The sequence below is a fragment of the Trichosurus vulpecula genome, chromosome 3, assembly GCF_011100635.1.
Source record: "Trichosurus vulpecula isolate mTriVul1 chromosome 3, mTriVul1.pri, whole genome shotgun sequence".
Taxonomy (NCBI): Eukaryota; Metazoa; Chordata; class Mammalia; order Diprotodontia; family Phalangeridae; genus Trichosurus; species Trichosurus vulpecula.
Genome location: NC_050575.1, coordinates 190,802,753 through 190,863,700, shown reverse-complemented (window position 1 = coordinate 190,863,700; position 60,948 = coordinate 190,802,753). Strand labels below are relative to the sequence as shown.

The 60,948-nt window shown below is 45.4% G+C and overlaps 1 protein-coding gene across 1 annotated transcript; it reads left to right on the top strand.

Moving 5' to 3' along the window:
* The first annotated feature begins 505 nt into the window (after nucleotides 1–505).
* RBM38 (RNA binding motif protein 38) lies at nucleotides 506–31,929 on the top strand. Its single transcript, XM_036751964.1, has 4 exons — nucleotides 506–1,033; nucleotides 2,389–2,512; nucleotides 3,299–3,353; nucleotides 30,451–31,929. The coding sequence occupies exons 1-4, from the start codon at nucleotides 809–811 to the stop codon at nucleotides 30,749–30,751; spliced, it is 705 nt and encodes a 234-aa protein (XP_036607859.1). The 5' UTR covers nucleotides 506–808; the 3' UTR covers nucleotides 30,752–31,929.
* The last annotated feature ends 29,019 nt before the right edge of the window (nucleotides 31,930–60,948 follow it).

Sequence of the window (60,948 nt, the reverse complement as noted above, 5' to 3'; positions counted from 1 at the left end):
TTTTTGCTATTCGTAATCCGCTACTTATACAGGATGTTCCAAAAACGGACTAAGACTTTTGGGGGCATCCTCTGTGCTCAGTTTGCTCCTCTGTAAAATGAAGGTGCCTGACTGAGGAGGGGATCTCTGACGCCCCTTACTAAATCCTATGACTCCAAATTTGGAGAATCCCTTCCTTTGGAAGCCCAGGTCTCTTCCTCTTCCACTTCCCCGCAGACTTTGACTTTTCATTCATCACTTACACCAGACCCAGAACTGCAAAAATCCTTCCTTTACCTTGCGTCCTCGAGAGCGGGGTTCTCTGGCCTGGTTTAGGTTGGGTTGGACAGGATAGAGCTGGGCTGGGCCGGGCAGGGCAAGGCAAGGCAGGGCAGGGCAGGGCAGGGCAGGGCTGGGCTGGGTCAGGGACTACGTTTCCCAGCGGTCGCTGCGCCCAGGGGCGGGCTGGAGGCGGGGCGAGGGCGGGTCCGAGGGCGGGAGGGGGCGGTGCTGCCTACAAAGAGCCGGGGCTGCCGCCGGGGTGGCGATTCCCTAGCGGCGCGAGGTCTGTGTGCGCGGGTTGCGCCGGTGCCCGGGGCTTCTTCTCTCTTCTTGCTGTGCGTGCCTGGGGCCTCTTGCACCACCTGCTTCTCTCCTCCCCGATGCGCTGAACTTGGAGCAAACAGTCGGATTGTCCTCGCGTCTTGAACAGGAAGGAGACCCACTTCGGGGGAACACTTTTTCTCGGGGGGTGGTGGGCGCACACGCCTCGCCCTAGCGCGGCTTCCCCGGGGCCCCCGGGCTCCGTCTGGCCGCGGCCCCGGCGCGGATGCTCCTCCAACAGGCGCCGTGCTCGCTAAGCAGCGGGCGGCCCCCGGCCGGCACCATGCACACCCTCCAGAAGGATACCACGTTCACCAAGATTTTCGTCGGGGGGCTGCCCTACCACACCACCGACTCCTCCTTGAGGAAGTACTTCGAGGGCTTCGGGGACATCGAGGAGGCTGTGGTCATCACCGACCGCCAGACGGGCAAGTCCCGGGGCTATGGCTTTGTAAGTGACCCCGCGCCCCAGCAAGGCACCAAGTCCTCCCCTCCCCCCCACCCCCACCCCGCCTCCTTTGGAAGCCGAAAACTTTAGGGGTTGGAAGGGGTCAAGCTGTCTGTTGGTTCTCCCCATCCCGACCTCCCTGGTCGCACGTGCCTTTCCTTTGGGGCTGAACTCTAGAAGGTTTCAAATTAATAATTAATTAATACATTTGTATTCTCTGCCATTTGGCAGGGTGTTGGCATCCTCATCATAGTACCTGTCATCAGAACTGGGCCTCCTAGTCTCTCTCTCTCTCTCCCCTCCCACTTCCCCCCCCCACCCCTACCCCCCTTCTTCTCCCCTCCTCTTCCCTCCCCCACCATCTTATCTGTAACCTTTCAGCCGGAGTTGCTGTGTGTGTGTCTGTATAAACTAGTGAGCCGTTCACTCTTCCATCTCTGAGCTCTGCTCAGATCCCTGCTTTTCAACCGTCCCCTCCTCCCGGTGCCCCCCCGCCTCGCCCCCCATGGTGCCTCTCTTCCCACTGAGCACACACATAGCCCAACCAACCAGGCACACTGAGACCCTCCCTGCGGCTCCTTATCCGGAGAGCGCAGCTCTGGGGTTGAGTATCTTCCCTGGTTCTGTGCACCTGCAGGTGGCTCACAGCACGTTTTCATTTCAGAGCCAACTCCAGACTTACAGGAGAAAGTTTAAAAAAAAAAAGTTTATATGTATTCTCCCCACTTTACCCTAATTCTGCAAGAGGCCCTTGGAGGGTGAGGGAAAGTCATCACCTTTCTCTGCTGGACCCCAGTGTTCTCTGCTACAGAACTCGAAAGGGAAAAGACACCATGTTCGGGTTTATCCTCGATTCCTAAGCTTGCCTCCTGAGTGTTCTGTGACACCATGTTTTGTCAGCAAGCCTGTCCCTCCCAGTGGGGCACGTTGGGAGCCTTGGTGGGATGGAGCAGCCTCTGTCCTGAGTCTGAAGCCCTCTACTTAACTTTGGCTTCTTTCCTTCTCTCTTATTATTTGTGACCCTTTTGAAAGTTTCAGGTCTACCTCAAAGTCTTGCCCCACTGGTGCCTTTTGATGGATAATCAACAAAGGTGCTTTGTTGCCATTGTTCTGCCTGTTTGAGTGAGTTTTTTTTTGCACTGTGGGCAATGCTCAGTGGCAGTGAGGAAAGTCAGAGGAACTATCCCAGTGGGCATTGGGTAAAGCTGATGTGGAAAGGAAAAACAGCATGAGCTCCCCTTGGAGTGAGCTTCCTCCTTCCTTGCTTACTCATTCCACTTGAGAGGGAAGACTAAATGTATAGTACAGAGAAGACCCTCTGCAGCCAGGACCTTGAGAACTCATGTGCTTCCTTCTAGGTTACAATGGCAGACCGGGCTGCAGCAGAAAGAGCTTGTAAAGACCCCAACCCCATCATAGATGGCCGGAAAGCAAATGTTAATTTGGCGTACCTGGGAGCCAAGCCAAGGAGTATTCACACTGGTGAGAGCAACAACCTTGGTTTGTTTTTTTCCTCCATCTTTTCTCTGCTCTCATTACTATATTCAGCATACTTATTGATGGTGGAGCACAAAGTGCATGTTCCTGTCATTGAACAAGCTGTTGTCAGTTATTATGTGTTCCCCAAAGTCAGAGAGACCAGACCAGTCATCACTGTGGCATTTGTGCTCAGATCAGAGTTAGAAACTCTGTTTGAAAGAGGTGATCCCTATATCTAGGAAGGGCCCACTGGGGCCAAAACAAAACTTGAACCAAAGACACTGCAGTAGTTCTTTTAGGGGAGCAGCATGAAGTAAGGCTGAACGAGGAGTCCAGAGATCTCGATTCTCCACTTAGGAGCTGTGGATCTGAGTTGGACTGAGAGCAGCTCTCCCAGTCTTAGTTTCCTTCACAATTAAAAGGGGGAAAATAATTCCCCTGCCTGCTCTTGAGGGTTGTTGGGCAGAAGGTGCTATGGAGATGTGAGTGCTTGCTGTTACTGTTCTCCAGAGCTGTGTCACTTCCTCTAGAAAATCAAAAGAGAAAGGAGAGAGAATTTTTATACCTACCTCTGCAGCTAAATAGTGGGCCAGCTCTACCTAGAGGAGGACTGTGGCTGGTTTCGGACGTTTTCTAGATCCCTCTTTTGAGTTGAGAGATGCATGTTAAAAATGACTCATGTGTATGACAGCTTGTGCTTAAATCTAGTGGGTATGTACACAGATGTACAAACAACCTATTCATCGCTCCCAGTATTTCCTCTTATACTTCTAATGTTTTGTTTTTTAGGTTTTACAATTGGTGTTCAGCAGTTACACCCTGCTTTTATCCAGAGGTCTTATGGGTAAGTAAATATGGCTTTTTTAATGGGGTTGGGGGGGGTGGGAAGAGATAATAATTCTTAGAGGGTAGGAACAAATCCATTAGCTTCCTGTTTTGTTTTTTTTTTTTTTAAAGAAGGTAGCAATCCATTTGTCCTAAAATTCTCCAGCCTAAATAGTACACTCATATTCTGGCTTTCCTGTGGTTGAAAAGCCATATACTCTCATTTTATTCATAAACTGCCTTGCCCCTTCTACAAAAGAAATAAGACCACCTTCTCAAGGGTTCAGAAGCTTGAAACTACGAGGACTAGGGAGGAAAAACCCAGGCAGAGCCCAAGACCACGAAAATAGACTCCTTCATGGTCAGAAGTGCCATTTCCATGTGTGACCGAAGACTGGCCACACCCCCAAAGTCTTTTTAGGGCAGCCCAGCACAGGTTCGAAGGCTCTAGGAGATGACAGACTACATATGAAACCAAATCAGATAGCAAATGAAAGTAACATTAGGTCAAAAATTGATTTCGGCCAGATGTGATACAGAGACCAAATCCCCAATGTAAGGGGGCCTATTGTCTGCCCCCTTTCAATAGCAGATCCCATCCCTGCTCAGCCCTCATTCTGTACATCTAATAGGGTCTGGCAGCTGTTCGGAAAAAAGGACGAGTGTACTTCAAGAGAATAATAGACCCTGTCATACCACTTTCATTCAAGTGCCTGATGATTGATGTAGGTCTCTTTGTACCATTGCAGAAAAAGAATATTGATAGGGGTTTTCTTTTTTAAGAGACGTTGGTTGCGGGGGGGTGGGGGGTGTCAAGACTTACAGAGCAAGATAGGCCCTTTTTTTGTGAACACTAGGTTACCTTTTCCTAATTGAGTCCGGGTATCATCTCCTTGGAAAAATAGTTGACATTTCAGTTCCATTGAATCAGGGGTGCTCATACTGGGTCGTATTGGGAAGAGTTCATCCACTTTGGTTGATATCTGAACTGAGAACTCTTTCACAACCTTCTTGACAAGTGGTCACGTAGCTTCTACTTGAAGACCTTTTATAACAGATTCCATCTAGATCATAGTGTTATATGCTGCCCCTGGGGCATATATGCCATATGTTATATACCACCCCCGGCGTGTAATACTTAGAGTGGTCTAGAAGGGAAATAGATTGGATGGAGGGGGCTGGGGGTCGAGACAATGCTGGATCATGGAAGGAGCCCTAGACCTTCAGGCAGGATTTCAGTCTCGGCTCGACTGGTGAGTCACTTAATCTCCAAACCTCAGTTTCTTCTTCTGTAAAGCGGTGGGTAAGAATTATTCCCCTGCCTATCTCCCAGGGCTATTATGAGGATCCTAAGAGAGGAAAGATGTGAAAGTGCCGGGCAGGCGTAAAAGATTGTTATTATGAATTGGAGGGGAGGCTGAGGGAGCCACCGAATGCTTTTCATTATATGTAAACCAGGCATAAAGGCCTTTCTCTGCTCCTGTGTATTTCTGATCGTGGTAGCCTAGGCTCTCGGTGTTCTGTCTTTAGGTAACCAAGAGTGGAGAAAGTAGGTTACAGATTTAACCTTGTATAATTGTGCCGGTGACTGTTGATATGTTTTTGTCCCCATCCTCCGGCACCAGCATTTTGTTACTAATTCATAGGCAATTGCCGTTCGCTGCATATGACAACGTGGACTCTAAATTATATATTAGTTGCCAAGGGACAATAAAGGGAGGAGTGAATTTGAAGAGGAGGATTGAGCATCGAGTAGGTGGATGGGGAATCAGCCGGCTCTGTATTTGCAAGGATCAGTAAAGTCAGGAATTGTGCTGCCTTCTGTTCTGGTGTTTTTTTTCAGTCACTGAAAGTACAGTTAGCTAGAGGGGGGAGAGGGAGAGTGCATGTGTCTGTCCGTGTGACCCTGAGCTGCTAATAGCTCCATGCCCGGTTTCCTAGGCAAGCGGTCAGGTGTTTGCTCGCTGAGCCCAAAGAGTTCGGCTGTCAGCGCCCTTTTTGTCTTTCCCCAAACAATTGGGGAAAGGAAAGCAGTCTGACTCAGCTTTGCTTTTGTCTGCCTGGAAAAGCCACATGCAGAACGAAAAGGTCTGATAATTTGGTGATTGGTGTGGGGTGAGGGGTAGCTTGGCATAGGGGCAGTCTGGGCTGCCCTGCCAGGCTAGGGAATCAACAGCTCCCTGTTGCTCCATGCATTGGGTGCCTCTTAGATAGACTTTTCAAAGTTTCTCACCTGAGTTGAGTAGAGCACATTAATAAAACATTTCGGAGAATCCTGGAATTTGTTTTTAAAGACTTTAGTGCTGTGTCTTTTGTTGTATGGGTGGGGGTCAGTTTATTCCATGAACATTTATTACGCATCTATTATACATGTATATAGGGCACATACACACATATAAGGTATATATGTGTGGGGTGCATATGTAAAAATATGTATGTGCATGCATGTAGATATACACATTAGCGTTCAGAGACAAATAACAAAACAGCTTCTGCTGTCAATGAACTTACATTCTCATGGGGAAGGGAATCAGCATCCATATGGTGCCTACTATGTGCCAGGCACTGTGCTAAATGTCATCTCATTGGATCTTCACAGCAACCCGGGGAGGTAGATGCTAGTATTTTTATAGTTTTATAGTTGAGGAAACTGAGGCAAACAGATATTAAGGACTTTCTGAGACAGGGATTGAACTCGAGTCTTTCTAACCCCTGGTCCAGTGTTTTATCCGCTGAGCCACCAGATCCCTCTAATAAAGGGATATAATTTTAGAGAGTCAGTATCAGTAGAAATGAGGGTGGCTTTGGAGTCCAAGGATCTGGGAATAAACCTAGTCAAAGTAACAGAAGGAGATTGGAAGAAAGAAGGAGCAGTAACAAGTAGGGAAATCAGAGAAGGCTTCTTGGAAGAGGGTGGCATTTGAGCAGAATTCAAGGCAAATAAGTTTCTGAAAGTTCACAATGAGAGGATACATTCTAGGCACTGGGGACAACTTTTATTAAGCTGTGGAGGCAGGAGATGGTGTATTGGGTTCAGTGACTAGTTAGTGGTCCAGTGTGCCTGAGAGTCCTCAAAGGGGAAGAATGTGAAATAAGGTTGGAGCCAGGTAAAAGTTTATACTTATGCATATACATGCTTCCTTTTCTCCAAAATAGAATGTTAGCTCCGTGAAGACAGGAACTATTTCATTTTTGTTTTCGTAACTCCCATGGTTCACATAGGTGCTTGTCAATCGAATGATTCTACAGGTCCTTTTAAAAATTAAATTTTCTTTTTTTCAATTAATTTTCAATTCAGCTTTCATACCCTTTCCTCTTTTCTACCTCCCCCATTGAAAAAGAAAGAAAAACAAAGCCCTTGTAACAGATGTCTAGTTAAGCAATACATATTCCCCCATTGTCCAAAAAATATGCCCCCTGTACTTTGAATCAGTCACTTCTGATAGGAAGTGCTTTAAGCCTGTGTAGGCGTACAAGCTTTCTATCTACTGTCTTCCATTTTCACTTCATGACCAGCCTGCCTCCTTTTCTAATCATATATTTCCCGAATGATATTTCTTTTACCACTTCTTGCTCATGAGTCATTTGTAGTATGGTTATGGGTGGTTATAGTACAAAATATAATATAATAATATAGTTATACTGTATATATAGAGAATATATATATACATACACAAAATATATAGTTATTCAAAATTAATAAGTACATCGGGGAGGTACAAACTTGAGGTCTGAATGGGAAAGTGTTATTATCTAGGGTAGGGCTTCTTAACCTGGAGTTAAGATTTCCGGGGGTCCGTGAATTTAAATGGGGCAGGGGGAATTACCCCTTTATTTTCACCTATCTCTAACTGAAATGGAAACTGAGACACCACACTTTTATTAAGCACTTACTATGTGCCAACTGCTTAATAAATGTGTGTTTATCCCCAGCTAGTCACTAGGGAGAAAGATAGAAGCCCTCAAGGAGCTTATAATCTAATGGGGGGAAGATAGTGCACAAAAGGGGCCTGGAAAGCGGAGGAGGAGTTTTGATGTATGGAAAGTCAGAATGAAGGTTGGCTGGCATAGGGCCCTCTGCCAAATGGATGACCCAGCAGGAACTCAGAAGGGGGCTGGCAGAGCTGAAAAGGTCCCAGGGTGAAAAAGCTTCAGGGACTTATGGATGTTCCAGGGTGAGATTGTAGATGAGACATGGTATCCAGAAAGTCATATACCTGGGAGGGCAATGAGGACTGGCCATCCTGGGGCCCTTCCTCAAGAAGGAGGCCTTAGGAGGAACTTGCCAATGGGAGAAGGGGGCTGCAGGCATAGCAGAAGAAAATGTAGCGTTTCCTTCAATTATGATATTTTAAAAAATCACGACAATTATTCATAGGTTTTATGAGATGCACAACCATCCCCCCTCCCCCGCCCAGAGGTTAAGAATTGTTCCTCTAATAAGGGTATCAAGGAAGGTTTACTGTAGAAGGTGAGATTTAAGATGGGTAGGAATTAGAATAGGTGATCTCTTTACAACAGAAAAAAAAATCTGTTTAATGTGTAAATCACAACCATTTTGGTCAACAGCAGCATGTACAATGGAAAATGTACTGGCTCTGGAGTCGAGGCCTTGGGTTCAAATCCTACCTCTGACACTGTGTGACCTGCTAATTGCCTTACCTCCCTGGATCTCAGTTTCCTCAGGTGTAAAATGAAAAAGATGACAGTCTGTAAGGTCCTTTTCAGTTCTATATCTGTCATTCTGTGGTCCCAAAAGATTCATCCATGGCTAAGAAGACCTTGCAGAGTATTAAGGGTTTTTTTTGTTGTTCATTTGTTTTTAAAGCTAGAAGGGGCCTTTAGAGATCATCTAATCAAGCTCCCTCATTTTACAGACCAGGAGACAGGTTTAATGTCTCACCTCAAGGTCACACGGATAATCTATGAAGCTCTAAGTTGGCTTTTCAGTTTTTTACTTTTTAAAGAGATCTGTAGGATACTTAATGCTTAATTGAGGATGTCTCTGGGGTGAAAGCCTAGGAGTTTTGAGCATGGGGCAGGGGGGCTGGAAGATGGGAATGCTTCTATGGCCACAGATAGTGGCCAGCAGAGTCCCTCTTTGCCATTTCCATGGAATGAAAAAAATAAAATAAGAGAAGGCCAAGGCTCCGTGGATGGGGCAGTCCCTCGGGCAGAGTGCTGTACGTGGCTTAGGCTTAGTCCTTCAGAGATCTCTCAGGTGTATCAGCGGTCAGGGACAAAGGAAACTCTGGAGCATGAGGGCTGGTTTTGGCCTCTCTCTGTGTGTGTGTGTGTGTGTGTGTGTGTGTGTGTGTGTAAGCAGGATATGCAGCTGCTTTCAGAATCCAGGGCCTTTCCTTCCTCCTTGCTGCTTCTCTGTAGAAGCTGCTCCCTTGGAGTAGAAAGGAGAAAAATAAAGATGGAAGGAAATCAACTTTTATCTCTCTTTTGTGGTGACACTCTTTCAAACAGTCATAGGGGTTGTTTTTACTTTCAGGATGCCTTATGCCCCCTTTCCCCGCCTCTTCTCCTCCTCCCACCCCAGCCCCCCAGTTTCCTGTTTTATAGATTATCCGCAGCAAAGGTGGGGGTCCAGGGGCACAGCCCTTCTCCATCAGGAGCCACCCTTGGGGGCAGCCTCACCCTGCACCTGTTGTTTGCCAGGCCCAGTAACAGAAGAGAGGGTTTTTTTTCCCCTTTTCTTTTGCAGTTATTTTCAGCAGTATTTTCCAAGGGTTTGTTCCCAAGACTAGGCCCCTCCCATTCCCCTACTGGCCTACACGCTTGCCATTTAGAAATATTTCCTCTTGTGCTGGGTGTGAAAGAACACCCAGGCCTGAAGCTCCAGGAGGCTCTCTTTCCAGCCTGGCTCTAGACACACGAAGTATGGAGTTTTATTTAGATGTTCTGCATATGGGGTGGTGGAGGGAACCGCTTTGCTTTCAGGCACCATTGGGCACTGGCAACAGATGGCAAACCCATCAGCCATACTGCCTTGCACCCACCAGACCCCAGAGAGTAAAGTCTTGGCACAGGCCACTCGGAGCTCACTCACCACAGCTGAGGCTCTGGGTGATGGGTAAAGAGCACAGTCAGGGGTGAAGGGACCAGAGGCAGAGAGGGTCTGAGGGCAAAATAAGCATCTGAAAATGGGCATTTTAGAGCTAGAAGGAAGTCTTTGGAATTAGAGTATAGGTTAAGGTATCATGGGGAAGCTGTCCCAGGTAATTAGGGAATAGGTCCTTGGATGGCCTAAAATCTTGGGCTGGATGGGGCCTTAGACATCTGGTAGCTGAGGGCCTCCGGTTCCAAATCTAACGTTTTCTGGGTTGTTGTGGGTTTTTTTTAATTTATTTTTTCATTGTTTTTAACTACAACATTACATGAACTGTTGTAGCTCATGCATTTTATCGGTTTTGCCTCTGATGTGCTGCCTATTACCCGGTGGGGTATGGGTCCTTTACTCAGCAGTCTTGTTCTCCCAGGACATCCGGCCCGCCCCTTACCCCCTCTGTGAGCTGCCTCCCCGCCATGAGGTAGGAGGAATTACCCAGTCCCTGGCAGGATCAATGTGTAGAGTTTCCAAACCTTTTTGCATTTAAGACAGACCTAGAAATGTTTTGAGATAATGAAGAGGTTTCTCCATTCAGTCCCTTCCTGGCTTAGCCATTTATCTGTACTCCCCCAAATATATGACCACATAGGCACGTGCACACACAGACATATGCATACGTGTGTGTGTGTGTGTGTGTGTGTGCCCGCGCGTGCGCACGCGCATGCATTTCATCACATTTAACGGATGCATGAAAAAGCATTACTGTGTGCCATGCACTGAGGCAGCTAGGCTGTACATGGATAGAATGCTGTACCTGGAGTCGGGAAGGCCCGAGTTAAAATCCAACCCCAGACAATAGCCGTGTGACCCTGGGCAAGTCACTTAACTTCTGTTCATCTCAGTTTCTTCAGCTGTACATTGGAAAGAGTAATAGTACTTGCCTCCCAGAGTGATTGTGAGGGTCAAGTGAGATAATATTTGTAAAAAGCCCTTAGCACAGTGCCTAGCTTTCTAATGATGATGGCATGCAGAGGGGCATGGTGGCCAGGGAGAGACGCTTTGGTCCAGAAAGGTACAGAGATGGTGAGTGAGACTGTAGGGGACCAGACCCATATGCCATCCAGGAGCAAGGCAAAGTTGATTTGATCATGATTCCAAAATGGAGGAGTCGGGGGGAGGGGCAGAGAAAACGGGAAGGAATTTCTGTCCTATGAGAAGGGTAGAAAGTTAGGAATGAAGGGAAGCTTGGCTGGGACTTGGTCCAGAAGGAGAAGAAGCCACCAGTGAGGAAAGCCAGGCCCTTCGGGACAAAGCGTGGCCTTCTTAGTGCTTGTCAGAACCTTTCAAAGACGGTTGGTCTGTGACTGTCACGGTAAACCTTTCCCAGAACAAAAGATAATGACCGCTACATGGAACATTTATAAATAACAAACAATAAACCTGTTAGGGAGGGTGGGACTTGGGATCATCCCCATTTCACGGAGTCTAGTGTACATCCATATGTATGTACATAATACATATCTATCTAGACAGAGATATAGACTGGTGAATAGATGAATGGGTAGCTGTAGAGACAGGCAGCTAGATAGTGAAGTGGCTAGAGTACTGGGCCTGAAATCAGGAAGATCTGAGTTCAAATCTAGCCACTAGTTTTGTGACCCTGGGCAAATTACTTAACCTCTGTCTGCCTCAGTTTCCTCAACTGTAAAATGGAGGGAGTAAGGGCACCTGTCTCCCAGGGTGGTTATGAGTCTCCAATGAGATACTATTTGTAAAGCGCTTGGCATAATGCCTTGCATGCAGAAAGTGCTCTATAAATGTTTATTCTGTTCCTTTCTAATAACCAGTAAGTATTTTTTGGTGGGAAACAGGATGGTGTAGTAGGAAAAGCGCTGGGTTTGGAGTCGAAGGACCTGGGTTCGGTGTTGCCGTTACTGTTATTGAGTGGTATTCTTTATTCGTTCTTGTTTAATGTGGGAGGTGGGGTGGGGGCTACAGAATAAACACCCTAACAGCTCACATTTCTGTTTTTCAAGGCCGACAAAGCAGTTTTCCTCATTGCAGTTTTGAGGGGTAGTGTAAGTCCAGGAGGGCACCCATGTTTTACAGTTGAGGCGTTTGAATCTTAGAGAAGTTAGAGGGCCTTTGCCCAGAGTCGTGAGGGTCATAATGATTGCAGCTGAGATTCAGACTGAAGTCTTCTGATTTTACGTCCAGGATTCTTTCTGTGGCACCCAATTTTCTCTCTAAGTCTTGACCATTGGGAACTTAAAATTCAGCGGGAGCGGCAAGATGGGCTGCCATTTCTTGGGAACGTTGTTGGGCACATTTGTTTTTGAGGATGGACTACATACATTTTTTTCAACTCTAAGGTTCTGTGTGACTCATGACACAATTTCAAACAGTACAAAACAGGGTACGTCAAGTCAGCAAGGCATTTATCAAGTGCGGTCAGTGTGCCAGGCGCTGTGCTGAGCCTGAAAAGCTTTTGGCAAACATCAAAGGGTTATATAAATGCTAGCTGGGAGCGTTATTAAATCCTTTACCTATATCCATTTATCATCCATCTATCAGAGCAGGGGGTGTTCAGAAGGGGTTACTAAGAAACAGAAGAACAGCGAGGTGAAAATATCTTAACCTAAGGTCCTGCAGTAGATTGAGGAAGGGAATTTGTTACTTCACCTTCCGTGGAATAGCTGTCCCCCCAGCCCCACCTCCCGCCTTCCACCCCCTGGTCTTCCCTTCTCTAGGCTCAACATTCCCACTTCCTTCGTCATCACCTCATAAGACACAATCTTGGAGCCTTTCACCGTCCTCTTCCAGAATGTTCTTCAGTCCGTCCTGAAATGGAGCCCAGTACTCCCAATGGGGTCTGACCAGGCCACGTTATAGTAGAACCTTCACCTCTCTAGTCCTGGCCCTTATCCCCTTCTAAATGCTGCTGCCATAACGCACTGTTGACGCATGTGGAGCTTTGCAGGACACTCCGCTCCAAGGTGGTTTATTTTAGGTGAACCACTTAGGTGCATCCATACCCCTATCTTGTCTGTGAGCCTGATTTTTGAACCCAAGTATGACTTGACATTTGTCTCTGTTAAATGCCGTCTTAGAGTCAAGCTTTATTAAGACCTTGACTCCTGGCATCCAGAGTGTTAGGTAGTGCTGTTTTAAGTTAGTGTCCTCTACCATTCTGCTCAGTATACAAGCGTGTCATTTATGGCTTAGTCTAAGTCATGGATAAAAGTGTTAAAAGACACTGATTTCTGGGATGCGACACCGGAAACTTCCTTCAGAATTGACTTTTTGTTTGTTTGTTTAGACTGTTTTCAGTGGTATCAGGAACCTCCCAGTGAGGAAATTCTCTTTAATGATGTTTTTGATCGTCATTCAGTAGTTTCAACGTGTCTTACTCTTTGTGACCCCATTGAGGGTTTTCTTGGCAGAGATACTGGAGTGGTTTGTTACCTCCCACTCCAGCTCGTTTTACAGATGAGAAAACTGAGGCAGACAGGGTCAAGTGACTTGCCCAGGGTCACACATCCAGTAAGTATCTGAAGGCAGATTTTCACTCAGGAAGAGGAGTCTTCCACTGCACCACCTAGCTGCCTTTTAACAGTGCTAACAGGCCCCTATTCTGTGATTTAGTTTTTAGTTGCCGAGAGAACTGAAAAGTTGAGTAATTCATCCAGGGTCACACAGCCAGGATGTATCAGAAGTACAACCAGAACCCAGGTCTTTCTGCCTCTGAGGTCAGATGTCTATCTACTACACCACACTGCCTTTCTTTCCAAGGTTTTGTCACACCATTAATGACTGCTTTGGGGGGGGGGGGCGTCCTTTCATAAGGCCGGTTTGGAATCCGTGTAACTGTACTGTAATCTAAAGCTTTGTCAGATGCTTTGCTGAAATCTAGGAAAACCCTGATGTAGTTTTCCCCTGATGGACCAGTCAAGTAACCATGTCAGCAGTGGAAATGACCTTTTCTTGATCAAGTCATGTTGACTCTTTGTGACCTGCCTTCATATCTGGGCATGGGAGAGTGGGTGGGGGATGGGTAGAACTGGCCCAGGAGGCTCTAGGCATCCTTGGTGGTGGTGGGGTTGGGGTTCCTATGCTTCTTTGTATTTACAGAGACCGTACCTATTGTTGGCATTCAGAGGTAATGAGGAAATTGAGGCACAGAGGGGTTGTTAAGGTTAACAGCAAATTTTAATAAGTTTTCTCTGTATCAAGCACTAGGAATGTAAAGAAAGGTGAAAGCCGTCCCTTTCCTCAAAGAACTCACATTTTAATGAGGGGGACAACTTACATAGGAAGTTGCTGGTGGAACCCAGATCAGGCCACGCAGCCTTGACTTGGCCCTTGGGTTCCTTGGACCGGAACCCGGGACTGTAGTTTCTGTTGCTCCTTGGTCTTTGGAAGACTTCACCTCTGCTTGCCCTGAGCAGCTCAGCTCCCCAGGGGCTTTAGAAAAGTGAAATGGGTTCATCTGACTGTGTATATGTGTTTGAGGCTGTTTTGCATTTTAAGAGATGAGTATCATTCTGGCTTTGACTGAGCTATTTTTTGCCCAGTGTTGCGCTTCTTGGTCATTGTGATACTGTTGTGGATTCTTCCCCTGGGGTCCTAGCTGAAGTCTCAGGTGTGTGTCTGATTGCTCTGGCTTAATGGCAGCAATGTTCTAGAACCTTTGTCTAGATCTTTAAGGTTTATAATCCCAGTTTAAGGTCTATTACCCCATTTATTCCTCCATTCAAGAGGGTGGATGTTATCCTCATTTGTCGAGAGGAAACTGAGACCCAGAGAGTTTGTGACTTGCCAGAGGTCACACGATTAGTTGGGGTTTCTGACCGCTAAGGCATTGCTCTCATGACACCACTTTGATCCTGGTCATTTTATCGGGCTTTTTCTCAGCCAAAAGATCAGGTTTCTACATCTGTCTTTGGTATGGATTAGTGGGAGGGAAGAGGAAATACGGATGGGGAGGAAGTACATAGATGTTGGGTTTATTTATTGCTTTTTGTTTTTCTTGGGGGGGGGGGCAGATAGGAAGGTAGACCCAAGGTGCTTTTCTTTGTGCTTTGTTTGAATTGAGAAGGTATCTAGTTGTCACAAAAGGAAAATGACATTCCTTTGCCCTCCATTAGTGGCCTTGGTCAGTTGACTTCCCAAGAAGGCTCTGGTCCTACACGTTCAGGAAGGAGTGAAGATTTGAACCTCCAACAGCTTTTCAGTTGTATTGTACTCAGGGTTTCCAGGGTGATGGACTATGTAGCTCTCTTGTTGCCTGGAGGAGGGCAGGGTTGGCTCCGTTTGTGTTTGGGCTGTGTGGCTCCCAGGGTCACACCCCTTCTCAGGGCATTGTTCAGGTCAGACTGTTAGCAAGGTAACACCATAGCCACCCAGCAGTTCTGTGTGGCTTCCTGTATTTTATATATTCCTATGTTAGCCGTAAGTGATCCTCGTGACCAGAGGAATGAAGAATATTCCTTTAGAAACCCCCCAGTGCTTTCCCAAGGTTCAACAAAAGACGGTAAAGTACATAGGGCTTACTTCTACTTGTCTGACTTTGAGTAGCTTCTGTGGATTATTAATGCCGGGCCCTTCTCCCTATTAATTTACACCACCATCTGCCCACTTAAACATCTGTCCTCTGCCCATCTGTGTTGGTTTCTCCCCTAAGGGGGATGACTTCCTTCTAATAAGAAGTGTTGTGGAGCAATCTGCAGACTCTGGACCCAGATCAACACATTCCTTAAGCCTGCCCTTAACTTGGCAAAGGAGAAATAAAAGTTCTCTCTGGGGAGTGACCAAGATCACAGAGAAATCTCCTAATTGGCAAATACGTTCTCAACCAAAACTTCCTGGCAGGTTACATACTAGGAAGTCACATCAGTGATGGGGAAGAGATTGTATTTGTAGGTAACTTTTAGTTTAGGGGGAGGGGGGCCTCATTAGAAAAACTAATTTTGCTGAATTATTGGATTGATTTCGGGGTTGTCATCGCCCTTTTCTTGGGGCTTGAAGCAGTGACTTTGGGAGAATGATTTGCCTGGATTTGTCCATTCTTTTTTAGGCCCTAGAGAATTGATAGACAGCTATGGTAGTCCTAGAGTATGGGTCAGAACACCTGGGTCCCCACCCTGGCCCTGTTGCTTTGTGCCAGTGGCTTCATATCAGCCAATTTTGTTTCTCCAGGCCTCACTTTCTTCATCATGAGAGGTGTTGGATTAAATGACCTCTAAGGTCCTTTCCACCTCTAAGTCCTGTGATCCTTTAAGTCCCTCGGTCCATCCCACAGCCATGGCCTGAGTCCTGAATGACTCATGCCGAGACTACACTGACCTGTCAGGGATCCAGTGGTTGACTCCTTAGATTTCCTTAAAGTACTTTGTGGGATCCAAATGTCAGGTGTCGTAGATTATTGCTGCCGGAGGTACTTTAGAAACATCATGGCAACACGAAGGGGCACAGCATTTGGAATCAGAAGTCCTGGCTGGGTTCAAATCTCATCTCTTGTAGTAGGACCTTGGCGCTGAGTCATTTCCTCTTTGGGCCTTAGGGTCTTCATTTGTAAAATGAAGGAGTTGGGTTAGATAGAATCTCCTTTTTACAAATCCTGTGGTCAAGTCCAGCGTACTCCTGCCCTTTTGCTGTATAGAAGGGAAAATGGTGGAGTCCTCTTTGGCCCTTCCCTCCCCCCAGCCTCAAACTTTCCAGGACATCGGCTAGCTTCTAATGCTAGAACATTCTAGTGATGGTCTGTTTGTTGAAGGGTTTGGCTGAAGCTTAGCTCAGAGGGTGATCTTCTCCATTTGGTTCGGAATTGGGGCTTCTCATCCACCCAGTTGCCTATGCCTAAAGAAGAGAGAAGTCACATTCTGTAGCCCAGGCCTGATGAGTAGGGGATGTAGAGCTGAACTGTTATGCATTATTCAGGCATTGTAGAAGCCTGTCATCATATCCGGACCATTACGTAGCAACCTAGATGTCACCGGAGGTGGAATGTGCCAAACCACCAACACGTTCCTCTAGCCTGAGCAGGGGGAATGTGAAGTATTTGGAATCACACTTATTTACTTAAAGCAGTCTCTTTTGAGCAGCGCCACTCTGGAAGCCAAGTTCCTCTGACGGGCGTCCTGGGTGTGCATGCCTTTGCCAATGAACATAAAGGACTTTGTTTCTCTGTCTCCCGAATGGAGGTCACTGCCAGGGGGTGGCATTTGTCTGCTGGGTGTTGTGCCATTTCCAAGAGGCCTTTGCATCTGAGTGCTTGAAATATAGGAAAATGGACGTTTCTGGGCTCAACATCTCTAGAGTAGGCGGGATACAGAGCAACCAAACCTCATCCCGTGCTCCCCATTTCCCAAATGCCAATCATTCCCATGACTTGGGGAGGGCTTGTATTAATTTATTGAAAGGGCCAAATATCCAGAAGTTTCAAACCCAAGTAGTTAGGCTTTTTTCTCTTTGAACCGATTGGATTCATGTGGTGGGAACTTCCCTTCCTTCTTCCAAATAAATGTCATTTTTTTCTCCATTGTGTGATTGTGTTCTTGTTCTGTCTCTCTAGACCTTCTCTTTCTTTTCCTTTTCCCTCTCCCTTTTCCTCCTCCTCCTCTTCTTCCTCCTCCTCCTCCTTCTTTTTCTCTCTCTCCCCCCCTCTCCCCCTCCCTCTCCCTGTCTCTCTCCCTCACCCTCTTTCTCTCTCTCTCCCCCCCTCCCTCTCTCTCCTATTCCTTCTCCCTTCCTCTTTCCCCTTTTCTGTCTTCCTTTCTTCTTTCTTCTCTGCCGTTTCCTCTCATGAGTTCAGTGACTTAGTCATCATCTCTATGCAGACGACTCACAGATCCATATATCCAGCCCAACCTCTCTGCTGAGTTCCAGGCCCCCATTATCACCTGCTTGTTGGATATTTTCAGATGGATGTTTCGTAGGCATCTCAAACTCCTGAATATCAGGCTAGAGGAACTTCGGATGTATGGGGCTTGGGAATGGAGGGAAGAAGGTTTGACGATAGATGGATTCTGGAATTTGAAGGATTGTAATGTTGATTGTTTTTAGCCTCAGAAAACAAAACAAGTGGAGGTTGCAAAGAGCATAATTTGATCTTGATTTCAGGAAAAACTTCCTCACAAGTGAAGCCTTTCCAAAGGGCATGGATCCCCTTGGAAGATGGTGGCTGCCCCTTCTTTGGAGGCCTACTAGCAGTGATCAGATGAATGCTTATTGGCTGTGCTATATTGGAGATTACTTTGGGGTGTAGCGTGAACTAGTTGACTGCTGAGGTCCCTTTCAGTTTTTAAAACTTGGTGATACTTGAAACAAATCTCGTTATCTTACATTTCCTAAATCCACCCTTCCTCCAAACTCCTTTATTTCAGTCGAGGATGCCACAATCATTCTACTTATCCAGGTAGCCCTTGGAGTCCTTCCTGATTCTTCTCTCTCCCTCATTGCCCCTCCCCCACATCCAGTCTGTTGCCCAGTCTCATCTTCATAGCATCTTTTGAATCTGCTCCCATCTGTCACTTGCATCTTCATTACCTCTCACCTGAGCTATTACAGTGGCCTCCTGGTAGGACTCTTGGTGTCTAATGTGCCTCCTCACTCATCCATCTTCCATACAGCTGTCAAAAAATAAATAAATCTTGAAGCCTTGGCATGAACACGGCATCGCTGTGCTCACGAAGCTTTAGGGGTTTCCTGCCCCTTGACTACAGTACAGATGCCTCACCTTGGCAACAAAGCCCCCCATGGTATGGCTCCCACCTGCCATCAGGCCTATTTCATGTTATTATTCTCTTATATACATTTGACATCCAACAGAAGGGGCCTGCTCGACGTTCCCTAAACTTGACATTTCATCTCTCCATGATTTTGCCAAGAATCCCTATCTTCTTCAAAAAGGCTTATCTCACATGTCACCTCCTATGGGAAACTTTTTTTGATCTCCCTAATACTTCATGTTCTCTCCCTCTTCAAATTTCCCTGTATCTTATCAATCATATTAAGTACCTACTATGTGCTAGTCACTGGGGATACAAATAAAATGAAGACAACCACCTCGTTGCTAGTCCCCAGCGTCTCTCTCATTCTTTGGCTAAATCTGTCTTGCTTTTGTGTGAGAGGACATTATTCCAAGTCATCAGTTCTCCTCATATACTTCACTGTCTGACCTCTGATTCAAAATAGCATCCCCCAAATGCTTAGCCACTGTGGATGACAGTTCCCCTTCCCCTTTTCGGAAAAAAAGCTCCTTGGTTTTACACAACAGTGCAGCTGACTGGGAGGGGTTAGGTACAGTCTTAATCAGATTAATCAGGAGATCATGACCTTCAAGCTTGTGAAAAAAGCCAGAGCTTTCTTTAATTGCCATCCCATAGGAAAAGAAATCTGTAGCTACTCTGGTGTTAACCTGGAAAGGGAAAGGTGTGTATGATATGGAACCATAGAATTTCTGCGTTAGAAGTGACTTATAGATCACTTGACATGTGGGGAAACTGAGGTCCAGAAAGAGGTGGCTATTAATTAAGGTGCTGCTGAATTAGAGATGGAGCTAAGGCTAAAACCCGGCTTTTTGGACTTCTAGTTCCTACTGTCCAAAATGGAAAGGAAAGCCCTGCGTATAGTGGAAAGAAGGCTGTGCTTGGTCAGTGAGCTGTGGATTCAAGCCCTACCTCTGGTAGTACTTAGCTCCGTGACCTTGGGCAACTCTTAACCTTTCTTATCCCCCTTTTCCAGATGAGGAAACCGATACTAAACGTGTACTTCCGGCTTCACGGGGTTGTCTCTTGGAGCGTCCTCTGTAAATTGTAAAGTCCTGTAAAGTGTGATTAGTTGTTCCTTTTACTTCTGTGATGAGGTCTGAGTAGCCCTGTGCTTTGGGGTAGCCTCTGTTCTGAGGCTGCGATTCCCAGGCTCTGCTTGGGGAGCCAGGTCCGGGCATTTGTTCTTCTTGGTCCCTGGTGGGAGCTATCTGAGTTCCTCTAAGATTGTATGTCTCAACTAGAGCTTAGTCATTGGGAATCCCCCAAACTGCCCTTCCCCACTGCTGTTCACACACAGACTCCCATTGCCTAATTACTCTTCTTTTCCCTGACGGAGCAATCTTTTGGCTTTTAATCAAATCTGCAAATATTGAATTGTCTGCTTTGGTGAGTCCTGGTGCTGCAGAGAACTCTAAGGTAAACTCAGCCCTCATGGATTGGGAAACAGAACCTACCTAACACACACTATAGAAGTTAATGATAATAGCCCCTGCTTCTATAGTGTTTTTTAAAAGATTTATAAAATAAGGTTTCTTTACAGCAGCTCTAAATTAGGGATTATACGTTATTACTTCCTTAAATGTAAATTATTACGTTTAACAGTTGTAGAATTTTGGGGAGGTTCAGAGAATTTAAGTAATTTTGCCAAGGGTTTTTTTTAAATGGTACTTTTAAATTGACAAGGTGCTTTTTCTCTACCTTATCTGGTTTGGCTTTTCACAACAGCCCGGTAAGGAAAGTTCTACAGATCATTTTAGAGATTGGGATACTGAAGGTCAGAGAGGGAAGTGATGTGCCCAGGATCATCTGGCTAGAAGATGATAGAGCGATGATTTGAAATGGTCTCAGGACTCCAGAACCATTGCTTTTGCCACGGCACTACTGACAGGACTGTGCTCAATGTAGAATATGCTAAAAGCCAAGTAAGTTACAAACTATGAGTGGTAGCAAGTTCAGAGGAGGGAAGAGATTCCTGTGAGCTCAGGAAGTCAGAGAAGACAATCTGGAAGGATCTAGAGTTGAACTCAACCATCAAGAATGGGTAGGATTTAGATAAGTGGAGAGGACACGTGCAGGAGGAATTAATTGTGTGAAGAGACACTGAGAGGGTGCATACAAAAGATGTGTTTGAGATGCTGTGGGAGCATCGAGGTGGTGCAATGGATAGAGCCCTGGAGTCAGGAGGATCTGAGTTCAAATTTGGCCTCAAACACTTACTAGCTGTGTGACCCTTAATCCCAGTTGCTTCCCCCCCAAAAAGAAGATACTGTGGGTAGTCCAGCCCAGCTCTGTGTGTCTGTGTGTGTCTGTGTGATAGAGTTAAATTTGGGGAGGTAGAAGGGCAGATATTGTAGGGCCTTGAATGCCAGACTAAGGAATTTATGCCCTACTAAGCAGGCAATGGGGAAGTCAATGAAGTTAATGCCTAATCTGTGGTATTAACTCTAGGTTCCAAAGGATTAAATTTTATTGTGGGTCAGAGGAACGATGCTCACTTAGAAATGTAGAGAAATTCAGTTCCTTTGGAATAATTCTGTCAGCTTCTCTAAGCTTGGTTTTGGGAAAAAATGCAGTATGTCTGGAGAGGTCTGGGTTTGAGTCCTGCTTCTGACGCATGGCCCAGTTTCCAAAACTGGTACAGTCTTAATCAGATAATACTACAAGTGGTTATCCAACCTCTGCCTGAAGACTCCAATTAAAGGAAACCCAGCATCTCTCAGGGGGTGTCTGGGGTAAAGTGGAGGTCAGCTTTGTTCTGGGTATGGATTGGACTGGATGGCTGCTGAATCTCAAATTCTACAACCTGTAGTATCTGTTGTATAAGGGGGTTGTGAGGGTCAGAGGGACCGTACAAAAAGCATTTTGTAAAGCCTAAAATGCTATATAATTGTCAATCCTTTTTAACTTGGTGGCCCTGACTTTTCATTTGTTACCCATTTGGATGGCCAAATGGTCATTTCTCAGGCACACAGTTCAGCTTTGTCCTCAGTCTTAGGTGAATTGATACCGGCCTTGAATATATGTTGGAATCTTGTATTAGAATCTTACATTAGGGAATAATATTGACAGGGAAGAATACTGGCTAATTCCCTCCACTGGTAGGCAGGCAGTAGGTTACGTCTTAAGGTTTTATCACTGCCTTTTGTTTTTACACCAGTCATTGCCAGATACACTTACACACACAACCCCCACACAGTGAGACTTCCCTTGTCATAAAGAAAATCAGCTAAGTAAAACCAGTGGACATGATGACCCTGACATATGGTGTACAAATCTGTAATTTGCTATACTCCCCACCGAAAGAAGAGTGGTACATTTCCTCATCTCTTCTCTGGGACTAAGACTGGTTGTTAAAGTTCTGCTTTGTTTTAGTGGGTTTTGGTGGTGTCCCGTATTGTCATGGCCGTTGTATGAAATGCCTTTTTACAGTGGATTGAAAACTAACCTCTGAGCCAGGAAGACCCTGGGTTCAAATTCTGCTTCAGGCATGGCCTGGCTGTATGATCATGGGCAAGTCACTTAACCTCCTACTGCCCTGAAAGGCTGTCTAAGATATCTGTAGCCTACAGAGGGGTGTAGATCTTCATTGGTAGAGGGATTTTCCTTACCAGGAGCTCCTTGAACTATTGAAATTACAGGACCCAACCTTAAAAAAATTGCACGTTTTGTTTTCTTAGTTATTTTTACTTCACTCTAACAGATAACTTCTTCACTTGGGTTGTGCCCATTTCTCTGACACTTGGTTAAGATTTCAGGGGACAAGGAGCTTTGTAACCTGCGACTCTGAAGTAGGAACTGCCCGTCACTGGGTGTCTGGTAGACCACGGCCACACACGAGCCGTACAGAGCTCAGTCCAAAGTGACTGATACCAAATGGGTCTAGGGATAGGCAGAATTGAAGCTGTATTTAAAAAATAAATGATTCTAAATTACTTTCAAATACATATACAACATCTAAACTAAAGGTGAAACAAAGTGTTGTTGAATGGACGTCCTACAGGACCTGCTCTAATAAATTACATTATCTCCCAAAGATCCATGATTTCAGTGCTCCCTCTCCAGTGCCTATCCCAGTCTTTCTGCACTGTTTCATGACTTGCCATGGTCAAAATTAGTCATCAGCTGGGGGCTGATGGTCTAGTGAGGAGCCCCTCCCATTTGGTTAGGCTGTCTCCCCAAATCTAATAGACTTTCTCAGCCCTCCTCCTTTTTGGCCTCCCCACTTGGCCTGTATAGTCTCTCCTCTCTAGGTTTTTGTGATGCTGCTCTCTCCAGGTTCTCCTCCGACCCGACTTCTCCTTCTCACTCTTTGCTGCGTCTTCATCCATGTCACATCTGTGGGTATCCCCCAAGACTCCATTCTGGGTCCTCTTCTTTTCTCCTCCTGTGTTATCTCACTTGGTGATCTCATCCCCTCTCATGAGTTCAAATTATCATCTCCCTGAAGATTATTCCCAGATCTCTACATCCAGCCCTAACTCCTCTCCTGGGCTTATCCTGCATCACCAGCTGCCTCTTGGACATCTCAAACTGGATGCTGTGTAGACATCTCAAACTTAATGTGTCCAAAACAGAAACTTCTCTTTTCTCCCAGATGCTCCCGTATTATTGTTGGGGGCATCGCCGTCTTTCCAGTCACTCAGGCTTGCAGCTTTGGGGTCTTTCTCAACTCCTCACTTTCACTTACCTTATGTATCCCACCTGTTGCCAAATCTTGTTTCTACCTTCACAATCTCTTTTGTATATGTCTTCTGTCCATCCACACAGCCACTGTCCTAGTTCAGGCTCTCATCCCCTCATGTCTGTCCTATTAAATAGCTACCTGATTGGTCTTCCTTGCCTCAAGTTCTCCCTACTCCAGTTCACCTTCCACTCAGGTGCCAAAGAGATTTTCTTAAACTAACAGGTCTCATCACATCGCCTTCCTACTCATTAAACCCTAGTGGCTCCCTATTACCTCTAGAACCAAATAAAAATGCTGTTTGGCTTTTAAAGCCCTTCCCACCTTTCCAGTCTTCTTCCGTATCACTCCTGTCCATGCAGCAGTACCGGCCTGTTTCCTGTTCTTGCATGGGACATTCCATCTCCTGTTTCTGTCCCTTGCGCTGGCTTTTCCCCATGCCTGGAATGCTCTCGCTTCTCACCTGTACCTCCAAGGTCACCAAGGTCTTCCTTCCAGACTTAGCTCAAAACCTACCTTCTGCAGGAGACCTTTCTCAGTCCCCCTATTGTTAGTGCCTTCCCTGTAATCCGTATGTCTATATGTCTGTCGGTCTGTCTCTCTCTCTCTCTAAAGAGAGAATGCACATAGTATTTGCTTAGTGTCTCTCCCACTGGAATTTGAGTTCCTTGAGGGCAGGGGCTGTTTGTGTTTTTTTTTGTTGTTGTTTGCCTTTCTTTGTATCCCTAGTACTTAGCACAGTGTCTAGCACATAGTATGCATTTTGTAGATATTTGCTATTTAATTGACAGGTCTTTGCATGACATTTACAATCCATCCCTGGAGTCCCATACTTTCTAACTTAATGGGATTTGCCAGAACTTGGGCTTGCTGGCATAGCCCAGGATGCAGGAGGAGAATCTAGGGTCACTTCTGTTGGCTGGGATCTTAATGAATGGATAAGAATAATTTATAAATCTTCCATTAAGCTTTTCCTCCTCATTGAGGCTCAGAGGTGACACTGGGTTCTTGGAGGCCAGCTTTGGCAGGTCCTTTCAGGCTGAGAAGATTTCAAGGAGGGCTTCTGGACTGGGTGCTGTATGTCTGTCATCAGGGGAATAACCTTGCTGAGTTCTGAAGGAGTCATCAGATAGGCCACAGGCTGAATTTTTTAGGACCAGTAGGTCATAAAGACCATCGCCTAATAGGCAGAAAGGAGAGTTGCAGTCTGCATAACTGATGGAAGGAGTACACACACACTTAGAAATCCTGCCTCCTTGTAATATTTAAGTTTAGTTTATAATTAGTGCGATAGATTCAAGTGAGTGGTCCTGCCTAGGCTTAGTTCTTGAAAACAGCTTGTTCCCTTAGGTAGGTGAAACATTTCCCATGCAATTTTGTTGACACCATGGATTTACCAAGAAAGGGTTTGTTAAAGAGGGTAGCGGTAAATATCAGCTCGGCCATCTGTGAATTACTAGGTCCAAATGGTGTCAGAGTGCCCAGTTTAGGCATTTAGGATTATGTCTTGGGCGAGGATTATAAGGACCTGTGTCCATTTATCCTGGGACAAAACCCACATCATCCTTTGCCTATCAAGTTTTAGGGGAAAATTAGGGGGGTTAATATAGGACTTATCTAATAAAAACTTCCTGGAGAAGTACTGGATATCTTGACACAGATGAGTCAGATCATGGTGTTTCTTCCCTGCTTAGAGATTATGGGTCAGGACCCCAGTAGTTTGGGGGAGTCACAAAACCCACTGAGCGGTTAGTGGTAGCAAAGATAACACAACATTCTGAGTGATGGTTAAGACACTGGATGACAATTCAGATCCAAAAAGATCTTGACAGATTAGAAAAAAGGAAGAAATCCAACAAGAAGAAATTTAAGAGAGAAATTATACAGGATGTCCCAAAAGTCTTAGTGCGCTTTTGAAATGTTGGAAGCTTAAAACTGCACTAAGACTTTTGGAACACCCTGTATAGTTCTATAGTTGGCTCCCGAAAGATCACCTTCACAGTTACAAAGTGGTGGAGGCATAGTCAGGCAACAGTGAATGGAAAAAAAAAATGACTGGGGGTTTCAGCAAGCTCGGTATGAGTCACCAGTGTGACACGGCCACCGAGAAAGCTAATGTCATATGATGCTTCCTAAGAGAGCCACGTAGTGCACACAGGGTGAAAGGTGACAGCCTTGTTGTAGTCTCCCTCTGGCAGACAGCATCTGGAATAGTGGGTTCGTTCTGCACTCCCAAGTGTGGTGGAAAAAAAGAGCTCTGGGTTTAAAAAGCCCCCGAAGGAGAAGGGACCGCAATGGCGAGGGGCCTCTCGGTCATGCTGTGTGGGCATGTTTAACCTGGAGCCGAGAAAGGCTTCCGGTGGTAGTTGTGGGAGGGGGCCGGCCTGGGGATGGCTGTCCTGAGGTGGAAGTTGATGGTGATAATGATGAAAGCGTAGTAATAATAACTGGCACTTCCATGATGCTTTAAGACTATCTAAAAGCTTTACATACGCTACCCCATCTGGTCATCGAAGGGCTAGCCCTTTGAGCATCACTGCTACTGGTCCTATTGATTTTCATTTTACAGAAGAAAGGGAGGCCCAGAGTATCTGAAAGTATGGAAGGAGGTTTAGACTCATGTGATCGTAGAATTTAGAACTGGAAGCAATATTAGATAGATAATCTGGTCCGAACACCATTTTATAGATTGGAAAACTGAGGCCCGTCGAGGGAAAGTGACTTGTGCAAGATCACGCAGGAAGCAAAGAGCACAAATAGGTTCTCTGTCCAGAAGCAGATGTCTTTCCACCACTCTCCCTCGTTCTGCTTGTCTGCGTAAGGCCTGACTAAAAGCAGTGGGTGGAGGTTTCAGAGGAGGCAGATTTCGGTTGCACGTAAAGAAAAACTTGCTAGCAATTAGAGCCATCTGAAAGTGGAGGGGGAGGCTATCTGATCACTTGTTGGGGATGTTGTTATGGTATAGACTTTTGGGACACCCAACGGAAAAATTTTTTAATTACTTTTTTTTAATCAGCAAAAAACCTACCTTTGCTCTTTCTCCCTCTCCCTCTCCACCCTCCCCAACTGGGGGATAAAAAGGAAAACAAAACTTCTGCTTTACACAATATAAATGTGACTTGTTGTTAATAGCAACAACAAGGAGCCCCAGAGTTAAAGTCACAGATCCTGTCTCAGCTCCTCTTTTTGCTACCCTGTGCCCTTGGGCTGTCATCTCACTTTTCTGGGCCTCAGTTTTCTCCTCTCTAAAATGAGTCAGTTGGACCAGATAGCCTTTACAGTTTCTAACAGGCTCTGAACAATGTTTCCATTGCTGGTTTCCTTCGAAGCTCAGCTTAAACTCCAGGTTCCTCACGATCCCCCAGATGCTAGCGTACCCCTTGCCGCCATTTACCTTGCATCTCTGTATTCGTTTTGAATCTCCTTATATGTACCTGTTGCTTTCCCCTTTCTGCTCGTTGGAGGCAGGGATGATTTCATTTTTTGTCCTTGTCTCTCCAGTACTTGGCACTTAGTAGGTACTTAAATGAGTATTGATAGATTATTTAGAATATTATTATTAGCTAGAACTAGTTGCCTTCTCTTTCCCCAAGGAAACCCATTCTTTCCCAGCTATAATGGGATCCCTTGAGACTTTCTCTGTCTGGCACATGGCCTGGTATCACGGGCCTTTTGCCTAACTGGCCGTGGGGAGCTTGGCCAGCACTGTCTCATGCTCGTGAAATGGGAAGAATTGGGCAGAGAATCCATAGCTTAAGCTTTGCCCTCTCTGCCCGGGTGTCCCCCCCTCCACCCAATACCTCTCCCCTACAGTGACCAGAGCAGATAAGCCTCTAGTTTCTTCCGAGAACCAGAGGAGGCTGGCCTGATTAGAAAGGTTCATGCCCCAGCAGGCCGGGGGAGGCTGGGTTATCTTGTTTGTTGTTTGTTTGTTTAAACCCCATTTGAGGCTAGGCTGGAGTGGTAAATATTGACAGAAATTAGCCGCTGCAGGGATAGACCTGTGGTCTGGTAGAAGCCCAGGGAAGAGCTTGCCCTCTCTGCCCAGAGGGTACTGAGGGACCATGGCCACTCTGCCCTGCTGCAAGCAGTGGATGGAAACCCAGATGCCACCATCCTACTGGAGGGCAATGGAGGGGGAAGGTTTATGGTTCAAAGTGAGAGGAAAGAAGGTGGGAAGCTGTATAGGGAAGGGGAAGAGAGACCCTAAACCAAGGCTTGCTCTCTGGGTAACGTACAGGTATTTTCCATTACCCTTCAGATTATAAGGGGATTTTCTATGAACTCCACACAAGAAACCTTAGTTGTCAGAGCTGGAGGGGACCTTGGAAATCATCTAATCTAACCGCCCCCCACCCGAGATCCAGAATGGGGTGGATACAAGAAAAGTCGACGGCATCTTTGGCCAGCATCACTATAGCTTCTTTGTTATCGCACTGAATCTTACTGAAATTTTGAGGGAATTGCCATGGAGGGTGAGGGGAGAATGACAGCGGCAGTTAGGACTCTTCTAGGCTCCTAGCTTCCCCCTCCTGGTGGAGGTCCTGGGAAGTAGACGGGGTTGGAGTTGATCAAGAGACAGAGAACTGGAGGCTCTCTGGATGGGCTAGAGAGGTGACCTGTGCTATGATGTCAGACTCAGAGGATTTGGGTTCAAATCCCAACTCTGACCCTTATCGTCTGTGCCAGCCCCCTGAACCTCCCTGCTTTCCTCGTCTGTCAGATGAAGAGGTCAGCCTAGGTAGCATCTGAGGTCTCTGATCCTCTGATCCCAAAGAAGGAGAGCCTTTGAGGAGGGAAATGCAGTTCTTACAGCTCACTTGCTGCCTTCCAGCATTTCTTCTTCCCCGCCCCCCAAAGGTGAGAGCCCCTTTTTGTTTCTTTGGTCTGGTAGGACTGGCCAGAGAGAGGGCGAAAGCCTCCTCCTCCCTGCCCCCCACCCCCCACCCCTCAGCTTGGCTTCTTGGGGCCTGAAAGACAAACATCCTCAAAGGTCACCTTTGCAGAATAGAATTCAAGTCAGTGCCTGCTTCTAAAGGCCTGGGTGTGTTGACATGGTAACTACAGGAGGAATATCACACTGAAGAAAGGAAACAGAATGAATGCTGTGTTTTATACTGGGCACCACCGGCATTAGGAGAGTTATGGAGGCAGGCAAGGGAATTTAAAGGTATCCCGAAGTGAAGAATCCAGATTGTGGGTCCTGTATTTGCTCATCAGGACCCAGGATGAAGCCTTAACTCAGATCAGGGATGGACAAGCAAATGTGGATGAAAGAAAATCCCACTTGAACCTTAGCCCAGGGTTCATATCCATAGAGTTCTGTGGTCCAGAGAACTTTCTATCGTTTCTTTTCCCTTTGACCCATAGTGTTATTACTTTTTTAAGGTTTCTCATCATGCTTTATAATTTTAAAAGTGCCTTTGTGGCCATTATAAATCCCATCTTCGTAGAACATTACATTATATTACATTTATTACGTGATGTTATCACATAACATCACTTATCTCATGGTGAGGCTTGTATAGGATCCTGGAACTAGAGCCATCGGCTCAACCCCTTTGTCTTCCAAATGAGGACCCTGAGGCCCAGAGACATGAACTGTTGTTACATAATATAAGCTCACCCAGGTAAAAAACTTCAGAGGTGAGATTTGAACTCAGGCCCTTTGACTTCAGAGCCGGTGCTGTTTGCACCGTACCATGACACGGGGCAGCTGAGGGGCTCACTGGACAGAAGGTTGTTGGGAGGCTCAGATGAGATACTATTTGTTAAGAGCTCAGCCCAGCGTCTGGCACATGGTTGTCCTTGTTTGGCCTTCACTCTCCAAGAGGACCGTGACATCAGGGAGGTGATAGTCCTGTGGAAATGCCTGTTTCCTCCCCTGTAGGCAAGACAAGAATATGCTCCCATGGTATAGATAGGAGAACCAAGACTGACAGAGTACCTTGCCCAAAGTGACACAGGAGGTCGGGCCCTGATGATGGGCTGAAGTTCTTGGGAGACCGCCTTGACTATGACCTGCAGAGCAATTTTGGTGTTTGTAAGACAGCTGCCTGCACCAGTGAAATCACAAATGGGGAACAACACACAGCAGTTTGTTCTGTTGAATTGAATTGGGGCAAGCTCAGATCAGAACCCGGGTCTCCCAACACCCAGTCTAGTGTTCTTTCTCCTCCAATCGCAAGCCTTTCTTTAGAGTCTGCCCTGTCAGGCTGTCTACTGTCCTCTCTCTCTTCTTTGTCTCTGTCTGTCTGGCCGTCTGTCTGTCTGTCTGTCTCTCTCTGTCTTACTTTCTCTGTCTCTGTCTCTCTGTGTCTTTTTTTCTCTGTCTCTCTCTCTCTGTCCCCCTTTTTTCCATTCAGTGCTTTCCTGACTTTGAGCAAGACTGAAGAGTAAAGGCCAGCCCCCCACAAGAAAGACCTATAGTGCTAGACACAGACCAAGGAGAAAAGAATGGCTGGCTCAGCCTCCAAGCATAATCTGAGTTCATCATCCATCTTTTGTTCTTAAACAGTGTAGCTTAGCTTCTCTTTTCCTAAGTGTCCCATTCAGTCATTCATTGATTCACTCATGTAACGCATTTTTTCATAATACTTTCCCTGGACCTCTCCTCTGCACTTATCTCACACTCTCTTTATCATTAGTTTTTTTGATTTTGTTTTGATTGGGGCAGGGGCGGGGAGGCAGTAGGGGTTAAGTGACTTGACCAGGGTTGCACAGCTACTACGTGTCTGAGGTCGGATTTGAACTCAGATCTTCCTGACACCAGGGCCTGTGCTCTATCCCCTGTGCCACCTAGCCGCCCCTATCATTGGTTTCGTATCATTATATTTTGCATATCTTCCTCTCTTACCACTCACACCCCACATTAAGTTGTAACTGTTTAAGAGCAGGGATTATGTTTTATTTAATTTCCCATGTAATGGCCATACACACAATAACTGACTTAGGCATTCACTTACTCAGCAAGCATTTATTAAGTCCAAGGCCCTTGGTTGATACAGATCTATACACATACATACACCCAGTCCTAGCCCTCAAGAAGCTTACCGTCTGCCTGGGGATTGATGGAATAGGCTTATTCCTCCAATTATAGAAGAATTAAAATGTTTCACACCTGGAGGAGTTGCAGATATGAGAGGCATCAGAAGGCGACACCAGCTCAGTGCCAAACAGCTGATATGGGCAGAAAAAAGGAAGCATTTACCCTAAGTGCCAGAGGATGGATACAGACAGAAGAAATCCCCGCAGGTTAGGGTGGTGGTGGGAGCTTCACAAAGGGGAGGGGGCTGCTGTGGGCTGTTGGGAATCGCTCGTGCTTTACAAAATGCTTTCCTTTGAACACTCCAGTTAGCCTCATCCTCATTTTACAGGTAAGGAAGCTTCCAGCTTATAAAGATAAAGAGATTGTGGTTGCAAAGGGTCAGAGCTGGGACTCACGGTCCCTTAAGTGTTCTTCTCACTGAATGACACCACCTAGCTAGAACAGACTTGGGTCTTAGCTTGGGTCAGTAGCTGAATTTGACTGAGGGATTCCCCTCTTCCTTCTTCAGCTTTTTAACTTTTTCTCTTTCTTTCCCCCCTCCTTGATTTGGCTCCACAGGCTCACCCCGCACTATATTTACCCACAAGCGATCGTCCAGCCCAGTGTGGTGATTCCCGCTCCTGTCCAGTCGATTGCGTCCCCGTACATAGACTACACTACAGCAAGCCAGGCCTATACCCAGTATACCACAGCTGCCTATGACCAGTACCCTTATGCCTCCTCTCCTGCTACTGGTTTCGTGGGATACGGCTACACCAGCGCCGTGCAGGCTCCCCTCGCTGCCACCAACCCTGCAGCTGCTACCACCACCTTTGTGCAGTATCAGCCCCCACAGCTGCAGCCTGACCGGATGCAGTGAGGAGACCTGAGGAAGGACAGTCTGACCTCTGGAGGATACAGCAAGATGCCCAAACAGTGATGATACAAAACAAAACCAAAATAGAAAAAAAAAAACCAGCAAAAAAACAAAACAAACAAAAAAACCACCACCATAAAATAGACAAAAAAAAAAACACCAGAAAAACTTATTAGGTGCATATGAATACCTAAGCTATTTATATAGTATTAAGGGTAGGCAAAAACCCTTACAAATCTTTACTATGTTCATGGAAGAAGAGAGAGTTCTGTTTTTTTTTTTTTAATCAGGACAAGTGATGTCTTGATGATGGCCTAAAAATGATGGAAAAATCTAACTGAAAACCATACAGTTACTTGCACAATTTCGTGGTCTGCTTCCAATATGTCTCACCTTCCAACATCTTTCTACTCTCTTCCTTCCCACCCCTCCTGACACGTCGACCTGCAAGCCTGCTCTTTACCATGAGGTACCAAGAGATACTTGGCCAACCAGCGTAACAATCTTCTCTCTCCCCTCCCTCCCCCTTCTGGTTGTACAAAAACTTTGTAATAATACTCAGATGCCTTACTGAAAAAACAAAGAACTATTTTTGAATATTTATTGCGATCTTATTCGCATGAGCTGTGAATTGCAGACAGAAGGTTGGTAGTAAGTATCTGCCTTGTTTAATTCTCATTTACTAAATTATTGTATGTAGGTAAGTTTCTAAGAAAATGACTGAATCACTTCAACTGCAAAAGGGAATATTGTCCTCGGTGGAAAGTAAAATATTCCTACAGTCAACAAAGCACTGTAATATTTTTCTTATTTTAATTGTTACACTGTTCAGATCTCAAAATTTAAGTATATTTTTTAAATGGGAAAAAAAATCCGCTACTTGCTCCTCCCTATCACCCCAGGAATACAGAACATATTGTATACTTTAGAGGTTCTTTTGTTATTGCTGCAACCTATGGAGAGAAAATGACAGTATTTATGTAAAATAAAGGAAGTCCGTAGGATGGGAGCCCACAGAACTAAGGAAAATGCCAGGAACGGATCAATGGTGTTAACCTCTCTGAGCAAAAGGAAAAAGGACATTTTATGCCTGTGGTACGACAGCTGTCTAAATAAAGAAAACAGTCTATATAAGTTAAGTGGATTTTTACCAAGAAAGCAATAAACTGTTTAAGATTGTTCTTCTCTGTGATAATTGTATATCATTTACCCCTCTCACCTCACCCAGGAGGGAAGATGCGTTTGCTAAGACATACAACTAAGCCCATGATGGTGGAATGCAGTGGGATCTGCTCTTAATTAGGGATCTGAGTGGGGAATCCCCAGTAGAGAGAGCCAGGAAGGTTCCCATGATCTAATATTAGTAGAATAATTTCTCCAGGATTGGTTAGTTTAGCTAGTCCTCCACCCTCTAGTTAGAAGTCCTGCTGCTTTTAGCCGTCGTCCACGCCCACACTGCTCATAGTTTTAGGATAGGGTGAAGTGAGGATTCCAAAACCCACATCCTCGGGTGTTCGAGCCGGAAGGGATCTGGAAGGAAAATGACCTAGTCCAGTCTTATTTTTCAGAGGTAGGAACTGAAATCCTCAAGCAAAAGGGTTACCATTCAAGGGGGCCATCCCTAGTTTTCTAGTTTGCGTCAGCACTGGCTTGTGAGGCTGAATATTACCCATTGCATGTAGCAGGGTCCCTAGAATGCTCGGGACCTTTTGCCCAGGCCTGTTTGGATTTCGTTGTCCCTTTGAGCCTGCTTGAGTTTGGCATTCTTGGTTTCTGGGTTTTAAGAGCTGTTTCTGAAGATGTAGCCAAGTCATATAAATACTTAACTCTCTCTCCTTCATTCCTCTGACAAAGCAGTCAGGGCTGGGCTACCTGTGGGTGAGCAAGCTTTCACAAGCCCCCAGGACCTGCTGGGCTGTAATACATAGTTGTTAAGGAGATTGGAGGACAGTAGAAAATTGTGCTGCTATTGATAAGCTTAGGGCCTACTAAAGAACTCATTTGGCCTGGTGGAGGTGCTTTTGGAATTTTACTTGAAGCTGGAGTAAAGAAAGGTCAGATCTCCAGGGACCTGTAACGGATTGAGTTTTAGTTTTTTTAAACACCGCCTTCTTGCATTTGGCCAGTAAAACACACACGTGAAGAGCTTTAACTTGAACTGAATTTCCAAGATGGGCCAGTATGATGAAGAAAACTTGGTAGTTTCAGCCTTGCAAAACAGCAACTCGTGAGAACCAAGGAGTGAGACTGTGTGGTATCTGTTTGAGTTTAGTCAAATCACTTTACTTCTCACCTCCTAATGCCCCAGCCCAATCCCCTCTGCCCTAGAGGCTGTTATGTTGTGCTAGAGGGTAGCGTCCACTGAAGGGCTTCTCCCAATAACCCCAAACTGTACTCCACCCTCTGTTCCTCATCATGAGTTCGCCATCTCATTAGGGACAGCTGGGTGGTGCAGCAGACGGCACTGGACCTGAAGTCAGGAAGCCCTGGCTTCAAATCTGGCTATGTGACTCTGGGCAAGTCACTTGACCTTTGCTTGCCTCTAATTCCTGATCTGTAAAATGGGGATGATAATAGCCCCTGTCTCCCAGGGTGATTGTGAGGGTCAGATGAGGTCATAATTGTACTGTCTTAATGTTAGTCGTTATTATCCCAATAGTGGCCTCTAAAGACCTAGGCCTTGACTTCGGCTCTGAAGCCTCACCCTAACAATCACCAGGCCTTTTTCTCTGTCCTACAAAGAACTCATACGTGAATACGTGTTGTCTCTTCCACTTAGAACACTAGGTCTTTGAGACCGGGGATTTTCTTGCTTTTCTATTTGTATATTCTCAGTGCTTAGCATAGTGCTTGTCATTCTGTAGGTGCTTAATGCAGATGCCTTCTGTTTTGAGCCTCATTTTACTCATCTGAAAAATACTTCACATTCTGGTAAAGCAGATACCGTGTAAGTGTTAAGGTGCTCTATAGAAATGTACTTTTAAAAAATATAAAGAATTCGAATTGCATTTCAAAATGGTAACTGCCTACCCAATGACCAGCCTTTCTTCACTTAGCCAGGCTGGTCCTAGGACAATGGAGGGCTTCTACCACCTCTACTCACACCTTTTTTGGTTTGCTGGGGTCTGCTAGAGCTACTAGGGGTGGGGAATCTGTGCCCTCAAGGTCACACGTGGCCCTCTAGGTCCTCAAGTATGGCCCTTTGACCAAATCACTTGGATTCGGTCAAAGGGCTGCACTTGAGGACCTAGAGGACCACCTGTGTTCTCGAGGCTGCAGGTTCCCCACCCCTGGAGTCTTAGACTCTGACAGGGTAGTCTTCCCAACCCGGAGGCCACTTCTACTATATGGTAAGGCAAAGCAAAAAGATTTTAGTTTATTTGAGAGGAATGCTTTATGGAGAACTTGAAATATGTTTAAAAAGCAGGAATAGCAATAATAACATATATATATAATACATGCAACATGTAATGTATTATATAACATCACATTTTAATATTTGTTGCATAATGACATTATATAATGTACAATTTTATTCTAATAATATTTCTATTTATAATTTATATTTTATATATTATAATCCATAATATTTATGTTATATAATATAGTATTACTACAATATTATTTATATTATACATATATCATATGTGTTACATATACATTGCACACATACAATGTATTATATTAAATATATGTATTTTATGTGTATGTTATATACAGTAGTCATACATAATATATAATACATGTATTTTATATACACAATGATATAGAGCACACATGTATATGTTATATATCATATGTATTTTACATGTGTGTGATGCATGCATTATGTAAGATATAGTTCTATATAATACATACATACATACATAGTGTATGCATAATTTCCGTCTCTTTCTACGTTACACTTGTTTTGTTCATAACAATCCCATTGGAATGCCATTCTATTCCATTCCATGAAGACCAAGTATAGATACACAGCTGTATACTGAGCTTTTGGGCAGGAGAATCCAGATATTTTGATAGTAGGGCCCTAATCCATGTGTGTTCAGAAGAAAGGGGCAGGGAAAGGAAGGGAACGAGCATCTTTTAAGCACCCACTGTACGCTAGCCTGCTATAGCCTCTACTGTATTGTGTTACATATTTTGCAAGTATTTTATAATTAGGAGGCATGAATTCAGCTCTGTAAATGGTTATGCTTAATTTCATTGATCTAAGCCTGCAAACATGACAGCCGGCAATAATAAAAACAGCTAGCATTTTTATAGTTATTTTAAAGTTTGCAAAGCACCCGTTATTTGATTTTATCATTAGAACAGCCCTGGGAGGTAGATAGCATTATCCCCAGTTTACGGATGAGGAACTATGCTACCTGGCTGCCTGGTAGCAAAGAGGAAGTTCTACAAGGAGGTAGAAGGCAGAGAGGCAATGAAGCCTTGGCCTTCCATTATCTATATGCCCAGTACTATAATTGTGGGAATGTCTTTTTCTTTTTGCTAGAAATCTCAGACCTGCTGCACCCACCCCAGGGTCACTTGCACCGGACTTGGCTCTCCACTGATCATATCCTAACTAAAGGATTTTCCAGTGGCACAGTCAAAAGAGCGCTGTAGGAAGATCTGGAATTCAAATCCTATCTTGGACACCGATTATTTATATGACCAAGGGCAAGTCATGCAAACACTCTGGACCCCAGCCTCCCCATCTTTAAAGTGAAGGGCTTGGATTAGATGTTCTCCAAGGTCCTCCCTGGCTCTGAATGCCTCGCCCTGTGGTTTCAGCTAGAGACACCAAATACCGTAATAGAAATCCAGAGAGTCACAAGGGCCTAAGGGAGGAAAAGCTCACCTTTGGCTTTCAGGGTTAAGTAAGGAGAGGGCTTTATAGAACAGGTGGGATTCAAGATGGGCCTTAAAGTGAGGGTTGGATTTTGATGGGAAAGTTAGGGAGAGAAGGTGTTCCAGACAGAGGGAGCAAAGAGGACAAAATGGTAGAAGGAGGAAAACAAAGTTTGTTTTTGAGAGAAGACACAGACCAATTTGACTGGAGCAGAAGGTTTATGAAAGATAAGACAGTCAAGGAAGACTAGAGTGAGGGGCAGGGGTGCAGATTGTGGTGTGTTCAGAGTTTCTGGCTAAGGAATTTGGACTTTGTTCTATAGGCCATAGGGACATGTTGAAGGCATTTGAGCAGCAGGGTAGCTCAAATGTAGGAAGCTCAATTTGATGACATAAAATCGTAGATCTTAAAAGGACCTTGGAAACCATCCTATCCAAGCCCCTCATTTTACAGGTGAGGAAATCAAAGCTCGAAAATAAATGGCTTGCCAAAGTGTCACAAGCAGGATTGGAATCCAGGCTTTGTGACCCCAGAGCTGGTACACTTTCCTCTGTACATCCTTGGCTGTGTAGGATAGCTAAGAGAGAAATTGGAGACAAAGACCAGGTAACAAGCCATCGCATGCCTTACTGTCAAAGCTCATCACTTTCTGTGAACAAGTGATTAACTGGGAGATTATGCTTTTTCAAGACAGTTTATTGGGAAGTATATGTTGTGTTGTAAGAAGATGCATGAATAAATTTTAAAAATAAACGAAAGGGTATTTTTTTTAAAAGAGACCATTTCAGCAGTCTAGGTACAAGGTTAATAAAGGTCTGAGCTAGCATGATCAGTAGAAATTCTGTTTGTCTTTGGATGCCAGTTTCCTCATCCATAAAATCAGGAACGTAGGCAAATTATCTGTATGGCCTCTTCCAGCGCTGATTCTGTGTACCTGTTACTAATGGGAGAGGCCTTGTAAAGGAAGGATAGATAGGACTTGGTGAGTGATTGGATGTGAGACATCAGTGTTTTAAGCTTTGATGCCCAGGAGAATAATGTCCTCATGAACCAAAACAGAAACGTTGGGAACAGGACATGCCAAGCCACTCAGGAGCTTGAAGGACTTGCTGAAGATCCTTGGTCAAGCTGAGCTGGGTCCGGAACTCAGGTTTCTTGTGCCAAAGGCCAGTCTGTTTCCACCACACATACCCAACGTAGCATTTTCACCTGAGCTGAGCTTTTTGAGTAGGGCCCGCTTCCTAAATGTTTTCTCATTCAAGTTCTCTGTTTTGCTGTGCCCCTGAGAAGACTAAAGCAGGACCCCAGCATGCATCCCTATGCTTTAAAGGGGGCCCAGATGTCTGGACTTTCATAGTACGCACCGTAGGACTGATCCAAGAGAAGAGGTGAAGCTTGTACAAGTTTCTCTTAAGGGCTCTCTGCTCTAGTGTGTTCAGCATCACTCATCCTTTTGCTTTTCCCAGTCGCTTCTATTTTTATACATGGAAAATTCTTGTTTCCAACATATAGGGAATATCCCAACATCTGACTGAGAGTGGTTTCAGATTTCCAAGGTCTGAATCTAGACGCCAGTCTCTCTAGGGCTCTACTTCTCATTAAAAGAGCACCCCCCCCCCCCTTGTGCTTCTAAATTTGAAAACACTGATGGGGTCAACAAGGTTAAACAACAGCTCCTGACCCAGCCATTAAAAAAAACCACATTTACTGTCTCGATAAAAGTATTGGTGGGTGAAGGGAGGGGTTTAGGGTGATACTCATGAGCTCCAGACACTCTGATGTGACTTATCTTGTTAAGACACTTGTGGGGACTGAATATTTCCTGTTGGAAACCTCAGGGTGTGTTACTATCAGCCTAGCAACACTAAGAAGGCATAGAGAAAGTATTAGCTCTAAGGACTTTAATAGCTTTTTAAAATTCCCCCAAGACAAAAGCAAGATTTCTGTGCGTTGGGGTTCTAGTGAATACCAAGCAAGAGTATTCAACAGATCATTCAGGTCAACTGAAAAATAACATCAAAACCTTCCATCTGCTTTAGAGTGGGGTTGGGAGGAGCTTGGACAATAGCTTTTGGGAGGGTTAACACTTGTCTGCCCTTTGAAGGAAACTTCAATAATAATTAGTCTTTTTAGACAAGAGAAAACACACTTTCTTTGACTTTGCCCTTAACCAAGTGACTTATCATTAAATATCAAGAATTTAGGTTGATTGATCTGTGGGCCTGCTTATAGTCCGGGTCATAGTCAATCAGTCTCTGGACCATTGGGGACACCATACAGACAAAGGGAAAGGATGCATAGGTTTCAGATAGATGTCCATGCATGAAGGTTGGCTAAGCAATCCAATGAGTGTTTATTAAGTATCCACAAAGTATAAGGCTATAAGGGATGTAAGGACAAAAACAAAATAGTCTGCCCTCAAGGTGCTTGTGTTCCATGAGATCTCTCACTGCTGTGTCAACTCCTAAAGCTAGGCTGGCTTAGGTAATCAAAGAGCCAGTCATTCAACCACCCAGCATAGTTTATTTATGGAGTGCCTCCAAAACCCTTCTATGATGACTCATGGCTCATTGTGTTATAGAGAATGCCTTAGCTTTTCAAAGGCCATGTTAGTGAAGTGTACCCTCTGCCAAGGCCCAAACAAGTTGCTAGTCATTCGATAAATGATTATTAGACACCTACTATGTGCCAGACACTGCTAAATACTGGAGATACAAATAAAAAAGACAGTCCTTGCCTTCAAGGAGCTTACATTCTAATGGGGAAAGATGGCACATAAAAAGGGGGTGGGGAGGAAGGCCTCCGGTTCTGGGATATGATGGAAAATAGAAAGGAATACAACCAGAGAGGAAATGGAGAGATGGCTGGCCTGGGAACCCTCCTTAAATGGAGGCTTGGGGAGGAACTCTAAACTCTGCTCTCCAATCAGGGGGGCAGAGGGCACTGAGGAGGTCCAATTTGATGTCATAGAATGATGAGGTTCCTAGATGTGCTGAATGTGAATGAAAAGGCTCATCCCCAGTTTGAGCCCAGGATGGTAAGTTTTTCTGCCCTAGTGACTCAGGAAGGCTATCTGATAGGGAATGGAGGGGTCATCTTTGTGCTGATAGAGAATGAACCCACTGATGAAATCATGGACCCTTGGAGTATTGAAGCAGGGAGCATCTTCCATGGGACCAGCCTAGGCTTGCTGTCGTGGTGAATACAAAGGAATAAAAGGTTCCATCTCTGCTCCCGTGGAGGTCACATTGGGAATAATACAAGTCAAACGACACAGCAACAATACAGGAGAGTCACAAGGCAGCATGTGATTCTGGTGCCAGACTGAGTGGTAGAGATTGCAGCATCTCAGGATTTCAGAGATGGAAGGAACCTCGTCACCATCTAGTCCACAACATTCTTGACAAGTGAAGACCTCTCACGAAGGGGAACCCACTCCATCATTCTGCTTTTTGGATAACTCTGCTTGTGAGCAGGTTTTTTGGTTTTGTTTTCATCCCCTGCCCCAAGTAATATGTAGAATTGGAGTTCAGAGAAGAGACTGAGCCACACATGGTCTGGAGTGCTTCGGGCAAGGCTTCATGAATGGGTTAGGATTTGAACTGGGCTTTGAAGAGCAGAGAAAGGTTGGATTTGGAGAAAAGAGAGGCTAGGTGGTGCAGTGGCTAAAGCACCAGTCTTGGAGTCAGGATGACCCGAGTTCAAATCGGGCCTCAGATACTTACTAGCTCTATGACCTGGGGCGAGCCGCTGTTTGCCTCAGTTCCTCATTTGTAAAATGAGCTGGAGATGGAAATGGCAAGCCACTCCAGCATCTCTGCTAAGAAAATCCCAAAACGGGGTCATAAAGAGTCGGACACAACTGAAAATGACTGAACAAAACAACAATTCCAAATTGCAAGCATAAGCGAGGCCAAAGACTTAAGAATGCAAGAGATCTGGAAAAAAGAAAGAGGAAGGATGAATGGAGGAGTAGAAGAGGAATGAAAAGTGTGATAAGAACGGTAAAAACTGCGATGCTTAGGACACCTGAAGTAGCCAAACAGCCCTCACTCAGCCACCCACTTCTCTGGGCTAGAATGCTCATTTTCAACAATAAGCCTTTTTCTGGTAGTAGCAGGTAGAAGGGCCAGAGTGGGCAGAACTGGCAGGAAGAAAACTGGGAAGGCAGATCTAACTTTGGCAAAAATTCTCATCCTACAGGAAATGATGAAGATGGGGTGAAAATCCTGCCAGGTTCCCAGGGCAGGAGAAGGTCAACATTGGAAATGGGTGGCTTGAGGCTGGGATGAGAGGCTGAGGGGCTGGGGGGGGGGCAACGAATGCCTGTCCCAGTCAATTAGATCCTTGTACATAGGAACCTGGGAGAAAAATTCCAAATGAAAAACCCTGCTACCAACTAGTCTAGTCTATGGGACTAGGGAATGTTTTTTATCCCTCAGCCAGTAAAGGGGTCTAGTGCCAGACTGGTGGGAAGGAACAGAGAACAAAAGGCTTCTTGGTGAGCCCCTTACTCCTGTCTCCATATATACTATGTCTTTTTCATGGAGGTCCCTTTCTCAGTTTTTTTTTTGGAATTTTTTTTTAATTTTGGAAAATTCCCTACTGGAATGGGAGAGAAGGGAATATTGAGATATATCCTCATTCATCCAGGTAATCACAGGTTCAAAGGATCCAAGGCTGGAAGAGACCTTGGAGATCATTTGGTCCACTCCCTTCATTATACTAATGAAGATACCAGGGAAGCGAGGTGAAGCCAGTCAGTGGCAGAACCCAGACTCCAAATCCACTGCTCTTTCCACCAAGCTGTCTCCCCTTTGTGTTATTTACTTCCAGGGCGTTCATATTATTTTTTAACCTTTTCTCCCCAAATTAAAAAAAAGAGCGTGCTAATTGTCCCCTTTTCCAATCCCTCACCCGGCTCCCCCCACCCCCCACTCTGGGGCCCTTTCTCTCTTTATTTCATGGCCCAATTGAATCCTGCTGAGGCAGGAGTTTCTTTGTCTCCCAAATAAATAAATAAGTAAAAAGCCCTAATCCCAGATTCAGAAGCATCCTGAAAAGAGTTGGAACAACAAAGTCAACTGATGGTGGAGAATGGCCTTCATGCATCAGCCCCCAGCCGGCCCCTGGGTACCCCGTGCCCCACCAGATAGTTCCTCGGGAACCTCCTGCTCTTACTGATAGACGGCTCTGCTGCTATCTACTCCCCCTTGACCTTAAAATGGCTGTGGCATCTGCCTGGTAACCATGGAGCCAGTGGAAAAACTCTGAAGGCAGAGGAGAAAAATAAAAACAAATCTCTACCCCCCCAACTCCCAACATCCACCCTCCCCCTTTGAACAATTGAAATTGGTTCATTCTGTGACCTGAATCGTAAACAACTAAAAATAGGCACTGCCATCCGCAGAGTGGCTTTCCAGGCCTGATAGATGACATTTTTAGAATGATTATTTTAATGCTTGTTATTAAAAGCTGAGGCACATTGCATTCCTTGAGGTGGCCAGAGCCTGGCAGACCCTCCCTCTTTCTTCATCCCTGGCCTCCCGAGCAGGTTTAATGGGGCAAGGCCTGGGCCCTAAGGTATAACATGAAGGCCCCTGGCCAACAGGATTACTCCTCTCACCTGGGATCTGTGGTACCTGAATGGTGGGTCGGGGGACTTCCCAGCCTCTTCCCAGGCTGGGTTAACAGGAAACATTTGCATGTCTCATCCACCCATGAGTGGATGCCCAGTAATGTCTGGGCAGATCTAAAGCCTTCTGCAGTGATTATGATGAAAACAGTGATCCCTCTGGGACTCTGCTAGGATCCCCTAGGGGTTCTTTTTGTACCATTAGCTCATTAGGCATAATTATATTAGCTGATAAAATCCTGGAGGAGTCCTATGTAAATCCCATTTAAAACTGACAGGGGACTGGGGATTGGGACTCTTGGGTTCTACCTCTAACGTGACATATGAAAGGATTTGTCCCTCCTCCTTTCTTCCCTGGCCAGGATAAGGTACCCTGAGAACTTTGATTTTAAGAAGCTATTATTATGCAGTCAGATATGTCCCCCAATGCTACTGTAAGTTGAAGTTGGGGGGACAGAGGAAGTTGAAGGGTCCTGTCATTGTTTGAACAGGGGAGGCTTCCAGGCAGGGGTTGGGTCTTCTCTCAGAGTAGTTCATGTAGCCAGTTGCTGGCTCCATAGAGATGGTACCCAATTACCATTTCTTTTCAGACACTTAGGGAAACATTTAGTCTCCATTTTTGCCAAGGCTTGTGAGGAGCAGATATAAGGTGTGAGATCTGGCTGTGTACAGCCCTCCTGACCAGAGCTCTCCATTAGCTAGCACTTCTGAACAAGGATAATCCATATTTATAATGACCATGAGCCTTACAAGGTCTTTTCTTTCTAAAGTGCTTACTGAATCATCAAATGGTAAGTAAATTATGTTCAATATAGTTTTAAATTATAGGATGTTTTCTATATATTGTTTGGGAATTCTTTGGAAATATTCATTTTCTGGGGGACGTATTTTACGAAACACTTGGGGAAAATGAAACAAGTCCAAAGGAAAGCAGCCACGATGGTGACCTGAATCCATGCCATATGAGAAACCATTGGAAGGACTTTGGGCAAATTGTTTGCCTCACCGAACATAATTTTCCTCATCTATAAAATGAGAGAGTGAATTAGATGGATGCTGAGGTGCTTTTTAGAGCTCGGTCTATAATCCCATGACCTGTGAGCTGGGACTGAAGAAGAGAAGACTGAAGAGGACATGATAGCAATATCTAAATATCTGAAGGGCTAGATCAAAAAAAGAGGGATTGTTTGTTCTGCCTGGTCTGAGAGGGCAGAACTAGGAGAAGTGAGTGGAAGATTTGGATTTGGTAGAAGGTAAAGCTTCCTTTCAACTACATTTGTCCAGGAAGGAAGTGGGCTGCTCAGAAAAGAAAGTGAGGTCCCCATCAGATGAGGTGTTCAAGCCAAGACTGGACAACACTTGTCAAGAATGGAGGAGATGCGTGCTTCAGGTAGATTAGAGGAGCTTTGAAGTCTCTCTCAGCTCTGAGATCCTATGATTTGGTGGTCCATGCATGATGTTCAATTGACTAGAATAAAATAAATTTCTACTTGTGCCAGTTTCACATTTTGATGTCCTGACTGTTGGATGCCATCCAACAAAGAACTAGATTTCACTCTTCACAGTTTTTACAAAGGCATATGTTCAGATATTCAGTCAGTTAGTCAACAAACATTTATTAAGTGTTTACTGTATGCCATATAAGATTTGACCTGATAGAGATCTCCTTTCCGGTGAAAATTTAAAGGGCATTTTGTCATAGGGCTCCACTTCTGTTTAATTCATGAGAATACCCCCTAATTAGCCCTGTCTGGTAACAGCATTCACTATATTAACTTTTCTTTATTATCCAGAGAAGCCTTTCTGCCATGGAACACAAGCTCTGGTGGTTCCTACCAAGGGTGAAGGACTTGGAATACAAGCCCCATGATTGACTATATCTGGTGTGAAGGAAAGGGTCTGAGAGGTTTGTTATCAGAAGTTTGGCCTCAGGGTGATACATTTTTCCTTCCATCACAGCCTCTCTCAAAGACTATTTACCAAATTATAGAAAGGTTGTGATCTCTGTGAATGGAGCACACATACCTCTGAAATCACAGATCCTTGAAACACCGATGTCAATATTTTTTTGAGAATGTCAGAGAGAAGCCAAGTCCATAAGTTTCTGTCTCTCTCTGTCTTTGTCTGTCTCTCTCTGTCTGTCTTTGTCTCTGTCTGCCTTTCTGCCTTTCTGTCTGTGTCTCTCTGTCTGTGTCTCTCTGTCTCTCTGTCTCTCTCTCTTTGTCTCTCTCTCTCTCTCCCCCCACCCCTCCTCTCTCCTTCAAGGGACAGCCAGAAAGCAGGAGAGCATAACTTGAAAGAATTTTAGTAGTACTACAGTAGTACTTTTCTTCTCATGCCCATATGTGGCTTGGTTCAGATATCTTGACTTCCACTGGGGAGCCAGCTCCCATTGGTTAGAGAAATATTCTCTGCTTTGGTTTTCGGTTAACCGTAGGTCCTGCAGACCTCACACTCCAGTCATGACACTAGCTTCTTCCTTATTCATCTGTCAGGACATTGTCCTGGCGCCGGAGGCAGCTGCTGATGGTTCCCCTGCCTCCTTTGGGAGTGTGATTTCTGGTTCTATTTATTTAAGCATGACTTAGGAGTATGTAAGCAGCCACCAGCTGCCTCTCCCCAATTTGGATGCTATGATTTTGTCTGAAAAAAAGTGTGAGTACAGAATAGGAAAATTAGCTTCCCTCAAGTTAAGTCATCTCCAAGTAACTTACTGTTAAGTCTTTGAACCTGAAAATTAAACCCATTTTCAAATTTAATGTAATGTTTAGATTTTTCTGCATTTAGCAAGCACTATAAACATCCTAGGTGTTTATACAAAGATTAAAAATGACACTTCTTGCCCTCAAGGATCTTACATTCTACTTTTCATAAAATGCTGGCCTTTCTCCCCCACACCTACATTTGAAATGCCTTTTCCACTTGCCAAAAAAGCTGGACTGTTTCACCTAATATATTATATCTTTGTATTTGTGTTTCATACTCTGCGGCACAGGACAACTTACATGCTGAAGATATAAATCTATTTTCTTTTCTAGTCCTCTAAAAACCATTGCCTGGGATCTGCAATTACATTAGACCCTTCTCACCCGGCTGTGAATTTTCTGTTTTTCTCTTGATGGCTTTTCCCCAACTCTACCTACTTCCCCAGTCTATGCTGTCTCCTTCCCTCAAAATCAAAAGAATTTTGGGTTCAAGTTGGTACCAGGCATCCAAGTGGCAAATGGTAAAGTCATAGAATGTTGGAGCTAGAAGGGCCTTTAGAAATCATCTAGTTCAACACACTTTTTGTGCAAATGGGAAAACTGAGGCCCAGAATCACATAAATATGCAGAGACATAAATACATATAACTTGCACAGAAAAGAGAGAAATCTTATAGACTGTTAGCTTTGGGAGGACAGAGGTTATGTCGTACTCATCTTTGTAGCAGTTAGTGGGTGATCAATAGGTGTTCTCTGAATGAATGAAGGAACTAATGATATAGGCAGGAGGTAATTCTGCCTCTGTTTTCTCATCCCTCCAAATGATACAAACATCCAAACACCTGGATGACTAGCCAGACCTTGCTGGGTGAGTACACCATTCCCTTAGCAGGTTGGCACTTTGGGAATCACACAACTATAGGACATTGGAATTGACGGAGCCTTTATGGATCATCTCATCCACCCCAACCCTGCCTTGTTTTATGGAGACCAGTGATATTAACTACTTGTCAGAAATTCCACAGGGGGTAAGTAAATAGCAGGGCTCCTTGAGATTTGAACCCTGGTCCTCTGATTCTGAACCAAGAATTCTTTCAAGTACACTGCACTTGAGGACCTAGAGGGCCACCTGTGGCCTTATGGCCTCAGGCTCCCCACTCCTGGTCTAGGAGAAAGAAGATGGGAGGGGGATACAAGATACTATGGGGAGGGTGGTATTGCAGAGAGAGCTCTGGACTGGGAGTTGGGAGACTTGAATTCTACTCTGATATAATCACTAACTCACTGCATGACTTTGGATGAGCCCTTTTTCCTCTCTGGGCCTCAGTTTCCTCATCTGTAAAGTGATGCTTATTGGCTTATGACCCTAGACAAGTCACTCAACCCTGTATGCCTCAGTTTCCTCATCTGTAAAAGAAACTGGAGAAAGAAATGGCAAACCATTCCAGTATCTTTACCAAGAAAACCCCAAATGGGGTGGCAAAGAGTCAGACACGACAAAAATGACTGAACAGCAACAACAGAGGTGAAGGGTTTGGATTAGATGACATCCATAGTTCCTTCCCAGCCCGCATCTGTGACTCTGTGATGTGGGAAGAACAGATGACCTTTGGGGCCCCTTCCAACTCTGAATCTGTCACCCTATCATCGCAGCACTTTAAGGTTGGCGAAGTGTTTTGCCTACATTTTCACATTTGATCATTCTAGCAGCCCTGGGAGGTAGGTACTTCAGGCGATATCCTCATTTTACGAATAAAAATAATCATCCATAAAATACTAATGACAAAGCAATTATCGTTACGTGATCTCTAGGTACTTTTCAATGGCAAAATGATGGCTCTAGTGTTTCCTTTTTCGCAGACTACTTGAGCAAAAAGTTTTGAAAATCAGACTTTGGATTAGTTTCATAGGCTCATAGATGGTGATCTTAAAGGGCTTTAGAGGCCATGTGGTCTGAGGGTGGGGAAGGAACCTGTGATCTCAAGGGCCACATGTGACCTGGAGACCCCTGAATTCTAGTCTAACCTCCCCCCCTTGCTTTTATAGCTGAGGAAACAAAAAGACAGAGAGGCTTAGTAACTCTAAGTATCAGAGGCAGGATTTGACACCATGTCTGTGGACTCTAAATCCAGAATTCCACCTGATGAACCATGCTGCCTCTGTTAAGATGTGCAGATTATGAATCTGTTTATCAGCAGCCCAGCAAGGCTGAGGGGGCTCAGGCCAGAGAGGAAGAGCATGTGAATGCAAAAAATTCAAAGAGAAGTGGGGAGACACGTAAGAAAAGATGCAAGAAGCAATCAACAGAATCAATAGGACAATTTAGATAGATAAAGCACCAAGTGCTTATTACGTGACCAGGCACTCTGATCATTTGCACAATGATCACAGTTATGAAAAGAAAAGCAATGTTGGGAGACCTCAGAACTCTGATCACGACAGTCTCCAACCGTGACTTCGGAGGACCTCTGGCAAGCACTGCTGCCTGTCTTTTGTAGGAAGGCCGCGGACTATAGGTTTGGAATGAGAGATATATTGTCAAGCATGGCTGGTGTGCCGGTCTGTTTTGTTTAACTTCACTTTTTAACAAGAGAAGACTTTTACAAGACAGGGAGAGATGTTATTAGGAAGTCACGGAAAAATTAAAAAAGCATCAATCAAAAATGTATCTTTAAAAAAAAAAAACAAACCCACAGTGTCTGCCCCTTTTACTTGCTCTTGAGCCTTGTCAGAAGGTTCAGCCTCCAGAAAGTCAGCCAGTGAGTGAAAATGAAAGGCTGGCCTGACTCATTTTATAACTTGTTTTCTTTTTTTGGTAACAAGACCACCAAGGGCTGGTGCTTCATGCTCCCAGAGCCACTGATTAGTAGACATGGCAAGAGGATCTGTCAACTGGCCAGCTCATAGCCTCCTAATCTTCAGCCCCAGTAACTCAATGTGGGACAGTGATAAGGACCAATATCCTTAACTCTCAGTGTGGGCTGGCCTGGAACAGGCTAACATTTATTGCATATTTACTCTTGTGATCTAGAGCTCTTCCTGTGACAGGGGTTATTGGGCATGGAGAAAGACAACTTTTCTGGGAACCACAGTAGCACAAATACAGATTCTGGGACCCTGGGCTGTAGGATAGAACCCACAGGAGGCCTTGGGCACTTATGGCTTTGCCTCTTGGGAGTGTTCTTGTCTGGGTGATGTCAAGGCCTCCAGTAGGATAGGAAGACCACTCATAGGAGGCTAGAAGTACTTCAGCCTTTCTTAAGGCCCAAAGTATGACCCATGGTTCATTTAGAAGTGTAGGATTTAGAGTCACAAGGGACTTTAAAGACCACTTAGTCCGTTTTACAGATGTAGAAATTGAGTCCCACAGAGGTAGTAAATAAGAGACCGGATTTGAATCCACATTTCTCAACTCTAAATTTCATTTACATTTCTCTAACACTTTGAAAACTACCTTCCTTGAAACAACCACAGGAGGTAAGTTGTTAAAAAAAACAACAACAAACTCTTATCCTGGGGAAATGAAACTCAGAATGGTTGTCCATAGTTTTGTGTAGCTGGTGAGCATCAGTGCCAGTACAAGAAACCATGTCTCTACTCCAGGTCCAGTGGTACAAGGCAGCACATCTCATGAATATTAAGAGACCATTGAGGCCAGCCCCTTGTTTTACAAATGTAGAGACTGAGATCTAGAAAGGGGAGTGACTTGTCCAGAGTCATACAGATGGTAATAAGAAAAGCTAGGAGTGGAACCCTGGAATTCTTACTCCCAAGCCTGGAGCTCTCTCCATCCCACAAGGCTGCTTCTCAGAATGTTAGAGCTTGTGAGGGACCTGAGAGACCAACTCTCATTTTACAGCGGAGACTGGCTGAGCTATTTCCATTCTTCGATGGCCAGGTCACTCAATAGCAAGTTTTAGAAACCAGATCCCCCACCTTCAAGTCCGTTGCTTTTTCCTTTGTACTTTTAGAGGCATCCATGGACCCGGGGAGGGCAGGGAAGAATCACTACCATTCCACCCCACTCTGTGCAGCTCATTCTAAATACACAGGGGTCTCTGTACCTTGGGAGCTTACAATCTAGTGGTAGAGATAAGATACACAGACGCATAAAATCACCCATGCAATGGAAGCATAGACACATACATAACTGTTAGCTGCTGCAGCTCATTATAATATGCTTATATAATACTTTAAAATTGCAAAGTACTTTATGTATATTTATATATTTTATTTGCTCTTCACAATGATGCTATGAGGTTAAAAAAAAGTCTAGTCATTTGACTTCATCAGTATTTGGAATTCCTTTTACCAAGGCAGATTGAGATTCATAAATCTTAGAGAGTTTCTGGAAACACTGAGACGATTTTTCATCTCAGACGATTAGATGATTTTTAGATTTAGATGATTTTTCTATGATCACATAGCCCCAGGTCATAGGCTAGACTTAACCCAGGTCTTCCTGACCCTCCACTCCCTGATTCTTCTCAAGATGACTAGGGCAGTTATTATCCCCATTTTTACACATGAGGAAACTGAGTCTCAGAAAAGTCAACTGGCTTGTCCCAGGTCACATAGCAAACGTCAGAGGCAGCGGTCAAACCCAGGTCTTTCTCAGTGGTGTTTGGAGGATAGGCAGGAGTGATCCCGGCTGGAGCAGTTAATCTGGGAAGGCTGCTTGGAGGAAGTGGAATTTGAACAGAAGACTGAATTTAATGCAACAAGTATTTACTGAGTGCTTAGTCTGTGCACGGCTGTATGTACACTAAGTACTACTTCTGAAATCACGTCCAAGTCTCTTGACACCAGTGTTAGTGCCCCCGTTGCTAGTATAGTGTCAGATTCAAACTCATCGTTCATGTTTTGTGCTCCAGAGTAGAGGGTATGAGAAATTGTAAGAAATAAACTGGAACTGTATGGCAAAGAAGTCCGGGGATAAATAGGTATGCCCACTTGAGGCCTCCCTTCAGAAAGAACCTGCACACACACACACACACACACACACACACACACACACACACACACATATTTTGTTTTTTAAGCCGGGGCAAGATGAGGTGAGGGCTGGGATACATGTTTGATGCAGACCATCAGGAGGATGGGTTGAGCAAGGAAACCACTGCTAAAATAGAAGTTGTGGCAACCTTTCTGACAGAAAGAAAAACAACCATGGCGTGGCTGCAGGTTGGACAGACAAGCCCTCTCCGTGTCTGAGCTGCCTTGAGGAGGATGGTTGATTTCACAACTCCAGACTGACATTTCTCAGGCTGGATGGTCAAAGCCCTTAGGGGAGGTTAGGTGGCTCTGGGAGGGCTCTGGAGTCACCAGCTGCTGAGCTTTGAATAACTGTTTTGCGGTGGTGACTCCAGCAAGATGAGCTGCCAGCTGATTTGTTTTTCCTTTGAGTGGAGGGGTGCTGTGGGGCATGAGGAGGTACAGGGGCATTAAGATTGTTTCTACGGTAACTTGATAACTTCCCAAGCTATTTTTCCTCAATATTTTTGTTCTCTTTTGGATCACCTGCCTTCCCTAAGGTGAACGGCTCTGAGTCACAAGCTCAGAGGTCAAAGGATTTAATGTTGGGAGTGGTCTTAGAGGTCATCTGGTCCCTTGTTTTACAGAGCAAAAAAGAGAAACCCAGAGAGGGTTAGTAACTGGCCCAAATTTACACAGCTAGGAAGAAGTAGCAAAGTCAAGATTCAAACCCAGCTCCTGGGACTCCAAAGCCAGGGCCAAGACTTATTTCCATAATACTAGAGATCCTCTAGTTCCAGCTTCCTCACTTTACAGATGAGGAAACTAAGGACCTGAGAAATTGAGTGACTTGCCTAAGGTTACAGAGCAAGTAGGCAGCAGTCAACATTCAAACCCAGGTCTTTTGATTTCAAGCCCAGAGTGGTTTTTTTATTCCATCAGAGATCCACTAGTCCAGTGCCTTCATTTTATAAGTGTTAAAAATGAAGCCCATTAAGGCCAAGTGACTTCCCCTCACCCATTAGGAATACCCCTGGCACAGCTCCGCTCACTTCTCTTTAGGAGCTCCCCCCGCCCCCCACCTTGTCATTGCTAGGCTCTGAAAAGGAGCCCTGAGCTGGGCTTTTCTGCATCCGCCTTGGCTGTGGTCTCAAGCTGCTCAGCCAATTCCCCTGAGACTGAACAAAGCACAGACTACCCGATCCAGGGGCGGGTGGAGACTAGAGAGGGGCCCTCAGCAGGCAGTGAGGGAGGGGGGTGGGTGCTGTGGAAGGGGCCCTCAGCAGGCAGTAACGCAGGGGGTGGAAGGATTTTTTTTGGAGGGGTAGGCATCTTTTTATAGGTTTTTTTAAAGTGTTACAAAAGCAGCCTCTCTTTCAAACCAAAAACTGCATGGAGCCTTTCCCTTCCACCCTCCCCCACCCCCACATACAGAGTCTTCCTCAAGCGCTGAGCTGCCATTTGTCCGTGGGGAGGGTGCCCAAGGCCCACATTGCTCCAAGCCTGAGAGTTAAGTGTCTAAGAAACGTGTCCAGGAGAATCCAGCCCCCAGGGAAAGCCAATCCCTCAAGAATGGGCTCTGGCATGTGTGTTTAAGTGAGCCCTTTTGTGCCCAGGCCGGGGGCCAAGTCTGAGCCACCTCAAGTGCAATAGTCAGGTGTGTGGGGAGGGTTACTCAAGAAGGCCCTTGGCAGGCCCCAGGGATGGGCAGGGAAGAAAGGAAAAGAAAGGGGGTGGCAATATAGAAGGGGGAAGGAGCCAGGGAAAGAATGGTGTGATGCATTCCGCCGTGTGCCATTGGGGAAATCGCTTCCTCTCTGGACCTCGGTGTCCTCACTGGTAAAATGAAGAATTAAATGAGGAATTTTAACCAGAACCGGACATTTAGAGCTAGAAGGGACCTTAGAGTACACTTAAGCCTAACTCCTTATTGGCCCAGAGAGGTTAACTTGCCCAGTCACACAGTCAGTAACAGATGCAGAATTTGAACCCAAGTCTTCTGACTTCAAATCCGGTGTTCTTTCTTCTATATCACACTGCAAGGTCCCTAAAAGGTCTAACTCCTAAATCAGCCCTGTGACCTGACTTGTAGAAGTTCCCTTTGGTGATTCTATGACTCCTAGATCCTATGGGATAAGAAGTGATAGAGGGAGACAGAAGTGAGTCCGGGGCCCCAGGGCCATAGACTGTTCTCTTTGCCTTGGATCATCTTGCCCAGGCCCAGATCTCCTCTGCACCACCTTGCAGCCATCTACCCTCCCCACCTTGCCACACATCTCTAACAACCTCCCTGTCTCCCCTTTCCAGTTCCACTTTAAATCCTCTTCCCGTTAGAATGTAAGGTCCCCGAGGGCAGGGACTGTCTTGCTGCTTGTATCTGTATCCCCGATACTTAGTACAGTGCCTGACACATGGTACATGACTAATAAATAAATGCTCTGTGGTCTCCTGGGTGCTGTCATCAGAACAAGGTCTGTAAGGTCTACTTCTTCCTTCAAAGACTGTTACTTGCGGGGGGTGGGGGGTGGGGTGGGGGAGGAGGGGTAGCTAGGTAGCGCAGTGGATAGAGCATTGAGCTTGGAATCTGGAAGACTCCTCTTCCTGAGTTCAAGTCTGGTGTCAGACACTAGCTGTGTGATCCTGGGCGAGTCACTTGATCCTGTTTGCCTCAGTTTCCTGTAAAATGAGCTGCAGAAGAAAATGGCAAAGCACTCCAGCATCTCTGTCAAGAAAACCCCAAATGGGGTCGTGAAAAGTCAGATATAACTGAACAACAAAGAAGAGAGAATAAGGGAAGTCTTCCTGGAAGAGGTGGTGCTTTAATATTGGAAGGACTCTGGTATGTGAGTCTGTTGTCCCAAAGCAGTGGCAGTTATTTGCTGAGCACCTACTATGCTCAGACTCCGCCCCCCCCCATTTTAGGTGCTGGGGTCCTGTATGATTTTCTCTTGTGCTTTAAAATGCTGCTGGAAAAATCAATTTAAATGCACAAACATTTATTAAGTGATCATGGAAGGTCCTCTTAGGCTCTGGGCACGTACTAGACCAAATGCAAAGGTGCTTGGTCCCAGATTGGTAAATCAGGCATTCCTTTCAGCCCAGGGAGGTAAAAACAGCTTCTTACAGGCAATAAGTGCTGCCATCCTCACAGTTACTCATAGAGCCATGGACTCTTGTGGTCTGGGCCTACAGCAGGCACTTGGGACAAACTATCTCATTAAGTCAATCAGACAGGGTTGAGGTACCCCCCCCCCCCAACAGGGGCCCTCAGGAAAGGTGATTGTGACTCGGCTCCACCTTATCACTGCCACTGATGTTGGAGAAGCTCGCTGTCAGCCTGGTGACTAAAATAGTCCTGGTTGGGTCTGGTCTGCAATCTGCAGCATGCTCTTAGAAGGATATCAGCAGTATCTGGGCTGACGTGCAACTGAGATCGGCTGTTCTGGCTGAGATGCTTTCTGCCCTCTTCCCCAAATGCCTGCCCATCCTCCTCCCCGCCAGCCAACGGAGTCGTGTCCTGTCGTCCCCTTAATGCTGACCAGAGTATAGGCAGTAACTCTCCAAGAGGAGCCAACAAGCATTTGTTAAGAACTTATGTTCTAGGCACCGAACTAAAGTGCTTAGGATAACAGCCCCTATCCGCAAGGTTCTTACATTTTAATGAGAGAGAAAAAGAACAGACAAGATAAACACTGGATAAATTGGAGATTATCTCAACTTGCCGGTGGTCACACAGCTGGTATCTTTGCTAGCCTGGGAACCCAGATCTCCTGACTCCAGGCTTCTTTATAAAAAAGTAATCCCTTTGGGCTGGATGTCCAGTTTGCCTTCAGCATCCCCAGTGCTACGATGAACTCTGGCTCAGGCCAGTAGAGTCCAGCAGGGACTCTAAAGTCTAGCCAGCTTGCTCCCCAGACTCTTTTTCTCTTTTTTTCTTCAAACAACATTTCAGTCTGCTACTCCGGCAGATCCAACTTCTGTGAGGTGGGTGTGGATAAAATCATTCGTAGCGTCAGAGGACGTCAGAATTGTCAGGGACCTCAGGAATCATCTCGGCCATCTCCCTCATTTTACAAATGCAGAGACTGAACCCCTGAGAAACGAAGTGACTTTCCCAAGTCACAGAGTCAGGATTTGAACCCAGGTCTTCCGTTTCCCACTCTAATGCTCTTTCTATTCATAATAATAGCAGCTGACATTTATCTAGCGCCTACTGTGTCAGGCACTGTGCTGAGTACTTTACAAATATTATCTCACCTGATCCTCACAACGACCCCGGGAGGTAGGTTCTATTATTACCCCCTTTTTACAGATGGGAAAATTGAGGAAGACAGAAATGACTTTCTCAGGGTCACACAACCAGTAAGTTTCTGAGATCACATTTGAACTCGGGTCTTTCTGACTCCAGGCCTGGTAGTCTCTCCCACTGCCCTATCTACACTAAGGTGATAAAGGTGAAGATGACCTGTTTCCTCTTGTAGATAATCGCCCTCCTAAATAATCAGTGTTCAGTACTGATCTGTAGACTAGACGGATTTGCATTTTAAATGCAAATTTCTCCTCCTTCAGACAACCAGTTCCTAATCAGGGCCTCAAGGTGCATCTGTGTACCACACTTCACTTTTAGTCTTAGCTCCAAATCAAGTCAGTTATCAGGAGGCCAATTTCCTGTATGGGGGGTGGGGGGCTTGATACTCCTTGGTTTCAGGGACTGCCTGTTGCGTTCATTGGAGGCCTTGCCTCCATTGGAGCTGACAGGCTGGCCAGACGCTCAGCAGAGCCTGGGTACTGTTTGCTGTTATTTTCAGGATGGCTGTATCATATTCAATCTCCATCCCAAGGAACAGCAGGGACCGTGAGTTGTCTGTACCCAGGACGGAGCTGGGTAACGGAGCTAGGCACAGCTGCATCTGTGCCTTTCCTCGTGATCTCCCCTGACGACATAAACAGTGCCTCACAGAGCTGACCCCATGGTCCTGCCAGCCCTGCGTGTCTGATGGCACACTCTGAGGAATGATTTGGGAGGAGCTCTGGGGCTTTCCCCCCTAACCTTTTGAGGCTGCTGTTATCGATAGCCTAACCATAACCAGGAGCATCCTCTTCTTTCCCTTGTCAACCTGTCTTGGATCTGCCATCCTAGAAGCAGTCTGGAGACCTGGAATCATAGCCCTGCCCCTCAGTAGCTGTGTGATCTGGGACAACTCAGTTTTATAAAAGTCAACAGTACCAACTATAGGCAAGGCATTGCTAGGCAGTGGAGAGACATAGGTGGGTGTGATGCTGGCCCTGCTCTAGAAAGCTACCGGTTAACTGGGGGACAGAGTAGGGAACCATACGGGCAAGTACACAAATTACATACGATACAAAGCAGGAGTAGAGGAGAGATCTAGGTAAAGTGGTATAAGAAATTTGAGGGGGGAAGGATGATTTGGTGGGGAAATGCCGAAGTGGGGAGGGGGCCTCAGGAAAGGCTTCCTTGGGGGAGCTGGAATACAAATTAGTCCTGAAGGCAGGAAGAACTTTAGCAGACAGAAACTGGAGGAGGGGTGGGTGCAGGGGAGGGAGAGCCCATCCTAGCCATGGGGAAGCACAGAGATTGGAGCAGCTAGGACAATAATGGAGGAACTGAGGGGAGTCTAGTTGGCCCAGAATGCAGAATATCCGAGTCTCAGAGTCAAAATGGATCCCAGAGGTTATTTAGCCCAAATGATATCTGAACATCATTGACGTATTGAGGCAGTGCAATGTAGCGGATAAGACACCAGGCTTGGAGTCAGGAAGTCCTGGGTTCAAATTTCACCTCAGACATTAGCTGGGTGACCTCGGGCAAGTCACTTATCTCTTTGGCTCTCAGTGGCCTCCTTTTTAATATGGGCCTCTCAGGTGTCTTCCCATTCTGAATCTATGGCTCTGTGATGAGTGATCATCCAACTCAAACTGGAAGCCTCCTGAGGCAGCCCATTCTTCCTACTTTTGGAAGGCTCTAGCCATTCTGTACTGGTGAGGGGGAATGGCAAACCGCTCCAATATCTTTGCCAAGAAAACCCTGTGCATGATATTGTCCATGGGCTCGTGAAGGGTCGGACATGAGTAAATAACAACAACTCAAGATGAATTTCTTTTTCGGAAAGTTATGTGACCTCCTCAAACCTCAGTTTGCTCATCTATAAAATGGGAAGGGGATGGATTAGATAATAATCTCTTGAGACATCTTTCAGCTATATTTATGAATCTGTTAATTTAACCCCCTTTTGGAATGTTTATGTTTCTGACATGGCCCACTTGCGGTATCAATTTACATGGTTATTTTCTCTTCACTTTTGCCTGTTTGAAAAAAAAATCCCTTTCATTAGAATGATATTTTACAGTGTTGAAGCACTTGTGTATTCATACTTTCACTTGATTCTCAAGAACCAGGGGAAGAAGGCAGGATGGGTATTACCTCCATTTTATACAAGAAGAGACCACCTCAGAGAAGGGAAGGGACTAGTTTAACTGCACACTTGGCAAGTGGGTGGCAGAGTCAGGACCAGAACCCCAGTCTCTTGATATCTTCCTTCGAGGTTTGAAGGAGATCCCTATTTCTGGTACCTCAGGTCTGGGTCATCAGTCTGGTGGTTTCCCTCCTCTAACCCTTTCATGATTTTATAAACTTGAATCTGACACACAGAGCAGAATTCAAAGCTCTTGAAGACTCCCAGGTTCTCGAGTATTCTGTCCCAGGAGGGCAGAACTCCCCTACTTCCCACCCGTTCATTTTGTAGATGGGGAAAGATGAAGGTCCAGGGGGATTGAGGGATTTGCTCAAGGATTTGTAGCTTAAGTGTAAAAGCCACAGCTCAAACCGACATCTCTGGTGTTAGAGCAAGAGTTCTGAAACCATTTTGCTGTGGTCATGGAGCCCTTTGGAAGGCTGAGGAATCCCATAGGCCTATTCTCCTATTCTCAGAATGGTGTTTTTAAATAATTGAAGGAAATATTAAATTTCAGTTAGACGTTAGTGAAAATAAAGATGCCATTTTCCCCCATCCAAGTTCATGGACCCACTTGAAATCTATCCACTGACCCCCTCAGGAGTCCACAGACCCCAGGTTAAGACCCCCTGCTTTAGATGGCTCAGATTTACTCAGGAGCAGATTCACTCAGGAGCAGATTCACTCAGGAGCAGAACTGCCCTTAGCTCTTAAACTGTCCCCACCCCTTTCTTTTAACCCCTTTGTGGTAAGGCTGGGGTGGGGGTGGAGGGGTCCCGGGGGGGGAGGTGGGCTCAAGCTCTCCACTCAGCTGGCCAGGGAGCTCTGTGGGTGAGTTAGCCTTAGACCTTGGGCTCCAATGTTGATTTTCTGTGGGGGTGCAGTTGCCACAGCAACCTGGTCTCTTTTTCTGTGTCAATAAAATGCAGCCTCTGGCACTCCACATGGGGTGGTGGTCCTTCTCCTCCTCTTCCTTCCCCTCCTCAGCCCAACCCTCATCAGGATCCCCTGCACCCTGGTCTAGGGCTCCTATGAAGAAGAAATCTGGGGCTCTTCTCCCTGTTCTCCCCCTCCAAGGAACTGAAATTCTGGCTCTCTTTTCTTCTAGGCCTGCTGGGGCTCTGGGCTTTCACTCCTGCTTGCGAAAACCTCACCATGTGAACGCATTCCTGCCCTATAACTTCACCTTTAATCTGGGCTGGGGCAATGCTATTTTTATTATGTGCGACAAGAGCAGGAGAAGTGGTGGTGGTGGTGCTCAGAGGGTGGGAGAAAGGAATGAGAGGAGAGAAGGGAAAGGAAGGTGTGGGGTAATCAGCGCCTGCAGCTGTTGTGATAACCACTCCAAAATCCAGGCGATATTTCCCAGTGGAATGTGATTCTGTTTCTGGGAATAGCCCTCCAGGATTGGAAAAGGACCTGGAGACAAAGTCACTGGGTCCCTACTAAGAGATATTTATTGATTGGTTTTAGAATGTCCTTGGGGGAGGTATCATAGAAAAGATAGTCACTGCTCTGAGCCCCCCACCACCAACCCCACTCCTGGAGTTACCCACAAGCTGATCATTTCAGAGCGAGCTCAGTTCACTGCTTATCAGAGCCAATGATAATCTTTTTAGATCCCGTGCGGAGCACAGAGCTTTGCATAAAGTAGGCAATTAATAAGTGTGTGTTGAATTGATTAAAACAGACAACAAACAAGGGAAACAAACAGAGAATAAGCAGAGAGAAAATGCTGACAATATCAGAAGACGTTCACCTCCCCTCCACCTCCCCACCTCTCCCTGTCCTACCAATGAGAACATCTGTTAAACTTCTCACTGTCACTCAGACAGTGTTTTCTAGGGACAAGAGGTTGACATAAATCCCTCACTATCAGTAGTCTTGGAGATAAGCTTCCTGATAGATGGGTAAGGGGAGGTGGGGGTGGGGGGAGGGGTGTTTAGATGAAGGCTCAGTAGCACCAGATCACTGTAGTTCTGTCATCCCCCACGTGGAGGTTGGAGGAGGGAGAAATCCCTTGCATCCTTTCTCCTTTGTATTTATGTATTTGGCACATCAATCAACAAGTGTTGGTTATGAGGCAGCTTGGTGGAAAGTACATAGATCTGTGGAACTGGAGTCAGGAAGATGGAATTCAAAGCCAGCCTCAGATACTTACTACATGTGTGACTCTGGGCAATTCAGTTCATCCCTCCCTGCCTCAGTTTCCTTATCTGTAAAAATGGGAATAATGATAGCCCCCACCTCTCAGGATTAAATATATTAACCTATGCAAAATATTTTGTAAACTTTAAGGTGCTTTATAAATGCTAGCTATGATAACTATTAGCTATTACCTTTTCCTAGGGCAGCTAGGTGGCACAGTGGACAGAGCACTGGGCCTGGAGTCTGTGAGACCTGAGTTCAAATCCGTCCTCAGACACTTACTAGCTATGTGACCCTGGGCAAATCACTGTTTGCCTCAGTTCCTCATCTGTAAAATGAGCTGGAGAAGGAAATGACAAACCACTCCAGTATCTTTGCCAAGAAAACTCCAACGGGGACACAAAGAGTCAGACTGGACAACAACAAAGTGACCATTTCCAGGATGCCTTTCCTAGTGTCCCCTTCTGCCCCACCCTCTCCAGCTTCGAGGGCCTTCCTTCTGAGATTGCTTTCTGTCTTCCTCATTAGAATATAAGCTCGTTGAGGCCAATGAATGTTTCTGCCTTTCCTTGTATCCCTGGCGCTTAATAAATGCTCAATTCTTTCTGTGATTGGGACTTAATTAATATCAAAACATTAATACTAGCCCTAACTGTCTTGTTATGAGGATCAAATGAGACCATGAAAGTGAAAGTGCTTTATTTAAACAGTTTATGAAAGTTACTATTATTACTTTCTCTCCTCAAGTCCTGTTCCCATGCGTCCTTGGAGGATAGAGATGATTTTTGGTTCTGGAAGTCTGTGGGACGCAAGCTCTGCCAGGTCCTCCTAAGATGGCAGGGCAGGAAGCTTATTTAGCCTTCTAAGTTGAGAGGCTGCTCAGTCAGGCTGCATCCTGGGTGAGGGAATTTTCAAGCATAGGAGCTCATAAGGATCACTAATTTATAAGGATCATTAACAGCCCCAAAGAGGGGCTGTGATCCGAACTGGTGGGTGACATACTGATGAAATCACGGATCCCAGAAAAATTGAAATATGTCCTATTGTGTAAGCCTGTGGAACAAACAACTCTGTCATTGTGAGTGAAACAAACTCCCAGAAAAAAATGTCTGCCGGCTTCCCATCCACTTTCTCTTTCTTCCCTCACTCATGTCTCAGCCCTTTGCAATCTGGTTTCTGACTTCTGAAATTACTCTCTCCGAAGTTACCAATGATTTTTTAATAGCCAGATATCATGGCCTTTTCTCAGTCCTCTTCCTTTTTGATCTCTTTGCACTGTTAATTAATCACCTTCTCCCAGATACAGCGTGGAATCTGGGTTTTCATATCGTTGTTCTCCCTCCATCCTCCTCCTACCTGTCTGACTGCTCTTACTTAGTCTCCTTTCTGGATAATTATCCATAACCTACCCTCAAAGGGTGGGTATATACCCTAGCAAGGTCAAGGGAATAACTCCTTCACTCTCCTTTCTCCCCCCTCCACCTTATTAGCTCTAATGTCCAATGCAGACGGCTTCTAAATCTTTTCCCCTAACCCCAATCTCTGAGCTCCAGTCGTACATCACCAACTGTCTGCTGCCCATTTTGACCTGGATGTCTCATAAACAGCTCAAACTCAACATGTGTAAATCCCAACTCCCTATCTTTCCCTTCCGATCTCCCTAATTACTGTTGAGGTTCTTCCAACCTTGTAGTCACCCAGGTTCATAATCTCAGAGTCATTCTCATCTTCTCATCCCACATATTCAATCTTTTGCTAGGCTTGGTTGATTCCACCCCAACATCTCAGCATCAACAATGCTACTTGCTACTACTGTGACTGTGTAAGACCAAGAACACCAGCACACAGGAGGGCTGCTAGCACAGGTTCTTCAGTCTGCTTTTCTAAGGAAAGCACCTTTAAGAGTTTTACAATCTCACTTTAATTAAACATACTTATGTCATTCACTTAGTTCAGGGGAAAAAGTCAGCACCCTGAACTTCAGAGAAAACACAAACAGAATTTATAAGCAGAAATTATATAAGCAAAATCATGCAAATCAGCAGACAGTCTTCTAGCTGTCTGTCCAAGACATTACATACATAGTTACCACAGAGAGAAGCACCAACATCTGGGTTTTTTCTGTTTTTTTTCAGGTTTTTACCCAGGGTCTTGTCTGCTCAAATCACACGACACTCTTCCAGTGAGTGAGCCCCAAGCAAAATGCTAACCTTAGAGTAAATATACACTTCTTCAGGGTCAGAGGGTGTCACAACCATGCGACTCAAACGCATGTGACCTAAACCTTCCTGTGACTTAAGCAGGTCATCAAAGACTCCCGATTCAACCAAAGACTCTTGATTGAAACAAAGGTAAGACTCAAAGGCACTTGATTGCCTTAATGCTGAAAAGCACTCCAAAACAAAAGACGACCAAAGTCCCACTTCATTTGCCATTCCAATCTCTCACCTCCTCCCCCTTCTCCCTATTCAAACTAGCCACTCCTCCAGCACAAGCCTTCTATGACCTATTTCCTGGACTGTTGCAATAGCTTCTCTGAGCCATCACCAATTGTCTTGACCTATGTCTTGCCGCTGGACTCTGACGACTCCAGAGGAGAGAATGAGGCTGATGACTTTGCACAGCTCTGCCCCACTTAAATCCAATTCACACAAACACAAGTCAAGACATCACCCTCCTGATGTCTTTGGTCCTTTTCAAGAATGAAGGATGGACAACAATAGTCTTTAGTTGTCTTCCCTGACTCGAGTCTCTCCCATCTCCCACTTATTCTTCACACCACTTCCAAACTGATATGCCTAAAGCACTGGTCTAGACCATCGCTCCATTGCGTTGCTGATGCTTCCCTTTTACCATTGAGATCCAACACAAACCTTCTTTTTGGCATTGAAAGCCTTCACAACTTAATTCCAAACTAACTTCCCACGCTTATTGTGCATGACTCCCCTTCATGCACTCCATAGTCCAGCCTAATGGACCTTCTTGTTGCTCCTCACATGCTAGACTTCACTTCCCATCACTTTGCCTTCTCGTGATGAGCTGTTCCCCATGCCTGGACTGAATTGCCTCCACATCTCCATCTCTCAGTATCTCCAGTCTTTTTCAGGTTTCCAGTTTAAGCACCACTTCCTACATGACGTCTTCCTCAATCCCTTCCTCCCCCATGGTTCAGTGATATATATATATATGTTTAGGCATATGCTATCTCTTCCAACAGAATGTAACTTCCTTGAGGACAGGAACTGTTTTATTCTTGTCTTTGATATCCAGTGCCTAGCACAGTGCCTGGTACTTAATTAGTGCTTAATAAATGTTTGTTTATTCACTGATTGAGTCTAAAATCACAGTCTCGGCAGTGTTCGTATATCCAAACTACCTACCTGGTTCAAATATAAAATGCCCTATTTGGCATTCAAAGATCTTCATAAT

Excerpts from the sequence above, each read along its gene's own strand:
- RBM38 (XM_036751964.1), top strand. The coding sequence starts at position 809 with ATGCTCCTCCAACAGGCGCCGTGCTCGCTAAGCAGCGGGCGGCCCCCG. Across the intron at positions 1,034-2,388 it reads AGTCCCGGGGCTATGGCTTT|GTTACAATGGCAGACCGGGC; the intron begins GTAAGTGACCCC and ends GCTTCCTTCTAG. Across the intron at positions 3,354-30,450 it reads TTTATCCAGAGGTCTTATGG|GCTCACCCCGCACTATATTT; the intron begins GTAAGTAAATAT and ends TTGGCTCCACAG.